At 42.3% G+C, this 60,948-nt stretch overlaps 4 protein-coding genes across 4 annotated transcripts; all 4 read left to right on the top strand.

Annotated features, from left to right (window-relative positions):
* The first annotated feature begins 295 nt into the window (after positions 1 to 295).
* pi4k2b (phosphatidylinositol 4-kinase type 2 beta) lies at positions 296 to 11,415 on the top strand. The gene is made up of 11 exons (XM_070919033.1): positions 296 to 644; positions 5,176 to 5,327; positions 6,002 to 6,082; positions 6,231 to 6,350; positions 6,604 to 6,735; positions 7,436 to 7,589; positions 7,937 to 8,007; positions 8,384 to 8,486; positions 9,104 to 9,237; positions 9,386 to 9,445; positions 10,079 to 11,415. Exons 1-11 carry the CDS (start codon positions 296 to 298, stop codon positions 10,250 to 10,252), a joined length of 1,530 nt encoding a protein of 509 aa, XP_070775134.1. The 3' UTR covers positions 10,253 to 11,415.
* Positions 11,416 to 13,276: 1,861 nt separating this feature from the next.
* On the top strand, positions 13,277 to 18,345 carry htra3a (HtrA serine peptidase 3a). The gene is made up of 10 exons (XM_070916537.1): positions 13,277 to 13,700; positions 14,561 to 14,666; positions 14,999 to 15,224; positions 15,675 to 15,869; positions 16,022 to 16,054; positions 17,056 to 17,170; positions 17,308 to 17,358; positions 17,473 to 17,530; positions 17,758 to 17,853; positions 18,177 to 18,345. The coding sequence occupies exons 1-10, from the start codon at positions 13,277 to 13,279 to the stop codon at positions 18,343 to 18,345; spliced, it is 1,473 nt and encodes a 490-aa protein (XP_070772638.1).
* A 12,679-nt stretch (positions 18,346 to 31,024) lies between these two features.
* Positions 31,025 to 32,724, top strand: gpr78a (G protein-coupled receptor 78a). The gene is made up of 3 exons (XM_070924528.1): positions 31,025 to 31,698; positions 31,874 to 31,987; positions 32,484 to 32,724. The coding sequence occupies exons 1-3, from the start codon at positions 31,025 to 31,027 to the stop codon at positions 32,722 to 32,724; spliced, it is 1,029 nt and encodes a 342-aa protein (XP_070780629.1).
* A 1,051-nt stretch (positions 32,725 to 33,775) lies between these two features.
* cpz (carboxypeptidase Z) lies at positions 33,776 to 42,062 on the top strand. The gene is given in 16 exon segments (XM_070917649.1): positions 33,776 to 33,799; positions 33,802 to 33,906; positions 33,908 to 33,994; positions 33,997 to 34,168; positions 34,745 to 34,777; positions 35,324 to 35,375; positions 35,557 to 35,879; positions 35,990 to 36,205; positions 37,462 to 37,697; positions 39,155 to 39,316; positions 39,424 to 39,582; positions 39,721 to 39,856; positions 39,962 to 40,101; positions 40,397 to 40,496; positions 41,299 to 41,444; positions 41,859 to 42,062. Coding segments are annotated over 16 exon segments (2,295 nt in total).
* The last annotated feature ends 18,886 nt before the right edge of the window (positions 42,063 to 60,948 follow it).

Below are 60,948 nucleotides of genomic sequence, written 5' to 3'. Positions count from 1 at the left end.
CTTCAATCGTCAGGAGTACGGACTTCACAAGGAGCACTTGAAGGCAACTTGGGCCAACGGTGTTCTTTTGTGGTGCGCATGCGTATTGAGCTAAGTAGGAAGTAGAGCAGCAGACGAGTTTGACGGATTATGTGGACATATCGGTGAGCGAAAGCAGCTGTTTCGAGTAATGTATTTGGGTTTTGTGTACTCGTGGAAAGAAGGGTTTCTCTTTAAAATGGAAGACTGACAGCTTAAAGGGCATTCAATGTAATTCAGTGTACATTTAATTGTGTGTATTAAAAACTGAGCGACAATGATGTCAGAATGCGACCCGACAGAGACTAGCGAGCCCGTGCTGGACACCGGAGCAACAGCGGTGCCTGCTTCGGAGTGTAACTTTCACTCCTCAGACCCTCCAAAGGTATTATTTGACAGGAACAAGCTCGGCTTGGGGCTTGCGGTGAACCCTGGAGTCGCCGTTCGTATTTCGGACTCTTGTGAAAGCGTTTTGACAGAGCTGGAGACGGACGGCTCCGGCGAAGAGGCGCTGTTGTTACCGTGCTTAACAGGAAGCTCGTCGTCGCCGAGGGGTGTACGAGAGAAGCGGAGCAGGCGAAACGGACACAGCTCGTCGTCGGATAAAGACACATTGGCCTCCCCAGGTAATTGTTTTGGATCAATGCCTTCGAGATCTGATTAACGGAAATACCGGCGGATGAATAGGCAGTTAGGTCAGGGAACCCATGCTCAATGACTATATGTCCTGAGGAACATAGAGTTTGTTCGTCCCATATGGTTCAAGTACACAGACGGATTACTGTTAGGTGTTTTAAATAACAGTGAGCTCAACGCTGTCAAAACGATGTTATGTTTTTCAAGCTCTCTGAGGAGTGTTAACCATTTCACTGTGGCTCCCCACTAGCAGCCCCCCCCCCAATGGGCCCTGGAGGGTCTTGGAGGGCCTCATTTGGGGAATCAAAACGTTGTTTATTGATGGATTGATGAAGCAACAAACTGTTGTCTCAGCACAGTAGAAAAGTAACAGACATACATTTGTGTTATATTGAAGGCATTTGGCTTATGTTTGCATGGAGACTGAGTTTGCACCCTGTCTGTGTACCCTGTGTGTGTGTTTCCAGCCAGCTGATGTAATAGCTGCATGTTATCATCCATGGGGATGATATGAGCTGGCACTTTCACCTGGTGACCTGAACACTACGTTGAAGTCCAGCCACGAGTACAGTCACTAGTACTCAATTATAAAATGCCCTGACTGTAAACACCGTTAAATCACACTCTCATAATTGTATTTTTTGATGTTCCTCTGTTACGTGTCTATGCAGATATCTTCCTCAGTATAGGTATAGACTCAAAAAGGAGGCTAACTGAATTGCCTGTCTATTGTTTTGTTTTTTATCTGTAGTTAGTTCTACATATTAGCAGCACTTGACTTGTTTTGGACTACAGAAAGAAAAAGATGATGTAGGGGGAAACAAAGGAAAGGTGATCTTGTCACCATGGAAGCAGCTCATATTCTGACTTAACTGCTAATTGGATTTAACACCTCTCCCCCTCATACCGCCTACCTTTTATTTTCCTTGTAACATCATTTTTTTCCCTTCTATATTCACCTCTATTGGTCCGTCTCTCTCTCTGTCTCTCTGCTGAGATCTATTGTTTGACCATGTTCTATCAGGGCCAGAAATCTAGGCCACAGGTAGTCACGCTGAGTCTGAAATCGCAGGTGTTAGTGTCCCATTTCCTGTGTCCTTTTTAGAACGACAGTGTTAAGGTCTAGAATAACAACACAGTAATTTATGCAGTTTTTATGCAGTGCGTTAGGAGTCACACGTAGTCCTGGGAGGTGTTGTACGATATCACGTCATGCCAATCTCTATTGGGAAAACCTGTTCCTGTGTTTTTTGTTCACTGTCCGTTGCCCATGAGTACTGTTACCAATGTGCAGCAAGCAATGTGAAATTATCTCATTTTAAGTTACACAAAATAGATTTAATCTTGATTGAAACATTTGCATACATTGAAATATTTTATCATGTAACTATCTAAGCATAGGACAAAGATTTTTAATGTATATTCAGTAAAGCACTAACGAGTCAAGAATATTAGCTTGCAATGCCTTAAATATGCAGTTGTGTATAAAGTTCATCTTAGCGGCATCCCTTTTTGGAGTGCAGTGTTGCGACATCTCACACACTGTGCACTGCCGGTCAGCAGGTCTCTGGAGCTCTGAGTGAGCTGCTCTCCTGCTGTGAAAGAGCTCTGTCGGACCCATTAACTGACCTTGGCTTCGAGAGACAGACATTAAATATGCATAAGGCCTTTGTCCAAGTAAACACACGGACAGACATGCAAACACTCTGTAGTCCAGTGCAGCGCATGATGACGATGAACAGGTGATTTAGGAAAGAGGAAGTATGCATGTGTATTTACATACCACTCTGGCTTCCTGCAAGGTGGGAATAATGGAAAGAGAGGGAGAAGTAGAGAGAGACATTCCCACCTCCTGCAGTCACACTACACAGTGACATTGTCATACACTTTCATCAGCAGTACAATCCAGTGCAAGCTACATCCATCATCAAGCAAGACAGCTGAATAAACACACTGAATCTATTGTTGGAAATTAAATGGTGAAGATGAAATATTGTGTCAACTGTGTCTTACTCACAGATAAATTGTCTTGTAAATCAGAGGCATCCAGCAGTACTTTATCACAATCCATCTTAAGGTCTCTGTTGACACCATATTATTTCCATATTAAAGTCAAGATGGAGCTGTTGTTTAAATAACAATCAGCTTCCCTGCAGACCACCAAAAAGATACCTTCGTGGCCACACTCCTTCAGGCAGGGTGGCATGTTAGCTATTATAACTTGCTAAGTGTACATCGACCAGAAGGCCCTCCGGCTTCAGCAGGGGGGTTGCTGTGGACTGCATAGTGGCCTAACTCGGGGAAGTGATCCATCTCATAGTAGGTAATCAGGCAAAGATGGTGTAGTAGCACACACACACACACACACACAGACCCAGGGGAGCACATGTTATATGTCTTTGTAATATCAAGTATTTTCCAATAGGAGCCATACAATGCACAACATTGTGTGAATTATTCCAGGTATGTTGCCATGTAATACTTTCTCACTACATATATCCCTCCAAATCAAGATGAAGTAGTTTGGAATCTCTACTCGTGTAAACTGTGTGTGTGTCAGTTAATGGTAGTCAGGTGTTGAGGCAGTTTGCTGTAGGATGAGCCAACCTATTGGTGAAGTTTGCCCAAGTTACAGATTTGTAGTATAAGGCATAGCAAGTGCTAAATGGAGCACAAAACACAAGCACAGCCTGCATAGGGCATACCTTAACACATTATTTTGGTAGCCTCCAGCACTACTTCGAGGTGCACGTCATGCACAGACCTTGAAAACATAAAAAATGCAGTAGTGTGTGGCTTTTAGAGAGAGATGTCAGTTATTGAGGCTGGTGGTTTTTCAGGTGGATGGAAATGAACTATGCATGAGAGCACAAATCACCCAACATGGGAACATGTGCATGGAAGTCCAAGAGGCCCGCTGTTAATTAGAAGACTCTACGCAGACTGTGATAGGACATTTTGTTGTATTTGGTCAGGTCTAGGTGGCTGACGTGTGTCTACCTTTTGAATAATCCAGGTCCCTGGTGTAATTTGTGCATATCTCCATTCTTCTAGTCTCTCCTTCCTTCTTTTTAATTAGCTTCTCTCTCTGCCCCCCTTTCAAGTGAATTAGCTTCAAAGCTATCTTTGTTTCTCGTTATCTCTCTGTGACAAATGGCACGTTAACTGTCCTCCCATCCCTTTGTCCATTCTTGCCCCCCCCCCCCCGTGTCTGTCCCTTCATCCCTTCTTGCGTCCCACTGTGACTTCAGTGTGACTGATACCGAGCATATGGAGCCTTTCTGTCAGCTGACTGTTCTGCCCCATGTGAGGAGGAGAAGGTGGAATGTGTCATGTCATATGATTGGGCCTTCATCAAAGGAATAATTGGCACCCCATATCCATCAGAGAGCAGTCACACCCAGAGAATTATATTGGATCTACAAGGCAATAGAACATTTTCTGACAAGTGGCAGAGTCATTTAGCTCTACTGCTTCACAACAAGAAGACATTTTCACATGTTCTCTGTGTCCCTGTGTGGGTTTCATCCCACAGTCTAAAGACTGCAGGTTTGATGAAGTAGTGATTCTAAATTGCCTATAGGTGTGCGTGTGTGATAGACTAGCCAGCTGTCCAGGTTGTACCCCACCCTTTCACCCAGTGTGTGCTGGGAACAGTTCCAGCCTCCAATGACCCTGAACAGGATAAGCGGTTTAGTTGCCTCTCACATACAAACTGTGTGATGTGCATGATCTGATGCAGTAGACTGGGTAATTAGAGGAGACAGACCTGTAGATAGACTTACAAACAAAGGAATATGCATTATTTAGATAATTATTATCATTTTCAGTTCATTTTTGATCTTATTACAAATTTGTTTTGGGGCTTTTTAAAAATCTGTATTCACTTTTAAAAACATTTAAAAGAGCAATATCATATAAAATAGGTTTAGCAAAGATGACTTAGAGAATTTGATTCATTATTCATACAAAGATATTTTATGTCTTTAGTGGCAATTTGCTACTTTGGACTGTTGCCATGTGGTCAGTAGTGAACCATGATGAGATGGTTGGTGACGGGACAAGCCACAATCATCTTTGATTGGTGCTTCAAACTTTCAAATTATTCTTCCTTTATTTTACCCTCCACTTTTTAGGACTTAGCCCAGATTAAAATATGCTTTCTACTCTTTCTACCATTCATAATCCTTTCACTGTTTACCATTTATGTGTCAGCATGCAATATGTAGATAAGGTACCAGGAATATTACCAATATTAGTTCCCATAACAGTTTGGCAGTGATGCTGATGATCTAGGAATATGAAGGGTCTTTCCTGATGATGCTTTGAGGTTCACTAAACTGTATTACCAGCGTATTTTAACTGCATGGCATTTAATTTAATGCCATATTTTGATAGGGACATGATGACGCTGTATCATTGTTCCATTCTTTCAGAAAAGTCATTGCTATTTTACTGTAGCACAGTCTGATTGTCCACAATGTAAATATGAATATTAATCTGAACTGTTTCCCGTTCTAGGTACCAACAGTGGGGACTTCAACCATTTCCCCGACGATCCCGAGTTTGCAGATATCATCCAAAGGGCGGAACAAACTATCGAGAATGGCGTCTTTCCAGAGAGGATTTCCCAGGGTTCCAGTGGGAGCTACTTTGTCAAAGACTCGAAAGGGGTGAGGAGGGGGTGACACTGATAAATGTGGAGAGGATGAGAGGAAGGACTAAAAAGAGCTTTAAAACATTTTAAAAGCTTTTTTCATTTACTGCCTTGTACACTAGTTTTTTAATATTAGTTATGAGATTTAAGAAAGCATTATATTTTGACTTTCCCCATTCAGATGTATCCAGCTCGTTTAAAAATGCTAGCTGGTGATTACATTTGCTAGCTTTTTGACATTTGGCTCAATGTAAGCTCCCTATGAGGTGGTTTGCTGCTGTTGAGCGGAGTCACGCGGCTGAAAGGAGTGAACAGGAGGTGAGGAGTTGGAAAGTTCACAGGAGGAGGAATCTACAGTGGAGACTCGCTGAATAATGCAGCCAGTGATGCTCACATCGATAACAGATAGCCAGCATGCATGATTAGCATCACATTAGCAAGTTTAATGTACGCTACAGGGAAAGCATATTGATCTCTAACTTGTTAGCAGCATCACTGTCACTTTACATTTGTTGCTTATAACTTAAGTGTCTTGCCTGTGGATCTTTAATCTTGAGACCTTGTTTTAAAGGTCCCATGAAATGTTCTGTCTTAGTTACGTCCCCGTGCTTTTCCCATTGTCTGCCAGGTGCCGAATGTATGTCAAAATTTTTCATATAGCACTCGTATCATTCTCTTTTCCTTCTTCAGAAAATCATTGGTGTTTTCAAACCAAAGTCAGAGGAACCTTATGGTCACCTGAACCCCAAATGGACCAAATATTTTCACAAGGTACACTGCGTCACATGTTTTATCTGTGTTGTAAACAATCTGAAGGAGTATGAGCAGACATGTCACAAAACACTCTAAACCAGGTTTTTAAAGAGCAGCTTTCTCAAGGTTTCATGGTTCTCCTCTCTCTCTCTCTCGCTCTCATTAGCTGTGCTGTCCGTGTTGTTTTGGCCGAGGCTGCTTGCTGCCTAACCAGGGTTACCTCTCCGAGGCTGCCGCCTCGCTGGTTGACACCAAACTCGGCCTGGGAGTGGTGCCGAAAACGAAGGTGGGGGCTCTGAGTCCATGCATGTTATTGCATTTTACAGTTTTAGAATTTGCAACATGCCATCACAACTGAAACTGAACAACTGAACTGAAATCAGACTAATTTCTGAACTCCTGTAAATGTGTTGAGTTAACCTGGATGTAGATATGATTATGGTTTTTTAAAATTTTTCTAGCGGTAAGAGCAACTATCCAGCGGTGGTCACCAGGTACAACTAAACCTGTGTTAACTGAGCGTCTTCCTTTTTTATCAGGTGGTGTATCTGGCTAGTGAGACGTTCCACTACAGCGCCATCGACAGAGCCAAATCCAGGGGGAAGAAGTACGCCTTAGAGAAAGTCCCCAAGGTGGGACGACGCTTCCACAGAGTGGGCCTGCCACCCAAGGTAACAGAGTTTTAACCATTCAAGGTGTAATGTCACCAACCTTTACTAATGGTGTAATTAGAGCAAATACTCATTTATACCAATAGTAATTATTATAATCAACATCTTTTTGTTTTCAACATATTTACGCCATTTTTTAAAATTGTACATATACATGGTCTGCTGTGTCATCATTATGTAATGAAAGAGTTGTTGTCCCAGTGAGCGGAGGGCTCAGAATAGCTGCTGATGCAGTCCTGGCAGAAGACCGTAAAAGGAATCGAACCACACTGTCTGTCTTTGTGTTCCCTGAAAAGACAGGTTTATTCAAATAAATAGGTCAGAGGAAGCATAAATGTCACCTCTGCTGGGATTGGGTTCTTTTTTTTCAAACAGGGATTGGGCATTCTTATCTCTTTCACAGTGCACTGTACTCACATCCAGCGCCAATTTTAGCATTTAATCAAAAACATGTGTAACTGTATTGTGCAGCTCACTGTCTCTCACCTGAGGCAGCCTATTTGATGATCTATAGCTTTATAGATGTTGGATGTTGTGAAAAGGTGGCTGAAAAAATGTGTTCAGGAAGTAGTATGAGGAAGTCAGGACGTTACATTGCTGCACCACACCACATCATTACCATATAAGCAACCTGCCTGCTATTTTCAGAATATTGAATGCTACAGTGCAATATTTTTTATGTGTGCGTGTTTGTTGCCAGGTGGGCTCCTTTCAGCTGTTTGTGGAGGGTTACCGCGAAGCGGACTACTGGCTGCGGCGCTTTGAGGCAGAACCTCTGCCAGAGAACATCAGGAAGCAGCTGCAGTCGCAGTTTGAGCGGCTGGTGGTTCTGGATTATGTCATCAGAAACACAGGTGTGTCTGCGTTGACATTTTAACGCAGTGTTTACTGAACTTCGAACACAGCATTGCACAACAGTCAGACTTTATTACGTTCTTGTTCCTACAATGCTGGCTATTTTACTTTTGGTGACTGATTTTGGTAATGATAATAATAATTCATCATATTTGAATGAGGTGAGTTTACTTTTGCACACAAGCCATTTACAGTCATTGCCACCAGTGTTCTTTTGTACTTCATAGCTGCTGGTTGACATTCAAGTTTACAAGTGTGTTACATTGAATTTGCACTCTTGCCAATCATTTTGATAGCTGTCTGATTGTGCTCTCTGTCCCCACCCGCATTTCTTTGTGTTGAAAAGATCGAGGGAATGACAACTGGTTGATCAAGTATGAGAAGCCAGGAGAAGGAGCAGAGGGAGAGGGACAAAAGGTGAGGTTAAACCAACGCATATCATAGCACACACACACACAAAAAAAAGCTTAAACAAACACACACACTTGCGTACTTCATGCTCTGCCACTCATTCACACACAGGGGCCCCACGTAGACAATAGCTTGGATATTGCAGGTCTGGAACAAACCAGTGCCCCAGTGACGTTGCTGGTTACACCAACCAGAACATTATCGGACTCCCTGTCATCCATCATTATCTGTCATGTATTGATAAATGAGCAAAGGTTGTCATCTTGCTGTCCAATTAATCAGGCCTTTGGATGGCGATCAATAACTAGTCTGGTCATTGGCCATTCATCATTCAGTCAGTTGATGATGATGACTTCTCTGATCCTCCCTCCCCTCGCTGCAGGATGCAGAGTGGCCAGAGAATAGTTCGGACTCCTGCATCAAGATTGCTGCAATCGACAACGGCCTGGCCTTCCCCTTTAAACACCCGGACGAGTGGAGAGCCTGTATGTTGGTCTCTTTACAATTTAATTATGTGAAACACGAGAAAACAGTTTTAGATTTTATATTCTTTTTGTTTTTTAGATGTTAAAGCTGTTCTCAATCAGGTCTGTTAGGAGTAGTTTGACATTTCGATAAGTACTCTTATCTGCTTTCTTGCTTAGACTTAGACGAGAAGATCGATACTCAAGATCTCATGTCTGTGCTCTAAATATTAAGACAAAGCCGGCAGACAATTAGCTCAGCTTAGCACTAAGCCTGGAAACAGGAGGAAACAGCTAGCCCGCAAAAGAAAGTTTCTAACTCTGTAAACCACAAATGTTGTTTTTTGTACACATTAAACAAACAACATATCATCTCATCTGAACTCTTGACAACAAAACCAATCTGTTTATTACTAAATGGCAAAAATGGAGGGACAGTTTACAATAAAAAAGCAGTACAAAACAGTAAAGACACAGCGTCATATAACTAGGCCGTGTGGACTCACAGCAAATGTAGTAATAGACGATTATGAAAGAGCAAGACTGTGACTGTTGACAGGTAAAGGTTATTTAATGTCACGCAGCGTGCTGTGAGAGTTTATGGCAAAGTGTACTGTTGTGTTGCCTCCTTCCATCAGACCCGTTCCACTGGGCATGGCTCCCCCAGGCCAAGGTGGCCTTTTCCCAGGAGACCAGAGACCTGGTGCTGTCCCGCCTCTCTGACATGAACTTTGTCCAGGACCTCTGTGAGGACCTCTATGAGATGTTCAAGGTACAAGGCACCTCCTAACTTTCCTCTTCTCTCCCCCTTTTTCCTCCATTTACACAGATTAGGATTCTTTAATAGTCGTGTAAACAAACACGTGCACTTTGAGTGTAGTGACACGGGACGCCTGCTGAGTTATTCTTTTTCTCTGCAGACGGATAAAGGCTTTGACAAAACCATGTTTGAGAGACAGATGTCTGTTATGAGGGGACAGGTGAGTTTTCTGTGTTTTGACTCTGGTGTGTCTCTCAGCCTCCTTTGTGCCCTCTTTTGTGTTTTTTCCTTTTATATCCCACCTCACTCTCCTTTCTCCGGTGCCCCACTTTCAGTCACTGTTTGAAAGTGGGGAGTCACCTTGTTTGCTGTGTGACTGCATCACAAACTGAAGTTCTCCCCCTCCGTCCTTGTCTACTGCCCTGCCTCACCTTTCCTGTCCTTCTATTCTGCTCTTCACCTCTCCCCCCGTTGCTCTTTTCCCTCTCTGGATTAATTAGTGTATAGAATAATGATTGTCGTGACAAAAGAAGGCAACTGCATATAACAAGTCTCAGTTTTTGACGTAGTTCTCTTAACTAACGCCTTACTTCCTAACTTGTTTAGGCACCATGATGCTGTCATCACTTCCCATTAGAACTGAAACAATTAATCAGTTTGATAGAAAATTAACTATTTTGATTGATTAATTGCTTTATCCATGTTGCTTCAGATTCGATAGGTGTTTAGTCTCACAGACACTCAGATACAACCAATGCACCAGCACTCAGAATGAAAAGTGAACCACATTTTATCTCACATTTCTTTTGCAATGTCTGGTTTCTGTATTTTGTACAACCCTGTTTGTCACCAGGTGTTGAACCTGACCCAGGCGCTGAAGGACGGGAAGAGTCCCATTCAGCTGGTGCAGATGCCCCGGGTGGTGGTGGAGCGCAGCCGCTCAGGCGGCCAGGGACGCGTGGTCACACTTGGCAACGCCTTCACGCAAACCTTCCACTGCAAGCGGCCCTTTTTCTCCTCATGGTAGTCGGAGATGGGTGAGGACGGGAGCTGAGGAGAGACGTCTGCAACAGCGAGGAAGAAGATGTGAATATGGCGCTTGGCAAGAAAAGAAATGAAGAGGAAGACACGGATGACGGAAAGTAAGATGAGGAATGTTTTGTGAAGAATCTGGGTTTAGGCCCATTCCTCTTTTTGTGAGGAGAGTGCAGAGAAGCATGGGAGCTGGACAGATTGGCATACCAGTGTCTCCCAGAGACCTTGGGGCTGTTTGTGGTTACCATGGTGACTTGATTGGATAATCGACCTTTCCACAGAGGTGCGCTTTGTTTATTGTTAGGAGGCATAAAGGATTTTTTTCAACCCACCCAAAGTACCTACCGAAGTCTCTTGCAAGGTCTCTTAGTGGGGCTTATGGCCAAAGAACAAGCACTTACAAACCACAAACTAACATGTCTGTGGCCCTGTAGTGTTTGGGAATCTAAAGGACTGGTTTCACAGATCTCTCCGGGTTTTTTTTGTTTTGTTTTGTTTTTTTATCCAGGACAATGTTGTTCCTGGTCTGGGATAAATATTTGCTTTGCCTTGTAGGATTACTACGATTAAAATCTAGATGTGCATTGGCACTGCTGGAAGTGTTTGACTAGTGCTTCACAACTGGGTCAAACCGCTCTTTACCCGGTATTAGTTTTCAAAAACACATCTGTTGAACAAACACAAACCCAGTGTCTTCAACTCTCACTACTGCCAAAATCTGTTTGTGGAAGGAATATTTTAAAGCCTCAAGAAAAGAATATTGTTGAAACTTGAATATGAAATTTGGAGGAGGAGGAGGAGGAGGACTAGTAATAAACACATTGCTTGAATGTACTCCGTTTACGATTTCTATACAGATTCTTGCTCCTAAACATTTCAATATGAGTGAATGCTGTCCAAAAAAATAGACTTTTCTGGTAACAATGAATGTATTTGTTGTTTGACATGCAGCTTTCTCTTGAACCTCGTGGCATGGGGGGTGGCACCTCATCCCTCCCCTTTATAATATGTTGTATGAAGAGGAAAGACTAAATGGAGGACCATAGTTCACACTTGCTCGATGCTGTTGTGTTTTCTTATGTATGCATCTTGAAATTTTTATTCCAACTCAATGATTGTATGAGAAAAGTTGTATATTTAACAGATGAAAAATAAAATTTGGAAAATTTGAATCTTTGTTGTATATGTTGCAGTGATCACATAAGGAATGAGATAAAGATGAAATGGTGCCAAACTGCTGAGGGAAATAACATAACTGTGTAAACCTCACTTCAAACATTGTTGACAAAGGTGTGTTCAGCAGAGCTGAGATAACTTGGGTCAGACCGTTTCCATACATCAGTGACAGGGCCATTGTAGACTTAATGACGAGATCAGTAATGCCTCAAGCTTAAAGTGAGCTATTAATAACAGGCTAACCAGCCCGCACCACCAGTATTGTACGGCCTGTGTTTGAAATAAACAAAAAGACAATTTGAATTATTATTTGTATGACATTTGAATATCCATAAGTGATAAAAAAGAAAACACACTTCACATGGGGTGATGAAAACAATGTAAAGGTAAAACAACAGATCAAATAAATCCAGAAACCAGTCTTAACTTGCAGTGGAGAGATCCACGTGCTCCCAGTTCTTCCTGCAGGTTAGACTGATGATGATTGCAATGGAGGCATTGATGAAGATATGCTGTCATGTGGACACAAACACGTGCATAATTTACCTGCCCTCATTAAAACATCTCTGCGTACATGTGCAAATGAAACACGTGCAGCAGCAGACACCCACATACTTCCTCCACAGCATGCTCCTCCCCGGCCATGACACCGGTACGAGTGTGGTGGTTATAAAGTGTCACCACACGCACTCATCCGCTTAGACAGAGGCAGCACCCACACGTAGTGACTGAGGCGCAGCGCACATCTGGAGAGGAAATAGAATATGAAAACGTATGCGTTATGACCATAATAATATGATCTGTGTGTGTGTGTGTGTGTGTCAGCAGTAGGAAGTAGGGGGTCACAGCAAAACACTGCCATCATGTGGAACATTTTCACCCTGTGCTAAACTTAAAGGCACAATTCGTGATCTCTTGAAATTCAAAATGCAGCATTTGAATTTCAGCTATCACTCTCTCATACTGACAGGCCTCCTAAAACAGTGACTAATATTAATATTACAATGACTGACAGAAGTTATCTTCTCTGATGCTGAACACTGCTTCTCTGCGTCAGTAACATTTTGAGTAAAACTGGCCTATATTTGGAATTATGGTCTAGAAACGCACAATATGCGGATTTCTCATCTATCATTCAACCTCTTCAATGATGTATGTGGATATAGCTCAAAAAGATTATGATCACTCACTGACAGATTGCTGGGAGGAGATGGGCAATTTTGATGAGGGAAATGTACATTTTTTAAAAAGTTGTTATATATATATATATATATTATAACGTTCCTGATATTATGTTTTTACATTTTGAGACATGTCTTGTAGAATCTCTTTATCCTTTTGTGTCCATGTTTCAATATGTCATTCAACAATTCAGTGCAGAATGAATGGCCTAATCTGATTTTAAATGACGGTCTCTAAAGGCTCTAAACTCGACTCTACTGGAAGGCTGCTTTTAATCGTGTTGTTGTGTGTGTTTGTGCCCACTAGATGGCGCGCATTGTCCGTTTCAGTACATGATTGGCTCCGGTGCGCCTCAGGCTCTGGGATCACACAGCTGTTGGAAAAGTGATGCACAGTCACAAGGCTGTCAAAATGTGCAGCAACCGGTGACTCGGCAATGTCCGGAGTTAGATATACAGAGAGCTTAGAGCGCGAGCTTCACAGGCCCAATCGATTTTCAAACAGACCTTAGATCTGTGTCAGTAACCAGTGGAGAGTGTGTCGGCCTGTATTTTTATTTAGTTAGGGCCTGGACACAGAGAAACAGCCCGGCTGCTGGATGTTTGGAGGGAAACATCTCATATGACGATAGAAGTCACACATCTATCAGAGCATCACAATGCAGTTACTTTTACTTGCAGCCGCGTTTCTCTTTACGCACGACTTGATCAGAGCTGCGCCCTCTGACAAGTGCGCCTCCCGGTGCGACGTCAGCTTGTGTCCGAGCCCCAGCTGTCCGGGCGGGTACGTCCCGGACAGATGCAACTGCTGCCTGGTGTGTTCGCCGCTCGAGGGAGACCCCTGCGGCCGCAAGATCGACCTGCCCTGCGGGGATGGCTTGGAGTGCAAGCTGCGCGCTGCGGGGAGGCGTCCGGGCTCCAAGGGGGTCTGCCGGTGCAAGCTGGAGCACGCAGTGTGCGGAAGCGACGGGAAAACGTACGGTGATGTCTGTAAGATGCGAGCAGCCAGCCGTAAAGCTCAGCAGAAGGGGAGACCCGCAGTTAGCCAAGCGCACAAAGGACCCTGTTCACCTTCAGGCGCAGGTATGGCTCCAGTCTGGAGGGTGGAAGAAATGTGCCTTTTTGGCTGTGGGTATAACATGTAGTATAAATACATACAATACATACAGACTCACAGAACATCCCATAATGGACAAGCAATGCGTCTTATACTGCTGTTTGATACTTTAATGATTATAGCTGTCTGGACCTAGACTGTAGTTATACTGAGATGTTGCAGATGTTGAGATGTGCAGTATTTTCTTTTCTTATCCACCTGATACAGGAAAAACAACACCTGGAATAGAGCTGCAACGATTAGTCAATTACTCGATTATTCGATCATGGTTTTAGTCGTTTTTCAAGCAAAAAAGAAAAAAGCCAATTCATACTTCTTCATGCCTTCATGCCATTTCAATACTTCTTCAATATCAGGATTTGCTTTTGGGGTTTGAACTATTGGGTCATTTGAAAACGTCACTTTGATTTTTATGGTATTTTATAATTGATTAGTAAAAAAAATAATCAACGGATTAATCAGTCATGAAAAGAATCCTTAGTTGCAGCCCTAATCTGGAATTGTTGGTTTTTTTTTAACATACTTTTGGTAGAATCAGCATTGTATTTAGCAGTACTGGAGAATAAACAGCCAACTGTAACAGGCGTGGAGGATCATCCTGAATATGGCTCTTTCTCCTGATATTAACTGTGTAACAGAATTTATGTCTGATTTTTATGATATGATCCTGCTCCTCAGATAGAATTAAAGGAGTAGCGGTGCTGGTCTCAAATTGTGATTTAATCCTACAGTCATGATTGTGAAAGATGTGGTTCGTTTTGTGTGTGTGTGTGTGTGTGTGTGTGTGTGTTTATGTTAATGCAGTGCATTCTTCATGTCAGTATAGGTCGTTCCCTGGTCCGTCCCGGCAGCCCTCGCTACAAGTTCAACTTCATCGCTGACGTGGTGGAGAAAATAGCACCTGCTGTTGTCCACATCGAACTGTTCATAAGGTGTGGGGTGTGTGTGTGTGTGTGTGTGTGTGTGTGTGTGGAGAGAGATGTAAAAGCTCCACTAGGAGGGATTGTGGTGTAAAAGACAAACAAAAACAAACAGTAGGCCTACAACAGAGAAGTCTGTCCCTTCTCCCTTTAAAACGTGAATTCACTGTAGATTTCAATTATTCCTACGTCATTGTTTGGGCACATACATGTGTTGTGAACTTGTGGCGTTCTCTCACAAGACTTGTGGGTATTGAAGTCTTCAAATTCAAACCTCTTGCTGCCAAACTGTTCGAGAGCTGCCTTTAAAAAGAACGATGAAGATGTCCCCTCTCTGTCTCCAGACACCCTCTGTTTGGTCGCCACGTGCCTCTCTCCAGTGGCTCTGGTTTTATTGTGACACACTCGGGTGTGATTGTGACCAACGCTCACGTGGTGACCACCACAGCTGCCACGGCGACAGGGCGGCCCCAGCTGCGCGTGCAGCTCCACGACGGCGGCGCTTACGAGGCCGAGGTCAGAGACGTGGACAGGAAGGCGGACATCGCCACCATCAAGGTCAATCCTCAGGTGAGAGCATCCACACCGCACACAGGTTCATTCACATCCAGGCAAGGGCATGATAACGTTCTTCACCCTGAAAAAGGTGTTATTTTCTAGGCATTGTCTTCCTCCTTGACCCTTATACAAAAAAACATTTCTGCACTATTGCACAGGAACACACATCCCGACACGTTTATGTGCCAAGTTCTGGCAGTTTTCTGCTAGACATTCATACGACTGGCGGGAATACTTTCATAAACACCAGCTCTGTGACTCAGAGACACAGCGCTGATGTGTGTATTCTCACACCCATATCTCAAATACTTGGCCAGTTTTGTAAGCATTCAACTCTCCTTCCTTTCTCTCTCCATCCGTCTCTTTTCCAAAGTTCCTTTACCCATCATCCTTTGTGTTTTCTCCTCTCTGTCCAACTTGCCCAACGTGTCTGTGTCCGACATGTCTATCTGTGTGCAACAGAAGAAGCTTCCTGTGCTGTCTCTGGGTCGTTCCGCTGATCTGAGGCCAGGGGAGTTTGTGGTTGCTATTGGCAGCCCTTTCGCCCTGCAGAACACCGTCACCACCGGCATCGTCAGCACCGCCCAGAGAGACGGCAAGGAGCTGGGCATCAAGGACTCAGACATGGACTACATCCAGACTGACGCTATTATCAATGTGGGCTCACACGCTCACACACACACACACACACACACACACCTGATTATTTATTTAGTTCAGGACAGAGCTTTTGACCTGTTTGTTGTTGTAAATATGTCAGAATCATCGATGTTATTGTCTCTGTCTCATATTTCATCATCTGGGAGAAGTACGGAAATTCTGGAGGACCTCTTGTTAACTTGGTGAGTAGTGTTGTAATGACTTGACTTATGATCAGAGGTCCACACTGTAATGTCTAAAAAATCTTTAGACCTCCGATTTCTCTTGAGCTAGTTAACCAGAAATCTGTCCAGTTGATATGTGACTTTGGAGCATCACATACACTGTATATTTTATTATATATGTTATATTCTATTTGCCAGAGCATGGAGGAAGCTACAGATGTACTATACAGACCCTATGGTGATATAGCATTATGCAGTTACTATATTGTTAATTGATGAGAATAATTTAAATGATTAGAAATATCTGACTCCCCCCATCTGCATATGAAGAAAATCCACATGGGCTTCTGACCACAAGATTATAAAACTCTGCTACCAGATTTATACTAGTGTCAACTGATGCTGAGAGTAAGAACTCCTACTACTACTGCTCATCCTCTCTCCTCTTTCTGTTACTACTAGTAATAATAATAATTAATTTGTGATTTTGGGCTATATAAATACAATTTGCTTGATTTGACTTATTGGTTCTACAAATAAAAATGACGAACTTGTTCAATGAAAAAATTCTGAAATAAAAAATTCATTGCCTCAAACTGGAATGAACCCCCCCCCCCCCCCCCCCCAAAAAAAAAAAAATGAGTAGGGAAAGCTCTGTGTCCTCGCGCCAAGACCTTCGAATATCTGCCCACATCAGCAAGTCGAGCCACTGAAATGAATGAAGTAAAAACAAAATGGCGATTCAGTCTGAATTTCAGGTATTCGCTTAAATGATTTCTAAAATATTTTGCACCAGTGCCTTTATACAATGTGTATGGCATTAGTTAATGTGTTAAACTGTGCACAACTTTCCTTTAAATAATATTTGCAGTAATTAAAATGCTATTTTAGCCTCTAAATATTTAACACATTTTCCTCATGTTCTGCCATATTTTTTGTCCTTATCATTAGGAAGTGCTTACTGTGTGCTGTGTATGTTTGTACCTGTGTGTGTGTGTGTGTGTGTGGATTTCTTGCAGGATGGCGAGGTGATAGGCATCAACACTCTGAAAGTGACAGCAGGGATCTCCTTCGCTATACCCTCAGACAGAATCAGCCGCTTCCTCACAGAGTCGCAGGGCAAACACAGCAAAGGTCAGGGGTCAGAGCTTGAACAACACTCAGGTAGAAATAGAAACAAATAGCAAACAGATACTTCTAGAAATACTTTGTATGAAGTGGTTGTTTCGTAGTAAATCCCACCCCAGTTGTTGTTGTTGTTGTTGTGACAGAAAAGACAAGACTGCAAAGACGACTTACAGAGGAATCACAGTCTGACGCAGGTGAGAGCTGCTGATGTACAAGCGTCTGGTGTAACGGAGTTCCCACGACTGTTTTCATGTTTGAGGTGCTGTGACAGCTTTCTGATTAGGTTCATACCTTTATGTTGTTTGCAGAGGTGTCAGAAGTGAAGAGACGTTTTTTAGGCATCAGGATGCTTACTGTCACCAAAGCGTGAGTCGTAACATCCACACACACATATTAGGCTGTCACTTTTTATCACAAAATTTCATTGAGCATTTAGTTAAATGATGGACGGACTTGTTACCCAATCTCTTCCAGTGAAACTAGTTTTTGCAACATCTGAAAATAAGTAAATGCCATCAGTATTAGTATTGATAGTGGTATTTGTATTATCATTAGCATTAGCATTAGTATTGTTGTGTTTGTGTGCGTCTCAGTCTAGTAGCAGAGTTGAAACGTCAGAATCCAGACTTTCCTGAGGTCAGCAGTGGAGTTTTGGTGCAGCAGGTCATACCTGACACTGCAGCACAAAAGTATGTTCACACACACATGCAGAAACCCAAGCACACACACACACACACACACACAGCACTGAGGAAACCTTGCAAGGAACGAGACCACGATTCATCAAAGTAGCACTCAAACTTTGGTGTCCCTTGCAATGCTTTTGGCTTTTCAAGCGGTTCCATGCTTTATTATTTGTGGACTATTGGGAAGATTTTAAGATTGATTTTTTGGTCAATTATTTCTTGCACATAAATGATGACTTGTTACGTAACCTATGCTCAGCCATGTGTTTGTATCTCAGGCTTCTATAGTGAATCACTGACTCCACTTTCTTTCCTCTGTGTTTTAGTGGAGGGATTAAGCAGGGCGACGTTATAGTCAAACTAAATGGACAACCAGTCCGGACCGCTGACGACATCCGGGAGGTGTTGCGACGTGACCAGCCTCTCCTGCTTGAGATACGCCGCGGCAATGATGACTTACTGTTCAACATCTACCCTCAAGTTGTAGCACACTGAAGAAAAGGACCGTTCATTTGTTTTTAAGTGTGAACAAGCGTTATGCAGGACTCAGTGTAGTGGCATTTAAATTCCATTCTGCCATGGGCAACATGCTGCAAGAGATTAGGAACAAGCTGTACATGGAAATATGAACTGATCTGAAGTGTTTCCAGTTCTGATTTCTGGTGAAATGAAACCAGTCTGATGATGTATATTTTGTTTGATGGATTTTGACTAGCAGAATATGTTTTATCATACAGACTCTGCTTGATAAATACAGTAGTTTATTACAATACTCAAAATACTGCAGAGGGAAACATATTGCACTGTATATTGTACAAAAATGTAAGAATTTCAGAATAAAAGCTTCCAAACAAGGCGCTGTACACTGGTATGTGTTTTTCTGTCCAGTCCGTTCAGCAGCTGTTGTCCATCTGCACAAACGGCAAGTTCAACTCCTTTTGTTTATGTCTTCTCATCCCTCCTCTCTGCCTTGTAAAGAATTTAAACAAACCTAAGCCGACACCTAGACTCACAGAATACACACACACTGAGCAAAGTCCTGTTACTGGAAAAGTCACTTTTATCCTCTCCTGTTTTGGTAATGGAAACCCTCATGCATAGCAATTTCTGAACCTTGAAGTTAAGGACAGAAAATCCTTGTGGGGCTGCTTGTTGGTGTTTCAGATAATCCAGATGCAGCCTGCAACTAATGACTAATGAACTCAGCTTGGCAGCATTTGCTTCCAAATAAAATAAAATGCAATTATGTATAGCTGACCTGAAGTTTTGACTTGTGCAGATGTCTCCTCCCGTGATGACATTACCTAAAAATGACCCCACCTGATGTGAACCGGAGCCAGACAGACAGTCCTTCCCGCTTATTTGAATAAAGACTGTGCAATGTTACTATTGGCTGCAACACTGTGAAAGACAGAGAAATAAGGAAGATGGAACAAAGAGAAGAGAGTGGGATAGAGATCAAGAAAAAGGTGCTGACAGAATAATGAGAGAGGCTGCCACAGTAGACAAATTACTACCATATCATCCAGTAGGGGTTTTCCTTTAACATGTGCTCCCTTTGGGTCTTAGCTCTCTCTCTGTGTGTGTGTGTGTGTGTGTGTGTCTGACCCAGTTGTTTGAGTGTGTGTGTGGTGTTTTCCAGTCTTGCCAAGACATATTGTCATAGCAGAGTGCCAGATTACTTCAGTGGGACAGACAGAGGACGCAGCTGTTTGTCCTTATACAGACAAAACTCCACATTAAAACGGTGTCACTGAGCTCCAATCAAAACACAAAGACTTCCGGTTGAAATTAGAGACATATCTGCATCAAATATATTAATCTGCAATGCAATATATACAGTACATTTCCCATAAGGTCTTCATGTTTACATCGAGGACGAGTTCAGCTCCCGTTCAAGCCATGGACCAATGAATGTATCACCATCTAGAGGCCAAATTAAGTCAAGTCTGTTTTGATTGTGATTCCCTAATGGACCACTAGATGGCGTGTTGGATATAACAATAAGCTCCTGACGTGGCAACTGATGCTCAGATCATAAGACTACTGCATGTGTGAAGTATAGCTACTGAAGCCGTTAGAAACCAGAGCTATATGCAGCTCTGGTTTCTAAGTAGAGGGCACTGCTAAACATCTAAAACCACATGAAGGACCATTATGGATGTTATAATCACAAGCAGTTTGTCTCCAAGCTTTACTGTCTTCCCCTAAACAAAATCTTGTTGTAATGGGTTGCACACAAACCTTTTGTAAACCCTGTCTCTATTATCATAAGCAGACCTAACATTTTATTATCTGTAAGACTTATGTGATCAGCAAACTTGAGTGGAAGGTTTTCTGTAGTGCACAGAACCAAGTGCTGCTTACGGGGTAGATGATCATGAGTATGCTATTAGAAGCTGATGTGCTGAAGTGACCCATATTCACCAAACTGATCATTATGGATTGAAGGTAATTTACAGTAATAACCAGATGTCACTGAAGATTTGCGTATGAGTTTGTAGACTCTTGTGGAGACTTTTGTACCACCCATATATGTTCCGTCTCCTGTCGTTGCTAGTTATACATTAAGGAGGACTCAGCTCATTTTTACACAAAAACGTCAGTTTAGTATTCACGAAGAGCACTACTCAGTCTTTGAAAACAGTTGTATATATGTTGTAAACAGCATGTATATCCTCCTCTGAAGGAGCTTTGTCAGGTCTGAGAAAATAACCCTGATGATGTCATTTCATTTTGGGCACGGCGACTACACATTTATGACAGAAAGCCTGCATTACAAACTGGAGGTTTGGAGTTTGATGGACAAGGGCATTTACCGGTCAGGGAGGGTCTAACAAAAAGCTGGGATCCAGCATTGTTGGAGTTTGACCCGTAGTACACGCTAAAATTCAGGATATCTCGGCCTCTGCTGCTTTAATTCTGAGTACTCAGAGTACTCCTTTAAATTGTAACCATTTATCCACATACTATATTGGCCTTTTAAGGGGCTGCATTTTTCCGTCAACATCTATGCTATGTGCTATATTAGGGATTTAAAGGCCCTTATAATCTATTTTTTTAAACCAACCTCTTGCTATCAGTGATGGAGTCCCACATGACCGCATCATTTTCTGCCAACGTTAGAACAGTTTTGGTGATTTTACATGAGAGATTTCTGTATTTTTATTTTTCTCTGTGCTCCACTCACAGTCTTGAAGTGGGCGGGACTCACTTGGAAAAAGGTGATGTCACACATCCCTTTGTACCGATTTAGTAACATTTGAATTGAACTCTGATGACAGCTGTGGGATTGTTGCTTAGGTTGCCTGCACTGTCATTCAAATCTGATCAAAACACGCCCACACAGTTTCTGATAAAGCAGATTAGCTTAGCTTTATTTGTTTTGGACTGTTGAACTGTTAATAAATACTAAATGAAGCACAGCGTTAGTTCATGCAGAGCACTTCAGTAGCGCTTGTATTGGCTGAATGGCATCAGCTGTTTTCAATATGCTTTTACAATGATTGGCTCAATCACACAGTGTAAAGTGCCAACATTACAACCTGACCCAATCACTGTTTACTCGGCTGATGATGCTCATGCCAGTGCTGTTTGCTGCAGCAGCTTCCTGCCGCACCTCAACCTCCTCCTTATGTGGTATTCCATACTGTTGATTTGACTAAGATTTGATGTTCATGTATGTGTTTATTATGGGATTAGCTTCACCAGCAGATTCCTTGTCACTGCTCTGATTAATTGAGAGCTCCCTCAAACAGCAGAGCCTTTCTTACCAAATCTACTTGTATAACCACTTGCTATAAATGGTCAGCTCCTTGACGCAAGTGTTTCTAACTGATCTACGGATTTATGTTTGGTTTTTTTCAAACTTTGATTTTTTCGCATTTGTCACAAGTCATGAATATTCAATGTTTTAGAAAAATACTTGAAATTTGAATTCAAGTTTTCATGGGCTTTAAGAACACAAATTCAAACTCACTTGTGTTCATCTGGCCTTTATGCATCCTTGTTTCTCATATCCACTTCTCACCTTCTATCTGTTTTATTCTTCTCTGGTTGTCCCTGCACTAGTCTTTCATTCTTATTTTTCATGCCAGTAATACTGAGGGGGCCCACCCAAGCTGTTAGCCCCGCTCTATGACGGGAATAGGCTGGGTAGGGTCCAGGAACCTTGGACCTCCAGGAAGGGCATCCATAGGGAATAATGGACCTTCAGCTCAGTCACGTGTTCTCATTTGTTTATCGTTCAGAGAAAGGGAGAGAGATAAAGAGATAAAGACTGACAGACATTAATATAGTAGGGCACAATCATAATGCCCTATATAATGTCAACCTGTGAGTCATCTGTGACCTCAGAACCTGATGACATTCTGAGTGCCATCAGCGGCGCGTAATGGATGCTAATCAGTGTCATCTCTCGGCTGTTTGCAAACACACACACACACACATGCATTTTATGTGTCACTCAAATTAACCTTAGATGGAAGCTCATCTAAGCTTCCATCTAAGGTTAGTTGATACAAACACTGCGCTGACAATCTCTAATAATAAAGAAAACCCTCCTGGTTTTGCATGTGGTGGAAAGTACATTTACTCAAGTACTTTACTTCAGTACAATTTTGGTGCACTTTACTGGAGTATTTCCATGTTACGCTACTTTATACTTCCACTCTACTACATTTATGTGACAGCTATAGTTACTAGTTACTTTTCAGATTCAGGTTACACAAAGAAATTATGATGTATTATTATAGATTAAGTTACCCAGCAGTATATAATACATTGAAATTAGCTCCACATTTACGAGCAGCATCATTAATCCAACAATACAAATGGACCCTTCTGCGTAATGTGTACTTTGGTACATTAAGTATATTTTGATGTTAATATTTTAGTACTTTAGTACTTGTGTGAGTGTTTCTGCAGTGTGGTATATACTACTAAAAGATCTGAGTACTTCTTCCACCAGTGGATTTTGGAAGTGTGTGTGTGTGTGTGTGTGTGTGTGTGTGTGTGTGGGGGGGGGTTCTCATATGGTCAAGGGAGTGAGTAACGCAAGACTGGGAAATGTTCCAAGAAGAAATTTCAAAACAATAAATTTACAGTATGTGGCTTCAATAGAATCTCTAGCAGTTAAGAGACTACGTTCGCAGTAAAGTTGTGAGTTGCAGGAACTTTGGACGCACAAACTGCAGACTGGGGCATCTGGTGTGGCAGCAGAGCTACAGACAGATTGGAGTCAATTAAAAAAAAACATGTTAAACTGTGGCATTACAGTAGTACAGGCCCTAACTACTTCCATCTATCTGGAATCCAACTCTCACTGTATGACTCACCGCCTTACTGACCAAAACTACTGTGGGCAACTTAGTGTATGAAGAGAGAAGAGAAGAGAAGAGAAGAGAACCTTTGAACAGACTTTTGGAGAGAAAATCTGAAAATCTGAGAAAGTCTTTCAACCCACCACACACACACAGACACCCACGCAAACTTAGCACACAGTACAATACAGCTTAGGGCAACATCTCCCCCACAATGAGGCTCCACAACTGGACAATTAGTCCTGGAGAAAGCTAAGTGGATCCACGTGTGGTAGTGTTGAGAATTCTGCCTGGAATATATAAACTGCGCCTCCACCTCTGCAAATGTGATAGAATAGATCATGATACGTTCAAGTGCAAAGCTGCACATGCAAGGATCGTCTGTGTATCTCCTTGTGATAGCTATGACACAGAATATTTCATGTCCCAAAGTTACCACATTGTTTGTGAAAATTTAATGAGGACTGGAATTCCAGGCATTCCTAGCAAAGTATTTGTTTTTACTGAGTTTTTCTCTGGAAATGATCCGTCTGTTGTTGTTGAACTGAAGTGAGACAGTGGATGACTCCTCTTTTGTTTTGTGCCTCGCTCTTTGTCCTATCAAAAAAGAAAGAAAGGGGTGATAATACAAAAAACGACAATAGAGGGATCTCATTCATACATACCATGCACAGATATTTTTACACTTTTTTCAGCCCCTCTCTCTGTCTGTCTCATCCTTCTTTGTCTACTTGTAGTTTCTTGCTTCCATGCCTGGTCTATTCATTCACACGTCTCATACTGTATTATAAGTAGCTATAATCAATATTTCTATATAAACAATGGATTACATGACATCACTTGTATGTCAAAGGTGTCGCTCACAGTGATGAACGAAGAGAATTATCCACTGATTCTGGAGTTCCCCTCAGCGCCACAGAGCTTCATAGCAACTTTCAGCTCATTGTTTTGGTTTTCTGGCCCACAACTTTATTGTTTTGGTTCACTCTCACGGCTCTCGAAGCAGCGTCAGCGTCATTGCTGTTACCTGCCCAGCACCAAACAGAAGACAGACACAGTTAGCGACTAGCTAACGAGCAGGTGAACACATCTAGCAGCTAAAGAGACAGTTATTTATCTCCGGAGTTGGTGGAGACCAAAACAGGGCTAAAAGGAGAGTGAATATTGGACTTACCCAGCCCCCCCCAACCCCCTTTTTGCTCTCTTCCTCTGAATACAGGAATTACTGGGGGCAAGTTGTGGTTTTACAGAAGGTTCCATACTGTAACTATTGATTTGCGACCAGCGGCCAAGAGCAGTGACTTCCTGGAGTCTTGTAATTAAATCAATGTAATGTAGGCCTGATGTAAAACCACAAATGATCATTTTTACATTTCTGTTTGTGTGCAGATCAACATGTTAAATAGTGAACTTGAGAGGTGTTAGTAGGTCGATTTTTTTAACTTTAACTTTTTAACTGACAGAGAGTCAGGTTTAGTGTGTCTGAGTTAAGTTCAGAGACTTCCACAGTGTGGGGGCTCTGAAAGCCAGATCACCTTTTGTCACAAACCGTGACCTGGGAGTGACCAGCAGGGAAAAATTAGTAGTAGAGAGGGCACATACCAGGTCAATAAATCAGAGATTAATTTAGGAGCTTAAAAGTGAGCAATAACATCTTAAAATCAATTCAAAATCGAACAGGGAGCCAGTGTAGGGAGGCGTGCAGGGGTGATGTGATCGTGGCTGTTTGTCCTGGTAAGCTGGAGATGGTGGAGGGAGCCCTGGCTGGATTTTGTAGATCAGTAATTGATAAAAATGATAATCTTGAGCTGGAAGAAACATGACTGAAAAACATGTTTGACTCGGTCATCAAAGTTAGCCCTAGATTCCTAGCAGCCTGCTTATTATTGTTTGACAGGCCGCCAAGATTATCACAAAAAGAGCTGATGGACTTTGCGGGACCGAACAGACTGACCAGACTTCATCATTAAATTTAAGGACATTCTGGAACATCCAGGATTTAATATCAGGGAGGCAAATTGTGAGATTATCGGCATATATGTATAACTGAGTGTCGTCAGCATAAAAATGGAAAAGCACATCATGATTTTGAATAACCTGGCCATGAGGCAGCATGTATATAGAAAACAGAAGCCATATTTCCCAAAATGTTGAACTATTCCTTTGAGATTAAAGTATTTCTGTCATGCTCTGAGCAAAACTGTTGAGCAAATCTCTTTTAGAACAGAGACAGAAGCCGGCGCTTTGCTGTGGTTTTACACAAATTCCTCAGTACTGGATGGCCTCATACACACCCTGCTGAGGAAATGAGACACACACACACACACACACACTTAAGTGAGCCCAGAAATTCTTTTGTCAGGGCTTCAGTGATAGTTAAATCCTGTGAGCCCTTCCTCTGTCTCTCAACTCCCTCTTTCTGGCAGACTGCTGACTCACTCTCTCTCTCTCTCTCTCTCTCTCTCTGTGTCTCTATGTCTCTCTTTCGTCATAAATCCAGTCTGCAGCCTTTTCCCTCAACTCCTCTTCTTTCTTACTCATGCATTTCTTGGGATTTTGAATAATTCAGCTGCATTTCCACATCTTGTGACCTGTGTGTGTGTGTGTGTCGTAAAGGCAATATTATTGCAAGTGTAAGTGTTGGTTAAGTTCATGGATTGTGTGTGTGGGTGTGTGTCACCAGTCCTAATCTCCCCTCCTGCCTGTGCAGTTTATTTAGTGTTTGAAGAAACAGAGTAATTGCCTTGTACTGTAGCTGTACAGTTAAGTCTCTTAATGAGAATATTGCCTGCTGTGATAGAGGCCCAGTATTATGTGGATAAACTGGGCTCACACATGGAAACCAGCTTTTCACTGTAGCTGGAAAAGTTTCCATTAGTCTTGAATATTTAGATATTTTTTTTGCTTATGTCTTACTTTGTTTACCCCGACAGTCTTTGTTGTCACCACCATCAGAGGTGGTGGGTGGCGTTCAGAGGCAAAATAATGCAGCTTATGTGGAATACAGCGTCCAGCAGTCTCCTTTTCGCATTTTAAAAGCAGAAAAAGAGACGTCTGGGGCGCACATTTTTGAAAATAAACAACATGCCGGCCAAGGGAAGTAGAAACTGTAATCTTGGATAACTGCAAAGTAGAGAACCACATGTTCTTTAATGGCCTGAGCGGCAGCCAAAATCATATCTAAAAACAAGAAGCTCCACACTGCACTGCCAAGTACAAAATGAACCCAAAGGACAGTTAACTAGGAGAACGCGGCCTATGAACAAATACAATACTGTTTTTGACTTATACTAATACATTTCTTTTTCCCAATATAGGATGTAAAGTTGGGCTGTCGATTGGTTGGTTGGTCCATCAAAACTGTTTTCCTATCAGGGGATTTCATGTTAACAGTTTGCAGTTCAATTAAAAATACTTTATTCGTCCCTCAAGGTGCATTTGAGGAAATCGAGTCTTCAAACACAAGTACACAAAGCAATTCATTTACACATAATATAAGAAATGTGACAATGTTAGAAAGAGTTGAAATGCACACGGGTTAATGGCCAATCAGTAACTGTCCAACATCATAATGGCACATTATGTCAAAAAGTGTCAAAGTGCAAGTGCATTTATCAATATATACACAAGGTAAACGGACCATTTCTTGTACTGTGGCTGTTTAATGGCTTCTGGAACTCTTGTTTCATACGCAGGCGACCTGAAATGCATTCCTGATGGCAGCAGCTTAAAGTAGTCAGACATGTGTGGGGGAGTGGATAAGATGCTTTTTTGTGGACTAATTCAATATTAAGATGTGCAAGGGATCTTTGTGTTTTGCCAATATTTTCAGAGCTGAGGCTAACAACACCAGCTAAAAAATACTTCCAATAACAGAGGAATAAAGGAGTTTAGTTTACGTAGGCAGTAGAGGCGCTGCTGAGCCTTTTTCACAGTGACATCTGTATTTTCACTTCATCTCAATCTGTCATCATACTGGGCTGTGGTGGCCAACAGGGTGGGGCCACACCTTGGCCCTGCCATTGCCAAATTGCCTAGAAATTTAGTAAAAATATGATCTCTAGGACGTGACTAGTAATGAAAGCCAAAATTTCGTATCTGGTGATTATCAGAGGAGCTCATCTCCCTCTGAAGCAGCAGCATGAAAAACAAAAACTTTACTGCACAGTACTGGGAAACAACAAAATATCTGATTGCAAAAACACAGTATAAAGTGGTTGAATACCAGTTGTAAACATGAACATACACTGACCCAGCAGATTCATTGTAAAAGCCAGCATACTGCAGGCTTCACTGCTAAATACAAACTACAAATGTTCTACATGTGTATGTGAGGAGATAAAAATAATTATAAGAACATGAGTCACAGCACATAAAATTCACATCAGGGATTGATGTTTATACATTGTTAATATACTCTGCAGAAAAAAAAGTGAAGAAGTAAAATATTAATAGTTATTTTAAATTAAATTCATATTATTGATATGAGGGGCTTTTCATATCGAGGTGTGCATGCTCAAAGTGGAAAATTGGTCACAGATGACCTGATCTATGTGACAACCATGTTTCCTTCTTAACGCTGTTAAAATGCTCACTCAGGTTAGACCGACATTGTTCATGTTATCATGAAATGAGTGAAAAAAGTGCCTCTCACCTACAGCATCACACTCATTCCCCGGTCAGGCTCCCATACAGTTAGCACGTGACTGAGAGTGAGACGAAGTGGTGGAGAGAGGCGGGGAGGGAAAGAGAGAGTGACGGAGAGCGTGGATGAAAGTGAGTGTATGTGTGTGTGTGTCTGGACATGTGAGTGTCTGCGCGAGTTAGCGTTAGTGTGTGGAGCGTTTGCTCTGTAGCTCACAGGGCTAAGACCTATTTATACACCCAAACTCCCACGCTCCAGAAACCCTCACCCATGACATTTGTTTCCATTCTTTCTCTTCCTCACATCATCTTCTCATCTTTTTTCATCACATCTCTTATTCTTCTCTCATCACCATCATCACTGGAACTGGACAGGTACTAACTGCAGAGGGGCATGCTGCCTTCACCTCGGCAAAATGCCTCGCTCTCAGACCTTTCAAGTGTACAATTGAAGTGAATGGGGCAGGCAGATCAGGGTCACAGCTGCCAAAAAGGTGTGATTCTCGCCTCTCAGTCACTGGGAGCCTTTAGTAGCACTAAAGAGCTGCGCCCAGGGGTGAAGACTGTTAAGGATGCATTCAAATGTCAGTTTAAAATAGACACCTTCTTCACAAAACTCACCTGCGGGGAAGCAAGCCTCAGCAGGATGGCCGAGGCTGGCTTGCGGGAGTGAGGGGATGGAGTGAGGGGGAGGGATGGAGTGAGGGCAGATGGATGCATGAACTGGTGGACAGAGAGTGAAATCATTTTCTAGCTCAAAGGGAAAGGAACAGAGGCATAGTTAAGGTGATGAGAGAGCTCCATATTGTGTTGCCGGCCGTGGGAATTGTGGTGTTATGTAATGGCACACACACTCGCAGCACATACACAGAGTCATAGAGCCAGGGGCAGCGGCTTATAGGGGGAAGTCGGACGGACCCCTCGTCTCCTAACGGTACGTCTTAAGTGCTTCTGCCATCAGCGTTCTGCTGCTTGCATAACAGCCTCTCCAGCCCTGGGAACCCAGAGAAAACACGTGACCACTGAGAGGGTTCCTCTCAGCTGAGGGGTGATTTCTCATTCCCTCTCTCCCTCCTTTTCTACCTCTTTTTTCTCTCTCTCTCTCTCTCTCTCTCTCTCTCTCTCTCTTTCTCCTTAGTAACAATGGGGGTTTTCCCTTCATAACAGAATAGCCATTAAGTTCACATGCTCAGGGACGGCATATTAAGCATATTATTGCACATACTGTAAATGTGATCTTCTCAGAACCCGTTAATGAAGATAAATGGAATAATCTGGGGACAGCAGGGATAAACAACATATGGTGAGAGCTGCCGGGAGGAAAAGCAACGCAGCCCACCTTCATGCCCATAGACAAACAAATATAATGTGTACATACTGAGGAAAAAGCTGCCCATGCATTCACACTCATGAGCTCACTCGTGCGCGCAGAGGTGAAAATTAAGGACGATTTAAAATTCCTCAATGAAAACAAATCAAATAAAGTAAAACACAGTACACATTGTTTATATTGTTACATATCCTCTAACCCTAACAAAGCACTTATTTTAACCCAAACCATGATCTTAACCATGGCGTTGTCACATCATGATACAGATTTCTTTTCCAACAGAAAAAGGCACAGACATGAAATGATGCTCTCCTGCCGATCGAGGCGACAGACCAGAAAACGCTTTGTTGTTCAGCGCATGGGCAAACACAGTCTTTTGTCCAATGAATTCAGTTATCAAAGACAACAAGCTTAATAACCGTCCTTTTAACATGTGTTTTTCATTGAATTATGCATGCAGACAAAGGAAAGACATAAAACAATGTGCATTGTATTTCACTTTATTTCTTTTTATGTAGTCATTTTAAATCTTCCATAGAAAACACACATGGATGCACAAACAATCACTTCAAGATAATTTCCAACAGCTTGTTATTGTGATAGATTTTAGGTTTTTGTATTATTATTATTATGAAAACCCATTAGCATTATGGATTAGACATTCTGGGGAGGCAATTGTAGGCATCATCCATGTTTCTCTCATCTATCTGTCCTGCACACGTCCCTCCTCCCCCTTTATCCATTTTTCTCTCCAGCCTCGGGTTCCATCCTTCCTCTCTTCAACCTCTACATTTGTAATGTAGATTATGCCGAAACACAGTGAAACACGGCATCTGATATTTTCAAGAACTGTGTGTGTGTGTGTGTTTAAATGAACGAGCTGTGGCAAATGTGTCTTACAGGCATCTGAGGGGAGATCAACACAAATCAGTGCTGAGGAAGATGAAGTTCAAAGAGTTATAAAGCCACCAGAGATTTGGTGTTGCTATGGAGATGAGGGATTCTAAGAGTGTGTGTCTGTGTGTGAGTGTGTGTGTGAGTGTGTGTGTGTGTGTGTGCTTCACCTGATGTTTTTTCTTTTTTTTGGGGGGGGGGGTGGACTAAATCTGTCACTGTGGTCACAGCTGTAACTGTGGCTATGTGTTCATGTTGATCTATTAAAGGAAATATGCTGTGTGTCAAAGAGAGGACACAAAGAGTAACTCTCCATCACACACACACACACACACACACACACCGCTAATTAATAACATTTCTCGATTTCTATGCAGTGCCACACACAGACACAGTTCCACAGCCGTCACTCAGGGCTTTAATGCAAAAGCACAATGTCTTCTTTTGGGGGAGAAAAGTGACATTTCTGTGCAAACACCGTGACATCCCCGCCTCTGGTTTTAACTCCTGCTCGCATGAACATTGTTCAAGCGTCACATGAGCCAGCTACCGACCGCACGTGCAGGGCGCACGGAATTGCCAGCGAGAGAGGAGGCGCCGGATAGTGCGCATGCTCGAGAGTAAACACACGGAGCACTTGGAAACCTGAAGTCATCATTTCTTTCCACAGCTTTTCACTGGAGGAGGAGGAGGAGGAGGAAGGGGGGGCCACTGGAGAAATGTAAAGAGCACCAACACTAATTGAGTCACTGGGGTATCTTAAGCAACATATAATGGGTTTAAAAAGTGGCTCGTGCCACTGACTGACAGGCTTGTTTTGGGGCATTTCAGCACCGGACAGCTCTCTCCGCGTGTGCGCGGCTCACAAGCGCGCTTCTGGCGTACGCGCCGGGGAAATGACCGTCGGTCCCGGCTGGTGGGGCATGGCGGACTCTCCTCAGCATCGTCCCCGCAGCTGCTGCTGCTGACGCCCAGCCCTCTGGAGATGAGCATACCGGAGTTCCTGCTGGAATTGTCCATTGTGGCGATAGCTGTTGTCTCGCTGCTGACAAACTTGTCAGTGCTGCTATGTTTCACCCAGAGCTCCGACTTAAGATCCCACGTGCCGGGCATCTTCACCCTCAACCTGTCCTTCTCCAACATCCTCCTCACTCTCATCAACATGCCCGCCACGTTTCTCGGAGTGGCCAAAGGCGCAAAGCCCTTCGGGGACTTGTTCTGTCGAGCCGTCAGTTTTGCGGAGACTTTCCTCACCACCAATGCCATGTTGAGCATGGCCGCGCTGAGCATGGACCGGTGGGTCGCGGTGGTCTTCCCCCTGAGTTACTCCAGCAAGATGCGCTACAGGGACGCTTTCCTGATCGTGGCGTACTCCTGGCTGCACTCCCTCACCTTTTCCCTGACCCAGCTGCTGATGGACTGGGGAGGCTACAGCCACACGTACGCCTCGTGCACCGTTCACCTGGACGGGGAGGGGGGGTCGCAGCTGGCCGCCTATGCGACCTTCACTGCGTTGTTCCACTGCAGCAGCTTTGCCCTCTCCCTCCTCGTCCTGTGCTTCGCCTACCTGAAAGTTTTGAGAGTGGCCAGGTCCCACTGCAAGAGGATCGATGTCATCACAGTGCAGACCCTGCTCCTGCTGGTCGATATTCACCCCAGGTAAAGTACACTGGAGACAAAACTTCCGAGGCCATTGGAGATGTTTCTGAGATGTTTCCAGTGCAGGTTGACTTGTTTCAGTGGAGAACATTTTTTGATGCAAATTATTTAGATTGTTAATATATCGGCTGTCATGTGAGACATGCATTAATCTCCCTCTGTGTCTGTCTGTCAGTGTGAAGGAGAGGTGTCTAGCTGAACAGAAGAAGAGGAGGCAGCGTGCCACTAAAAAAATCTGCATCTTCATCGGCTCCTTCATCTTCTGCTTTTCACCCTATGTTATAACAAGGTAACACCCTGCATGTAGTTACTGTCTCTTTTTTTATTACAGGCTTTATGCTAGTTGGTTAACTTGTCTGTCTTTAGATGCCTTTACAATCATGGAAAGTGTAACATTTCCTGTGTGTCTGACGATATGATAATGTGTTTACATGGTGTATTATGTATACTGTATATAATTTAAACGTTTTAGTGAAGTTTCTAACATTCATTTTGTTTCAAACAAAGACATGAGAGGTTGTAATGTTGTAAGGTATTCCTAAGACTTTGTCATCTCACGATATGAAGGAGTGCAACTAACTACAGGCTCAAAACCTAAAGTTCAATCAACACCTCTCCAAAAGTTTAACATAACAACATTTTTTGTAGGGATACTATATATAATCGTGGGAAAATAAGTCATAATTATGAGATACTAAAGTGGTGTTTTCTGCACATGACATAAATGGACTTCCGTATTCAGCACATTAACAGAACTGACTCCTTCTGCTCTAATCCTCCTGCAGGTTGGTGGAGTTGTTGCCCTCTGTGCACATTCCCCGGTACTGGGGCATTGCCGCCAAATGTCTGTCCTACGCCAAGACCTCCAGCGACCCATTTGTCTACTGTCTTCTGCGGCAGCAGTACAGGAAGGTCCTGGTCAGTATCATCGGCCGGGTTCTGAGAAAGGATCGGTACTCGCTGTCTATCCATAGCACAAGCAGCACGCTGGACACAGACGAAAGCTGTGTTGCCAGAATTACCTGAGCTTGATGTGCATTAATATTTAAATGGTTCAGCACCTGCATCCCTTCTGCTGGAAGGTCAGAGGTCAGGGTTTCTGAAGAGCAGCAGCCCTGCAGATGGAAGAGGGTCAGGTCTTGTTCGAGGACATTTTTTAACACAGGACTCTTCAAGCAACCACGTCCTCCACTGGGAGAACTGTGAAGGACATAAAACAGTGTATGCTCAATGAGAGCCTCTGATGTGTGGCAAAGGCCTTCAGACTCTACAGACAGGGCTTGTCAGTTTGCCTGCTGAAGCACTGCCAAGGATACACCACATGAAGCCCACAGCACTATGTTCATTACTATTATCAATGTACATGTTGAAGTAACCTTGAATTTGTCAGGAAGTGGTCTTCATGTTTCAGTTAAAAAACTGGAAAATGTTAATTAAGATGATGGTTTTGAAGCTAATATTAAAGTTTGTGTTACTGCATGCCATATTTAATATGGAGAGTGTAAAAAGAGGTGTGAGGACGTGTGAAGATGTTATATCACAGCAAAAACACAGATTAAAGAATAAACTCCACTGCCACAGACACACTATGAGTCCACCATATGAATATATATGAGTGAAAAATCACGAGACTCTGGTAATATTGTGACGCTGTAGGCAATTTAAAATAACGTCGTGTTGTAGCAGTGGTTCCTAACCTTTTTTTAATTAGGGAGAAGTTGGCTTGTGACCACTAATCACATGAGCTGTGAGCAATTCAGGCAAAGAGTGATTTTTAATGTTCAGATTTGTTTCATTTGAAGGAACCTGAAGAGGTTAAAGCGTCCAGTATTTCACAAGAAAGAAAATACATAAAACATTTTTCTTACTCCTTTAATCCTTTAATAATATGGTGACCCCCCTCATATTCATCTTGGGACCCTATGGAGGGTCCTGACCCCTATGTTGGGAACCACTGCTAAACACACACATTTACATTTATAATCACAGGAATAAAACAGCGAGGACATCCAGGTTGACTGATGGTGCAGAGATCTATTTTCGCATTGAATTGGTGAACTGGCTCAGCAGCCATATTATGTCAAACTAAACAGGCATGAACTTTTCCCTCACTCCCACCCCCACAAGCCACGTTTCTTCCGCGTGTTCCCACACACACACACACACACTCACACACAGCCCCGTGCAGTGAAATATGATCGGCGCTTGCTCTGAACGTGCAGCAGCGAGCCACAGTCGTCGCGCGCCGCACTTGGATGGCCCGCGCAGACAAAGGAAGGAGGTCTCCGTGCTGGGGGGTGGTCATCATCATCCAGCTTCAAACACACACTGCCACATCACACACCGCCCTTGTCCAGCGGCTTACTGCACTCCAACATGCTGTTAGGACTTGTGGTGCTGCTTCTTTCCTTGGCGAGAAGTTGTCGGTGCGCCCCGCGGCAGACTTGCCACCCCGGAGACGAGTTTTTAGGTAAGGTCACTCCAACTTGCGACAAGCGGTTCGTACAGATAGAAATGCGGACTGTGCGAAACCAAAGCTTACACGACACACGATGGCTGACGCGTAGGAAACAGAACTTAAAGGCCCATCTGAATGAGCAATATGGACGATTTAAGACAAAAACAAAACAAAACATGGATACTTCCGACGATCCTAATCAATAAAAAACAGCGGATAGAGCTGAGATGCAAACAGCACCCTCGTTTAAATATCGACATATCTACTTTCAACACAGTACTTGAAAAGAATCACATCTTTTCTTGAAGTCTGTATCCTCCCGTCTCTCGCAGCTTCATTGCTCACAGTCTTTTCTAGTCCTATAAAGTCTCGATATCGTGCACGTTTGACCATGACGTCATGTTGTAGACACATTGTCACCTGCTGTTTTTTGTTTAAATCAGCCTTGTCATCAACAGTAATAAAGCAGAGTCCCTGCTGTGGCTTGCCTCTTGCTTTTGAAGATGTCGCCCCCTAGCGTTTCATTTGTGGCGCACTGTTGTTTTCATGCTTCCTCATGTTTGTTGTTTGGCTTGTCTTCTCTCACAGGAAGATGCAGCAACACCGTGTTGGAAGAGAAACGTAGGTGGCTAATTCATTTCACATTGTGCCAGTTAGGGCCTCACATTAAACCATGTCTGTGGTGGATTTTAAAGATCCGATTTGATAATCCCTGGTACATACAGTGGCCAGAGCTGTGTAAAATGACTCGTTATTTGATAATGCTGTGACCTGACCTTCAGGGCTGGAAAACCAAACTATTTGAAATACCAAGTGCCGCTGCAAGATGCAACAGGCCTCCTCTCCAGATAGCCAGGCTCGCGCTCAATCCGCAAGGGAAGGATTTATGGAGCTTTAAAAATCCCATACTTTCCACTTTGAAACACCAGGTGCTACAACAGCCAGGTCTAGTAGGTTTTTTTAAAGAGATCATAGTGTTTCTTTACTACTCTCTAAGATGTGACAGATACAGATCCTCCAGCACAAGCCCTTTTGCTGTTTTGAGTCCAAAACTTGTTCAAGATCCAGTAGTAAACTTAGAGCCAAACTTTACTAAACTGTAAATTAAGTAAACACACCCCTTTTAAAAAGAAAACTTACCAGCTTTATCTGCCTTCTCTCCTGCAGCTGCCTGTACAGAGCTGAACCTGGGCTACTGTAATGATATGGAATACTCTAGGTGGGTCTCAGAGGTTGGTACTAATGTGGGCGAGGCAATCAGTGCCAGCTAAAAGCTTTAACCATAACTACATCTGAAGCCATTGTTGTTATTCTTTTGATTTCAATTTTCTTCACAAGTTCTTCACAGCTGATTGTGGGCATCATGTCTAACGACGTCTGTTAAAATGCTGCCGCTCCAGGACCATGTTCCCCAACATCCTTGGCCACCGGAGTCGCTTGGAGGCCGAGTCGGGGGCAGAGTACCTCCTCCTGAGCGTCATCCATGGGCTGCTCAACGGGGAGTGCTCCCCTGAGATACGTCTTGTAGGCTGCTCGGTACTCGCCTCCCCCTGCCAGGATGACAAGATGATCAAACCCTGCCGCAGCACATGCGAGGCACTGAGGAAGGACTGCATCCATGCTTTTGAGGCCATCGAAATGGCCTGGCCCTACTTCCTAGATTGCGACCGCTTCTTTGCCAGCGACCAGGAGGGCTGCTTTGACCCGCTGGTAGGGCTGAAAGGTAAAGGTCACACTGTGGAGTTGTACTGTTTGGACCAATGCATACTGCTCTGTGAGAACAAACGCAGCATCCTTCTCTCCGTCCCCCCAATCCTGGTATCCCTCCTCCAGCCAGACAGGAGCAAGAAATGTCCAGCCTCTCTCCTGAAGAACCCAGCACCATCATCCAGTTCACCTACACCTCCAACTCCCAGATGTACAGCTTACTGAAGAGAACAACAGCCAAGTGCTCCCATATCTCTAATGTCTACAGCATCGGGCGCAGCACAGAAGGCAGGGATCTACTGGTTATTGAGTTCAGCAACAACCCAGGACAGCACGAGCTATGTGAGTAAGGAAGAGCAGTGTAAATGAATTGTGTGATATTGTCAGTATTGTGTTAGCCTTGTGATTACATTATTCTTGGCATTACTCTCCATTCAGTTCTCCCTGTTGTGGGACTAATTTCCAGTGTAAAACATTTCCACCCTTTTCTTCCTCATCCCTCTGCTTACCTAGAATTACTAACGCCCATCTTACAACCTGCATTAACTGATGTTTGGACACATGGGGGCAGTGGAAACAAGCTGTAAACACAACATTGACATATTATCACCTGATAATGTCGATATGGTAGCAGTTGCTTATTTACACATCCAGCAGATACAAAGCAACATTAGCATTCATTTGGAGTTGAGCTTAGTCTGACCTGGTGAGTGTAATATTTACTGTCCATTGAGCTCTTTTGTGGTCTCTTCAGTTAATGCTCCATTGTGTCCTTTCATTGCTACCTTTGGTGCTAGGCCGGTGTTGTGCAGCCTACAGTGTGTTTATCTGAAAATAGCTAAGTGGTGGAAACAATGAGAGCGGTGAGAGTGAACCAAAACAATGAGCTGGAAGAGGCTAAACCTCAGTAGAGCTAATGGACAAATGCAGAGTAAAGTGATAATTGCCTGTGGGTTCATCACCTTTTACATTACACATAGTGATTTGAAATATTGATTAGAGCAGCATTAACTTATCTCGTATCTCCGCCGTTCTCTTCTCTTTTTCAACTTATGGAGTTTTTAAAGCTGCACAAATCAATATTTTTTTATATGAACAAAGAATCAAATGTCTTTTGAATGAGTTCCCCTCAGCACTATGGCGTGTTTTAGCGTCGTTCAGCTCTTCGTTTTGGTGTTGCGGCTTACAGCTGTACTGTTTTGGTTCCATCTTACCACTCTCATCAACCTGGTTTTTAGCTAAAAGGCTCTGTATATCACCTGCCCATCACCAAATCGCAGACTGGTGAACATAGTGGAGCATTTAGCTGCTAAAGAGTCAGATCTTTCCCTCAGGAGTTGATGGAGACCAAAACAGAGCTAAAAGGAAAGTGAATATTGGATTTACATTCATCAGGTGGACACAAACCCAACTCCAAATGAATGCTAATGTTGCTACGTGTCTGCTGGATGTGCAAATAAGCATCTGTTTGCAGGCACGTTTGCCACAACAACTTTCTAATGGAATAATATGTCAGTATTTTGTTTACAGCTTGTTCTGCTGCCAAAAAGTCGATTACTGCAGCTTTAACCATGTTTGCTTCTGTCTGTGAACCGTAGTGGAGCCAGAGATCAAGCTGGTAGGCAACATGCATGGCAACGAGGTGCTGGGCCGCCAGCTGCTCATCTACCTGGCCCAGTACCTGTGTTCAGAGTACATTCTGGGGAACCAACGAATTCAGACCATCATCAACACCACCCGCATCCATATTCTGGCCTCCATGAATCCAGATGGCTATGAGCTGGCCGCCTCAGAGGTAGAGGATAGCAATGACCCGGAGCTCAGCAACCAGGAAGTAAATATATTGTTAACAGAAAAACAAAGACAAACCGCCATTATCCGTTCTCACTCCGCTGTCTGTTCTGTCTGTTCAGCTTGAGGCGTGGAGGTGGAGGGATGAGGTACTCTGCTGAAGGAGTTTAAGTTGTTTGTGGATTGTGAAATGGGACACCATGGAGCAACATTATGGCAATGTTGTAGCTGTGCCTTTTGTGAACATAGAGGCAGTTCATTTTAAAATAACTAAAAAAGAAAAAAAAAAACACATTTTGCTTTCCTATGGTATGCTGAAGGATCGAGATTTGCTCTGCTCTATGATTGTACTTAATGTCCTAAGTAACTAATCAAGACTACTTGTGATCGTGGTTTAATCATTGAATCTGTGATTTAATTTTTTGTTTTTCATTAAATTTGTAAGATATTAATCGAAGCGGCTGGTAGATTTAACTACTTTATGTTCAGTTGCTAAATTGGATGCAAGAAATTAGAGTACTCAACCTTCCATCACCCTATTTTCTACTAACCAGAGAATTCAACTCTAATCATCACTTCACTAGTTTGTTTAGCAATTGTAAACAAACAATATTCACATAGCCTTTGGTCAAAATGTTGTGTCTTTATTCACTAATGTCTCAGGCCGTGTCACTGTGCCTCTAACAAGCTCTGCATGCATATATGCTGTCGACTGTGTATCATGTGTATGTTGTGCTGGTCACATTGTGAGGGCCACTATGAAGATCATCATTGTCCATGTGTGTAATGTGCAAAATATAATGTACTCCATAGCCTGATATCTTCATTGTAGGCGTAATACTACACACAGCTATACCCCAAGAGAGACATCTTATATGCACGGCTTTTAGTCTGACAGACTGAACTGTCGGATTGCATCGGTCTGAGCGATTCACAACTCATACACGGGTGAAAAACTGATGAAAGTGTGCACCTCATTCTCCCTTCAGATTTATTATGTAGGCCAAACTGCTTTGAATGTATTCATATTTTGTATATTGCATGTAATATAGTTCAATTATACTTATTGTGCCAAAGAGTAAATTGAAACCTCAAACTGTTTCCATAATTGTATTGTATATGGCAACATATACGTTTATAATATGCAACAGTTTGCACACTCCAAAAATCCCTTTTTGATTGTTTGGATGGATAGATCATAGATGATATGCAGTTTCTGCTCACCTCTAATAATAATAATGAACAATGGTTTCCTCCATTTGCTACTTTTTCTCATGACGGATACATGGTCTTGTCTACATGTTAACAACAGAATGAACAAAGATAGTCTAACAGGTTCCTTCTTTTGACTAATATTCATATAACTTCCGAAATATTTTTTTCACATAATCACTGCTCCTACTAATGTCTACACATCATCATCTTTATCATCAATCTCAATGACGCCACACTTTCTGATGCTTGTTAATACTCCTAGTTGTTTCAACCTAAATGTTTCAGGGTCACTTGTTGAACGGTTGGACCAACGGACGAACCAACGCTCAGAATATTGACCTCAACCGCAATTTTCCGGACCTCACCTCCATTTTCTACCGTAACCGGCGCAGCAGGCACTACCGCATTGACCACATCCCAATCCCTGATGCTTACTGGTTTGGCAAGGTAAGGGGATAGTTTTTATTCATTGGATTTATGGAGAATTATCCTCATTAGATACAGTATTTCAGCCTGGATCCCAAAACAATCCAAGTCCTATCTTTGGGCTGTAGGTGGCACCAGAGACTTACGCAGTGATGAAGTGGATCAGGTCACTGCCCTTCGTTCAGTCGGCCAGCCTCCACGGAGGGGAGCTGGTGGTCTCCTATCCCTTCGACTTCTCTAGACACCCGCAAGAGGAGAGGATGTTCTCACCAACTCCAGATGAACAGGTGGGGAGGAAGGATGGGTGTCTGAATTGTTGGATAGATGTATTAATGGTTGCTGAAAAAGTTTGGATTGTCATCTGGATTGTCATATTCCCTCTCTCGCCACACACTTAGTTTAATAACCCATCCCCCCATGCTCAGGTCCTCAAGCAGCTGGCTCGTACCTACGCAGACGCCCACGAGACCATGTCAAACAATGACACAGAGAGGTGTGGAGCCTCCTTTTACCGGACTAGGGGCATCATCAACGGGGCATTGTGGTACAGTTTTGCCGGTGGTGAGATGCAACATTTTTCAGACCTGGGGGAACCATTTATACATTATTGTTTCTACCCCTCACATTGCCCGTGAGGGACTCATCACGTACATTTCTCCCTTGCAGGTATGTCAGACTTCAACTACTTGCACACTAATTGCCTGGAGATCACTGTGGAGCTCGGCTGTGACAAATTCCCCTCAGAGTCCGAGCTTTACCCAGAATGGAAGAGCAATAAGGAAGCTCTGCTCAGTTTTCTCGAGTCTGTAAGTGTCTGTTGGACAGGCTTCATTCAAAAATGACCTGTTTGTGTTAAGATTTACAGTGCATTATTTATTTCAACAATGACAGTATGAAATGATTTGCTGGTAGAACACTTGTAGCAAGCAAGTTTTAAAGACAAGAAAGGACAGAAGGGAAAAAACAATATTAATAATAAGTAAGTGTCTATAGGCATAGGAACTATACAGACAGGCAACATAAGAACTTGACCCAGAACAAAAGTACTAGAGAGACAAGGAAATAATGTGGTTTTCCATTGTGCTCCCCGTCCCTGAACAGGTCCATCGAGGGATAAAAGGAGTAGTTAAGGATGTCGATGGAAATGGGATAAAAGGCGCAACTATCTCTATCAGGGGGATCAGGAAAGATGTCACCACAGGTAAACACAGTTTTCAGTTGGTATAACTTTTCTGTTGCTGTTTATTGTAGCCTTCAGGAAGTTGATGTTATGGTGTAGCTGTTAACCTTGGATATTAAACATTTTTAGCCATGCTGGCAGGGTGGCTCTTGGGAAGACAAGGTCGGTCGCTCGGTCATCCACCACCACAATGGTCCTGAAATATCTCAACAACCATTGGATAGATTGCCCATAAAACTTTGTGCACATATTTGTAGTCCCCATATGATGAATCCCAATGACTTTGGTGATCCCCTGACTTTTCACCGTGAGTTTGACGTGTGGTTTTGAGCGAAATGTCTTGACCATTGGATGGATTGCCATTAAATTTGGTACAGACATTCATGTCCCCCTCAGAATTAGTAATAATAACTTTGGTGATTCTTTAACTTTTCCTGTAGCACCATCATCAAATCAACATTTTAATATGTCCCATACTTTGCTCAATATATGCAAAACTAATGACATTCCCATCAGCCTTAGCTGGACTTTGTGTTTGTCACTAATTAGCAATTGTTAGCATACTAAGATGCGAAACTAAGATGTTTGTCATTGTGGGTGACATTAGCATTTAGCTCAAAGCACTGCTGTGGCCAGCCTCACAGACATTCTCACATGTCTGTAGACTTAGGTATATTCTCACCTTTTGTTTCTCACACTTGTTCCTTCTACTGTGCCCTGCTTTCACTACCTCTCTTCTTTCATTTGTCGGACACCCTATCTGACATGCTGACTTTATTACCTTGTTCTCTATTCACTCTTCCCTCGCTTCTCCTCCCTGTAGCTCAAGATGGAGACTACTGGCGACTGCTGAACCCTGGAACTCACATCCTGACGGCCACAGCCAAGGGTTACTCCAGGGTCAGTAAGAGGGTTCATCTGCCTCACAACCTGAACAAGGCTGGACGTGTCGACTTTGTCTTGGAGAAGGTTGGATCTTGGTCTTCATTATCCCGTTCAATCAATAATATTCAAATATGCATGGTTTATTTTTAGTTTATTACTTTTATTGATCAGCGACCATGTACAAAAAACATGAATCTCATACACGGAGAAGATTTAGCTACTAACTTATTTCCATTTGCAGTTCCTGGGCAGATAGACACAAACAACTTTATTAATTATTAATTAATTAACAACTAACAATTAATACAAATACAAGTTAAAAATACAATAAGTACGAAAAACTTAATCTACACGTTTTCAACGTATCAGGGAGCTTGTTCCATTCCTTAATGGCCTTAAATGAAAAGGCAGATTGTGCTAAGGCAGAGGTGATTTTAGGGTTTGGTCATCCATTAACTTTGCTCTCCATCTTCCCCCTTTCCCTTGTTCTGCATACAGGTTCCTGTGGAGCCCGATATTGACGACCACCTCTTCCCCACAATAGACACATGGGATCGATTCGACCCCTACAACCAGTTTGAGCGCTATAGTGAGCCAGACGTAGGTGATGGAGGGATAGAGCGGCAGGAGAAACCATGGTGGTGGAACTACTTCTCCCAGTCTGGAATCTCACCTCCAAACTGGCTGCTGAGAAATGTCTAGACGCATTGCAGGACAATAGAGATCCTGGCAAACCACTGGGAGACTGGTGATGGAGGGCCCCACATCCAGTCCCACTGGTGCTCTCAGAGGTGTCTGTGTAGCAGGAGCTGTGACACTGAAATCAGCAGTACCTAAGAAGGTTTCAGTGCTTCCTGGAAGGATGTGAACAGGCTTTTTTTCCCTGCAGGCAAATTTAATTCTGGCCTGTAAGCGGAGTTTTGGCCAATATTGCTTTGCAGCTGCATTTAACTTGTTTTCAGCAAAATTTAACCACTGGGATGTAAATGAGTTATGGATGCCTCAATGGTCCACCTTTTAAAGATGTTCACAGTCAAAAAATATTGGTATGCACTTATTTGAATATTGCAATTACAAATGTGAGGGCAGCTGCATAAAATGTATTTGTGTACATTTCTAAAATTTGAGGTCCATATTTCATTGACTTTTTTTATTATTATTATATTCCACATGTTATTTCACTGTATGTTTTAGCATATTTTATGCATTATACAAGGCATAAGTCAAAATTTGGACCTTTAACAACATCTCATATTGAGCCTCACATTTAAACTTGGATTAGCAGCAATACTGTGCCAATTGTGAACAGTAGAAATTCTCGCTTTGTTTGTTTTTCACGAGCATGAAAAATAAATGTCAAGTATTTGTGGCATGTCTTGTTCCATTTTTCTAATTTGAAAATTAAGAAGTAAAGTGTTTTTAGAGGTTAAAACTGGCCCTACTTCTTTTACACCTTCCAGCCTGTGATCACCAGAGGGCGCCAGAGAACATGTAATGACAGACTGATGAGGTCGTCTTATTAGTAATAGATGGTAAAGATCATTTGTACTCTTCATTCATTCATGAATGAATTCCTTAACAAACAAATTGCTTTTTTTTTTTTTTTTTTTTTTTACGCACGCCCACAGTGAGTTGGTTTAATGTGTTGATTTTACAGCCTCTGCAGAACTTAAATCTCAAGTGAAAGATTCAAAGTATCTCTCAGAAGTCATCAGAAAAGAAGATTATCTGTCAGGGTCAAGATGCTGCTTCTAGCCTCGGTTTTATTCTCACATCTACGGAGTTATCTTGCGGAAGGACACGTTTTTCTTTTTATTACATATAGGGCTACGGCCTAGGCGCGCGCTGTATCCATGCGCCTCCGGGATGTCCCAGGTGCGTTTGCTTTGTTGTGATTGTCACCAGTTCCTTTTTGACCAGTTGTTTTGCCACCAGGCTCTGCAGGCAAAAAGTTGAAATGCAATGAATGTTACTCGCCACTCGGTACATTGCACCCCAGCTTCCTAACGGGAGAAGACGGACTGAGAGTAGGCAAAGTAGCTGAGTTTAGTTTCTGTGTGAGAAAAGCCCAACGTGCCATGCTAGCTTTCTCCTTGACAGGTACAACTGACACATGCCCTCTCTCTCAGCAGTCAACCCTGAGGTAGGCTACTCTCTCACAGAGGTAACGTGCATAAAAGCAACATTAACAGGCCTTGGGTTAATGCATTCACCTGTCACTCACCGTGTAAAACAGCCCCTGAATAATATACCTGGCTAGCATGAACACCGGCACAGAGGGCTTATTCCAAACGTGTGTCTCAGCATTTATGTGTGAATACATTGCAGTTGTATTATATTTCGATACACAGCAGACATGTTGCCTTCTCGTAGCAGTAAAAGGTGTAACTATTAACACTGACGAGGGCTGAGTTTCATTTAGGTGTACCAGTATGTGAGTCTGTTTGCTGAATACCTGGGCTGTGTAACTCGCATAGCTAAATGGAATGCAGCCGTCCTTAGTGTTATTCTGTACACCTGTGTGTGCTGTCTGTTGAGGAAATGTTGATTTCATGGCCGCGATCATTGCACAAGTCAAACCCCTATTTTAATAGAATTACAGTGTTGTCTAATTGTTGTAAAAATGCCACCACGCCTTCTTGTGCTTTAATCTTTTTTTCCGTTTTAAGGTGAATTATTTTGGTTATAGTAAAGGTAAGGTTTTTGGAAAAAATAAGGATAAATCTTACATGGGATCAGGCTAAACAGGCAGCAATGATACACACACACACACACACACACACACAATCAAAACTACACTTTTATGCTCCTCTTCCTCTTTGAGGCAACACATTTTAGCTTTGTGCTGCAATGCTACTCGAATACCTTGACACTTTCCTGTGTATATGCTGTTGATCAAACATGAGGATCTCAACCCCCTTGTTTCTGGCTATCAAATTGGTGATGGTTACTCAAACTAAACAGGTCTCTGACATATACGAAAACATTCTTTTTGTGTTATTCAGTAATAAAGGGTCAACCCACCCAAATTCCAAAAACATATTTTCTGTCTTGACCTGTGAACATTTTTCAATGGAACTATTCTTTTCCAAAGAAGTAGTTCCTATGAAGACAACAGTGTGTTCTGTAGATTATCCAGAATAAAAGGGATACTGTTTCTGGAAAAAGATGTTACTACATTTTTTAAATTATAATTTTTCAATGTTGGGAGCACCACAGATGGAATTCCATTTACTTCCATTGTGTTGAAGTGATGACAAAAAACTCTGGGCAAATAAAACCAAAAGAGGTAAATTAAATTTTAAACATTAAAATGTCTTTTTGTATTTTGGGTGAACTGCCCCTTTCATCCCCTTTACTAGAAAACATTTAAGAGATTAAATGAGCAGCATTTTACCACATTGTTTTTTGTAAATCCTGTCTTGAACCTACCTGGACTAACCAATCAGCACTAACTACCTGAGGCTGAAGGCATTGGGTACACTTTCAGAAAATGTTTTATACAGACCAGATTATGAAGCGTACAAATAAGGGACCATGCATGGTCATGTGCACCATGACTACAAAGAGCGTAATGATAATGACAGGCATAAAATTAATCCATGGTTGCACTATAGTCTGTAGGGTCTATCCAGCATAATCCATTGGTACCACCTGCATCCTACAGCTTACCCAATTGTCACAGCTGGAGCAGAGGATGCACAGCAGTCTATCAATAATATCTGCTGGGTACTGGATCGCGTGCAACCTCTGCTAACCTCGAAGTCCATCTGCTATCTGTATCTAAGCCACACTGACCTGTGCTTGAACTAATGTATGCAAGTGTATTAAGCCAGAGCACGATTCATATCCATAATCTATATCATGATTAGCTGCACTACATGGAAGCCGGCACAGTGGTGTCTATATTATGCAATTCCTGCAGTTAACAAGGAAGCTAAAGTAGTTATTGACCTTGTATATGCTCAGAGCAGGTTTTATGATGATGGTGAGCTTAATGCAAGTCTGCAGTTGGAGGAGAAACACCCTCATTATGAGACCATGTATCAGTAGACTCAATTGAATCCAACACAAATAATGTTGGCCACACCAATAACTGTTGGACATTTCATTAGTGTGTCAAAAGTCTCATGTTTGAGGTGGTAATGTTCCTAATACATCCCACAAAGCTCCCACAGATTGAAAGGTTAACCATTGCATATGAAGTCATGGTAATGTCCCTTTGAAAGTCTACATTAAGTTTGAGTCTTACTCTGTAGCAGTAGCATAGTGCCTCTATGTGTTACCTTGCCTTTTGAGCCTCAAGGCTTTGAGAAACCATGCTGGAAGTCTTTCAGAGAGTTTAGAGTGGCAAAACCTTATCTTCTGATATCTCACTTGATAAACACGTTTTAATCCTTTTGTTACAGTGGAAGTGTCTGGATGCACACATGCAGAACATGCAGTTATGGATATGTGCATCGCTGCCTGTTCACCTTCTGAACTCCAGAACAAGGTATCACATACACACAACACAGTGATTATCAGCACACACATTGTCTATTACTGCATTTCATGGAGAAGTTTTGCTTGTGGTGCCCTCTGTGCAACTTTTGAACTTTTAAATCTGTAGTACACTGGGTGACAATAGTTTAAAGCCCTGAAAACCTGTTGTCTCAATCAGCTTTTTGCTATGAGCTCCTACATGAACATACAACTTTCTGCACACTTGAGAGATTTCTGTGTTTGTGTTTTTGCAAGGTTTGCTGATGCTTCCAGGCCACTGTCAATCAAATCTGATCAAACCACACCCACACAATTATGATGAAGAAGGTGAAACTCCTAAACCCTTCAGTAATAACAACTTAGGGTGTCTTTTTAATCAGAAATAAAATAAAATTAAATAGAGAAAACTTGAAGTCAAGTTCTTTAAAGGCTAGCTGTTAGTAGGTAACTACTCAAATAATGTCCATTCCTGGCACTTCCATCTGCATTCTTACTGTAGCTTGTTATAACAGATCAGCATGCGTTGTTTTGTTTGGTCTCCGTATGTCTTTATGATATTGTTAAAACCAGACAGTAGCAACTTCTAATTGTGTGGGAGCTTCCTCTTGACCCAAGCAGAATCTACAGTATGAATGGGGTCGTTACTCTCTCTAGTGTCTATACACAAGACCGAGATTTCCCACATAAGTACAATTTAACATAATCTTAAAGAATCCTTGACATGTTTTCTCATACAAATTCAGCAACGTCTCCAAGGCACTCTTGCCTCATCAATGAACCCTGTTGCTGATATTATAGTCAGAACAGTTACGATACATTCGTAGGTTCTCTTTTTGAAAAGGCCATTTTTGAATCATGCTATAATTATCTTCTTTCCAAGGCAGTGTGTTCCCAGATGTCTCCTCCTTATGTTCCTGGAGTGAGTTTCCATCTGGCAGACTTCTACTGAGGTCTCTCTCTCTCTCTCTCTCTCTCTCCTCTCTCTCTCTCTCTCTCTCTCTCTCTCTCTCTCTCTCTCTCTCTCTCTCTCTCTCTCTCTCTCTCTCTCTCTCTCTCTCTCTCTCTCTCTCTCTCTCTCTCTCTCTCTCTCTCTCTCTCTCTCTGGCCTCCCCAATGCAGCAAGTAGTCACTTTCAATCTGACTGCATCAGTTTCTCTAACATAACCCGTTTTAACACTCTGCACATATAATGCAAATGCAAAACCACTTTGCTCTGAACTTCCTCCATCTTTCTCTTCCTCTCCCTCCTTTCTCTCTCTGTGTCGGTCTGTCTTTCATTCCTGTAGCTATCTAGCTGCTATGCCCCAGGAGTAGAGGCCTGCTCAATGTGGCAGAGATGATTTGTTTGCTTTGCAATTATTTTCCGTCAGTGGAGACAAATGGATTCATACTGCATAGAAAAACCCACACAGACAGGGCCGGAGCGCTGAATGCAGTGGAACAGACTAATATGTACTGCCCAAAGATAAAGATAGAGATGGGGAACATGGAGCACCGAGGGTAAAGAATAGATAGCTTTATAAAAAGCTCTAAGGACAAAGAGCTTCTCAGGACCATATGGTTGCGCTGCATGTTGAAATCTGTGGTGGTGTGTTAATTGTTGCTTTCAAGAGCAGTGTTTTGAAATGACAGCCTGTATCAATGCACTGGCCCCCACATACCATGGTGTTCATTTGATCTAATTAATCTTTTTGTTACCCGTCCAAAAATGCAATGTTGCTACTGCCCGTCCATAAGTTCTAGGTGAGCATTGGCCTTTGTTTTCCGTATACCTACTTTTCTGCTAACCCTGTGTCCTAAAAATGACATTTATATAGTACTAATATGCAACAGCAAATATGTTTTGAAAGAAATGTAATTTTTGCCTTGATTATGCTTTTTTAATCAACATAATGAGTAAACATTTTTAATGGTGATATGTGTGACCCGTTTACACCCACTGGGTGTTAGTTAGTGGCTAGTTTTACTTTCCTCTCCTCTCCTCTGACATATACAGGATTACTTTTCTGTATATCTGGCATTCTTTCCTCTCCTTCTGTAAAAAATAAAAAAAACAGCTGTCTTATACATGGTGCATTTAGTGGAAACGCTGCAGAGCTGGTTGTGTTTGGATTAAATATACTGTGTTTTGACAATATAACATCATATCCATTAAATTTGGGTTTAATTATTTTGAATCTGGACTGTGGTAAGGCGTTAGGATGTTAGTCGTCCATATTTACTTTTTCAGGCACTTTTGTATTCTTAGGTGACAAATGTAATATATCGAACATTTTCAGTTTTCTTTCAATTTCCTAGTCATAATTAAGACTTGGATGCTGATGTAAACACTCTTTACAAGTCAGAAAGTGGTAATTAGGGTAACTCCGATATGACCTGATTGCAGCATTAGGTGACTTGAAGCACTTGGTTAAGGTTAGGACCACAGTGTGTGGTCTTGAAGAGCAGACATGTTTACTTTTTTGTGGTTATTTGCCCAAAACCCCAATCTTACCCTAACCTTAACCAAAGTATTTTGTTAGCCTAAACCTAAGCACATGTGAGATGCAGAATGCCAGTTCCTGTCTCTGGTGCCCTGTGTTTTGTATGTCCATCCTGACTACCACCTTGTGACTTGAGTTCGTGTACAAGAACACAACACTTGCTGGACTGAAAAAACAAAGAAATGTTGGCAGTAAACATAATGCAAGTATGTGTCATCCAAAATGTATGTGGCGAAACCATTTGGGCTGTAAACAGATATATTCTTTAGGAGAAAGGGCTGGTTCAGCATGTTTTGTCATCTGGCTCATTATGAGAAATGTAGGTAAATGATGAGAATACAACTTGTAATTTCTCAAACATAGTTTGAAATGGGCTGATAGAATATGTTTGTTAGAGGACAGACTGGAGGTGAAGGGTCTCCCCACTTGCCCTCAATGTGTGATGGACACAACTAGGCTGCAGACTTTTTCTGTCTCTGTTGAACTTTCAGACTATCCACAGTAAAAGAGATTAACCTTTTCCTCCCAGCTCGCGTCTCCTCGATTTTTTTTTCTCCTGCCTTCTGTCTTCCTTTCCTCTTTATGACCCTGTCTCCCCTTTTCCAGTGCCTCTGTTGACTATCCCTTGTCCTGTCTCCCCCTCCTCCCCTTGTCTCTCCTTTCCCCTCCCTTTATACGAAGGGCAGGTTCAGGGGTCACCAATTACCCAGAGAGGGCTGAGAAAGTTGTATGGGCTCTGCCCTCGGGGCTGCCATGTTGCATTATCATCAGGGAGACTGCAGGTACGCAGCAGCCACTGGCTGCCGGCACAACAACCACAACCTCAGCCCCAGCACCGGGCCATATAGACTCAGCTAGGCTCAAACCCTCCTCATGCCTGAGCGGCTAGCTGGCTCCGAGTCAGCCCCCCTCTCTTACTGGCCTGCTGGGCAGAACTAATATGTATGTCTAGACTTCCTGGGAACTCCTCTACCTGAGAATACACAGATGCACAGTATGTGTGCTGATTGTTCAGCTATGTTTTTAGTGATCTATACTGTACTGTGGCTTCAATACTTTTTGTCATGCCTTGAAGAAATTTGTATAATTTCAAGTGTATTGAGATATAACGCTTGCAATCTTGACTTTTGTCTACCATTTAGTGCATTCAGAAGACGAGGCCGTTGTTCTGGAAGAAAAAGAGGAACTAGTGTTAAAACCACAATTTGTGGTTTTACGTGGGTATGTGCCAGACTATTTCTTGACCGGAAGCAGCAACCTCTTGAAATCTTGTCTTCACTTCACTGCTCGTGGCCAAAAAACAGTCTGGCACATCGCCCCTTAAAACTACAAATTGTTGATTTTACACATAACATGCTAATTAATGAGCTTCAGAGATGTTGGTGAGCAGATCTTGTTTGTTAGTTTATTTTACCTTTGGGCAGAGCCAGGCTAGCTGTTTCCAGTCATAATGCTAAGCTAACAGTCTGCCAGCTGTAGCTTCATATATAATAGACAGATATGAGTGTGGTATATTTATCTTTTCTTATCACTCTTGGCAAGAAAACACAAAAAGCTTGTTTTAACAGCATTTACTGTATAATATCTGAAAAGCCCAGATAACTTCAGTAAACCTCTAGCCTATGAAACCTTTGCTAACATTTCCAGATATACAGGATTGCAGTTGTACAACTGAATAAATGAAAAAGCAAGCTATTATCTGAGGTTGTCCCAGCACATATTAACATGTAAAGTAGTCCAGGATCATTTCGTAGGTTGTTAAGACGCCCTGCTTCAGCACTGTTCCAGTGTAGTGGCTGTTGAATCAGTCTGTATTGACAATGCTCTCTGTGTTGCACCTTTAAAGAGATGTGATGGATGGTGAAGATGTTCAGTTTAGCTCTTCTTCCTTTCTGCCTCCAGGCTGTCCACATTAAAACCTGCAACAGCCAGGCAGCCTTTTTCACCACTTTGGTTATCCTGCCTGCTTTGGCCACCTGTGTGTTGACTCTGCAGAAAAAAGAAATGATGACTTGATTCAAACATTTCAAAAAGTGAAAACCTGATTCACTTATCCTTTCCAAACCCCATCAGACATGGCTCACAGAGAGGCCCAGCCCAGTGCTGTTTAGGCTGGGGCCAACAGAAGCTGTGCAGCCAGTTGGAGTTGAAACAGCTCCTGAATAGAGAATCCCAGGGTCTGATTCAGTGTGCTCAGCCAAACCCTCGGTAATTGCAAAAACAGCACTTGGTCCACTAATAATGGGTGCGTGTCATCTCCAATCCCCAGTCCGCCTGTCTGTCCATGCCACAGAGGCAGCAATTACAGACTTGGGCCTGCCACTAGACGTGCACACAGTAAGGGCAGAGGAACAGTAGGCTGTGTGTATGTGTGTGTGTGGGGGCGGTAGGTTAAGGGGTGCATGAGTAACTGAATGAGGTGTATGTATGCTTCAGTGTGTGTGTGTGTGTGTGTGAGGACACTGGAAAGGGTAAACTTGCGGCTCAGCTTGATTTAAGAACAAGCTGGGCAGCCACAACAGTACTGTGAACACGAATCACCCCAAAGTTTGAAATAGTTGAGGCCTATAATCTGCCGATGGCAACCCATCTGTTTACAATAAACAGCTCCACAGTAATTACTAGTTAGTTACTACTAGTGATCAGTAAATGGTTAGTTGTCATTCACTAAATGTAAATGATTCGTTGTCATTTGCTAAATCTTTCCAGTTCATTCTCTTGGTTTCTGTATCCTGAGATGACATTAAAACTAAGATAGTAAGACACTATTAATGTATCCATTTTCTCCTTGAAACCTCCTGTTTTCTTAAGAGTTTTTTTTACTGTCTAACTAAGTGTGATAACTAAGACCTTGTGTGAGCAGCACACAGTTGGACATCTCTCTGAGTCACTTCCTTTACTAAACACTCTCATGGCTACCCATCCATGACTCCTACAATGGCCATCACGAGGATTTACTAAAACATCGACTGATCTTTCCTGTTACGCTGCTATTGTTTTATTTGATTTTCTCTGCAGAGGCATGACGAACTGGTGTCATGGCAGACAATAGAACAGAGTCAGGGTCTGACCCCAAAACTAATTTGCCAGCTTAAGCTCTTTTAACAAGTGGCAGTTTCACCAGTACTCAGTTTGTTTACCCCTTGTTCAGCTTTCCTTTATTTGTTGTGATTTTCTTTTTTGTGTGCAAAGAGCTGTAAAGGGGAGGAAGGGGAGACTTAAAAAAACGTTTTTTAGGACTTTTCCTTTGTCTGCTTTCCCTTCTCGTATCCTCACTGGCTTGCTTTTGGTAAGTTTGAGATTAAGTCTTAAACTTTTATTGTTGTTTTTTCAGTCAACTACCATCTAGATGCATGACTGTCACCATGCCAGTGTCGCGTAATCAGTTCTTAAATTAATGACCGTGTTTTCCTTGTAAATAGGAAAACATTTGTCTTTCTCATAAACTTGAATTTCATTGCTCGTGATTAGTTAAAAGTCAGTGTCTGCTTTTGATTTGGTTGGAGTGTTGTTGCCATAGCATTGTACCACAACAACCAGTGTCTGGTTGCTGAAGGGGTCAGAGGTCAGAGCAGAGTCGCCGTAAGCAGCAACAATGCGTGTGAAATTGGACACGGCTATGCACCATTTGTGTGTGATTACGTTGATTTCCTAGGGCAACTTCTGTCGGCACCTTTTTCACAGACAGATAGCACACACAACGTGGGAATCTGCGATAGCAAGAACAGCTGGTGAGCTGGTTTCAGACTCAGTGATTTTAAATACACTCCTGTGTGTCTTTTTTCACTTTTCATATAATATTATATAAGATTAGGCTTGCAGAGATTAGTAGGGCTATAATGGTACACAAAATTCACAATCTGATATTGGTTATGAGGTCACAGTTTGACATGTTGTCTGTACAGTGGGGGAAACAAAATATTAAATGTCTTACTTTGAAAATCTGAACATTAAACAGTGTCTCATGGGCTATTCATTCTGTTAAAGTAAAGGTACTCAAACACCTGGATGTATTTACCAAGTAAAAGAAAGTAAGGACAATATGTCTGCATTGGTTCTGTTTGAATATCTACATAAACAGGATCAAACATACTGAGGCTCAAGCACTCAAGTGAGTCACTCCTATGATGTTGCTCACTGTTCTAATGAGTGCTTGAACACCGTGGGGAGAAGGACTTTACCTCTGTCTGCCGACCACTGATAATAGATGCACTCCGGTGGTACCATCGCAGATGAGTTTGCATGTTTGATGCAGCCATTTCCTGACATAATGTTACCTGATTTGGGTTGAACAACATCAACATACGTAGTCTGTAATGTCACTGTAATCTTCATCCATTGTTGCTATAATTTACTCCTAAACAGAGGATCTAAATGATGCAGGAATGGAGTCCTGTCTTCCTTTTTGCATTTGCCACATCAGTAATGTTAACTGTATGAGCTGGGATAATCTGACAAGGATGGTATAGTGAACAGTCAACAACTGATAGCTTCCAAAGCTTTCTGGGTGGAGCTCTTACATTAGTGGTCCACACAACAAGATGTTAACACAGCCCTAAGTTTTATCTACCTTGTTGGCAAAGAGTATGTGTTTGTGTTTGTCTGCTGTTTGGTGCTGGGCTGGTAGCACATAGTAGGTTTATCAGAGCTTTTTTGCTGAAAACAGCAGCCTGTGGCTTAAGCAGAATCTGCGGGCTGTACAACCAAATCAACTAGCTAAAAGTGGATAAAAAGATTTGTAGAGCTGCAGAGTTGGGCAGTAGTTGTCTTTGGATTCGTCCCTACGAGTGATCCCTTTCACACTGCAAGAAGTCGCCAGTTCCGTTGTTTATATAAAAAATGTTGGTTTGTGGAGCTTTAAACTGCACTAATCCAAGTCATGTATTGAATCCAACATACTGTTCTGAGTGGTAAGGGACAACTACATGTACCATTAAAGCCCTAACAGACAGTGTGGCCTGTAACTGCTTTTAGGATGGTGGGTTAAAGAAACACAGACACACAACACATGAACGCAAATGCACACTGGGATGAATGCAGAAATACACATACAGTACGCACACAATTAGTTTTCCAAATTTGTTCTAGCTGTTTTTCTCGCAGTGAAATGCCCTAAAGCCACGTGGCCACTGAAACAAATATAAAAGCGGAGGATGCAAACTTCTGGAAAGCTGTATTTTTAGTATTAGTCATTATGATTCAGGGGAGAAGTGAGCAAAGTTAATGAAGAGAATGAAAAAGGTGAAAGGACAATGTGATTATTATGTGTTTCATTGCAAACTAAATTGAGATCAAACTTTGGGTGCATTTGGAAAAAGGCATATCGCGGTAAAATGATTCTCAGCTAATGGGATTATTTTGTTTTAGAAGAATCCTTTCAGATGTTTGAAACTTCCTCATGAACGGACAGTCAGAAGACTTACCTAAGGGATTTTTTAGATATGTCTGATTAACTGTCTGACTGATGTTGAATTGAGGTGACAAAGTCAAATGCTGGAGTTGAAATGTCATTCAAAATAAATGCCAGGACTTTGAGTTTGAGTTCAGGAGGCATAATAGAGCATGCAGTGTACATAACTCAGCCATATCTTTTGTATTCGTCCTTACGGAGAGTGCTCTGAAATGGCCTTTTCACCATTCAACTAAAACTGTTTTTATTCTTTTTTTTATCTCTCCCATCTTTTCCTCAACCTCCAATCCTTTTAGTTTTTGTGGAAAGTAGCGAAGTAAAATGCAATTCAATTAGGTGGTTGTTACCCTGAGGCCTCTGATGTTCCTTCTCTTCTTGCTGCATCCCAAGTCCGTCTCTCCCCCTATTCCTTATGCAATGTTGAGAAGTAGACCATGCAATATTGTTATTATTACACATGTCTTCCAAACAGTAGATCCAAATGGGCTCAGTGGTGAAGAAGAAAAAATGGATGAAAAGCACCTGAAACTGAGACCAATGTGCAGTTATGTATGAAAGAACAATTTAAAAACAACTGCTAATTCATCTAACTTGAATACAACCAATGTCAAACCAACTTAACTCATGTGTCTTTGAAATGAGGGAAGAAAGTCACATAAATACTGTCAGGACATGCTGGGTCACACTTATAGAAAGAACTAGGACCAGGAACCAAACCCTGAGACTTCTTGTTTAGAGGTGACGGTGCCACTGAGCCACTGCACCACACAGACGAGATCAGTGATGCCCAATGAGTATGTGCTTCTTAACTGACACTAGTGGCTACTTAGCTTTAGCTTTAACATCATTGACCAGACATTTGTTTATTTGTTATTATTTATTTTTTATTAACATGCTGGATATACAGTATACATGTGCAAGAGACTGCTTCAAGAAAGATTCTTAAATATTACAAAGTCTTAGTTTGGAGAGTAGTTCACTATGGAAGTACATCATGAGGTTTACTTAAGTAGCAGCTAATTTTGTCAATCACAGCCCTTTGCCGCTGTGGATTGGGGCATTAAACCATAAACTAAAACATTGTCAGTTTTTGTTTCAAAAGTTGCAATTGTCTGTTTTGAAAATCTGCAGTGTTGCATTCCATCATTTTGATAAAAGGAGTTCAGGAAGAGGTAACATTTAAACCCCAACTTCACCCGCCCTCACTTCAACCTGTATTATATTGAATGATGTGTAAAATGGTGGAAGACTTTGGCAGGGCCATGATAACTCACTAAACAGACACTAAGATCAGTGGCCTTGTTCTCTTTAAAGCCGAGCTTTGTTGGTCATGTTTCCTGAAGGAGAAACGTGAAAAAAAAAAAAAAAACAGGCGAACACTTTAAAAGTCAGCGAGGAAGAGAGAATGAGGAAAAGCCCTGAGGGCAAATGGTAGAGAACATCCGTCCTGTTAGACGGAGCTACTTTAGCTGTCATGCAAGAATATGTGAATGCACACAGTCAGCATCACTGAACACACACAGAGCCATGGTGATGGTGATGATGATCATCATCATCATCCAGAGCTACTTCTTATGTTTTGACTAGATGATTGAACATTTTGTTCTGTCATCTAGTTGTTCTTATCCAATCAATATGAAACAATCATTAAAACCAAATCAAAAACAGAATAGGTTTAAAACAACAACAACAACAACAACAACAACATGCATTTGTGCTTATATCAAACCATTTTAAACCCATAAAACTGATAAAGTGGTTGGGAACATTCATTTATTTACAGTATTCTGGGTTTTCTGTTTAAATCAGCAGCTTTAAGCCTTTACATTTTCTGCATGAGCTGTTAACCAGCTAAGGGCAACAGTGTATATGTGGATGGATATTTGTCAAGGTACAGGTCAAGTCTTTTTCTCCTAATTTACTTAAACTATGAGGAGAAAAACGACACAAGCCTATGATTCACTCTGATATCACGTGACTGCTGGAAAAGCAACTGACCTCAAAGCCATGCAATCTGCTGTGTAGTTAGAAGTCAACCGGCAAGTCAAACCAAGTGGCGTAAACTCTCCAGAGATATTTGGTTTGTCAGAGCTGATTAGACCCAGGGAGGCGTAAGCAGACACTCTGGGATAACACGTGGTGGCGTTGAGTTGAGCCGTTGGCCTCAGCCTGTTTACTGGCCGATGTGTTAGGACAGGGAGTATGAAGCGGAGAACTCGTACGGATGGAGATGATGATGGTTGATTTCTCTCACACAAGTCTCTCTCTCTCATCGTATTTAATTACACTTCCTATTTGATATCGCAGCCAAATCTTATTATCTGGTAATTGTGTTTGCTTGTGCAGGCATGCATGAATCTCTTTTAAATGTGTGTGTACACAAGAACAATTGTTATAATGGCTGTATGTTAGAGACACATGTTTGCGTCTTGACAAACAGCAAGAGAGAGAGAGAGAGAGAGAGTTTTTCTGTGTCTGTCAATGTGCGTTGCTGAGAAACACTATGGAGCTTTTGGCCACAGCTCATCTCACCTCGAGATCACACAACACGATGTGACAGCAAAGTGCAGCTCAGCAAGTGGCGCTGGGATTTTAATTGATGTTAAAACCACCAAGTACCCTGACCATTTATGGCTACCGCGTATAGAGAGAGAGAGAGTGTGAGAGAAATGGTATCTGCACTACGGGACCATTCTTAAGCAAGGCAAACCAAAACTTTTACATTGACATTTTCAAACATAAAAATACCATGCTGACTTGAGAATATTCAGTGTGCAGTGTGTGTGTTTAATGGGAAAAGGTGATCCTCTTGGGATATCTACGTTTTCGTCAGTTGTGAAGGTTTTAATGCCTGTTCATGACATTTGGACACATTTGTGGTTACACTGCCAGTGACTTATGGTAAACTCAAATCAATGAAGTTGTATGCCAGTTTTAATTGATAGGAAATATGCCAAACAGCTACTGAGGAAGCAACATTTATCATGCCAAGAATGGCAAACATTACTATTAGCTATTTAGAGCTCAAAATGAGCATGATAAATGACCAGGAATAAAAGCAAAGCATGAAAACTGTTGCCAAACTATTCTAATACTATGAAATATTTAAATATGGATCTAGACTTGCACCATATACTGTACATATAGTGATGCACAATCATACGATACATGTGCAGAAATGACCTACCTCACAATGCGTTTGAGATTTGTTTAGCATTATTTCTTAAGCTGCACCTCTAGACTTAATAACACTAACAGTTTTGAGACATCTCGCTAACAAACAAGCAAATGAAAACTTTGGCTGAGGTAATACAGGAAGCATGGTTGATCTGTGGGCTTTAATTTGATTTGGACAGTACTGTAGCAAAAGCAAACAATATTTTTTACTTTTTGACTCAGATTGAAAAGGGTAATGCTGAATTTTTATTGAAGGTGCTGGAACAGTTGCTGTACAGTTCATATAAGTCAGATAAGTAATCCTGAAGGCAAGCAGCAACATTAATCTTGTGTCCCTACAATTCACCCCTCTCTGCCTTGTTCCCTTCAGCCTCCAAACTAGTTAAACCCAAATCCTCTGCATATGACCCTCCTTAATCTTGTATTAGACCAAAGTGATCCTCTGTTAGCTCAGTGCATTGAGCTAATTACACGATGATGAATCTCTCTCACCGAGTTAATAATTTGGATAGGGAATACAGGGGGGAAATTAGCATTGCTTTAGCTTAGCCTACCATAGCTTAGCCTGGCAGGGCTATTGAAAAAGGCAAGTTTTGGCTGACAACAAAGCTAATATTAGCTTAGCATTAGCGTTAGCAAACAGGGGGCTTAATCAGGCTGCAGGGCTGTCAGAACGCATAACCACATGCTTCCAAGGGTCCCTTTGGAGTTATAATCCTGGGTCTCGGCAGGCGATGACCTCATGGGCTGGACTGGTGCCTGTGGGAGGATTGGGGAAACTGTGTGTCTAGCAGGCCACTCACTGAGATCTGTGTGTGTGTGTGTGTGTTCTTTATAGCTGATTGTTTTATTGAGGCATACGACACAGAGAGACTCTACTGACACCGGCGAGTTGAACTTTGCAAGCATGCACACGAATAGAATTCCAGCTGTTTTGTTTGGGCATTTCTGTGCTGTATCTCATGGAGATACAGTGTGTGGAGGCCCCAGGATATGAGAGCAATGATATTTCAATTGTCTCCATGCCACATTGCATTAACAGTGTGCATTGTTTTTCCTCATGGCTACGAGATAATTGAAAAGGTTAACCTGTCAGCTTTATCTTATGTTATTTGTCTTTCCTCAGACTAAAATAGTAGTTAAGGACATCTGTGACTGGCAAGATGGCACGCTCACTCCAGTCTACTATGACCAAAAGGCCATCTTGTACACAGAAATGATGACAGTGCTGCTACAAAGCCAGATAGCATGTTACCGGGAGCAGAGTTACGGCAACCTCCTGCAGCAATAGAGTAAAAAACATTTCTACCAATTAAATTGATTTTTAATTGCACTTGAACTGTCTGCGAACAAAAAAGAATCACTTGGGACTTATGTTGCCTGCCATTGCCCTTGACCCATCATTATGGGTTTCTAGAATGATAATCCAAACAGCCCAGGCAGACCACCCTTTTTAATCGAGCATAGATCCAAGAGAGGGGGGCTTTGGGGTTAAAATAACTCCACATCTTCACACAGAAAGCTTTGGAAACTGAAAGTCAGTTGACTTGAGTTAAATGCACTCACACGTGCACACGCAAATACACACACACACACACACACACACACACACACACACACACACACGCATACGCAAACACACACACACACACACACACACACACACAGGCGGTGAGCCCAGGGACTCTGGAGGCAGATTGCTTTGCTGTCAGTGTCAGGGACTGTCAATAGCTCCAGCCAGCCATGGGCATCATCAGCCGGAGAGACCCAGGACTCACTGGCTCCGCTGAGCTCCACGGCAGAGGCAACCTGTCAGCGTGATGCAGAAGTCCTCAGGGTTCGGGAGTTAAGACTCTTTATGAAACACACTGTACTGAGAGGGCTTTGCTGATGGCCTCTGGACTGGTATGCAGAGAGGGTGAAGCCAGGAGTCATGAAGAAAAGACCTGGGTAGAACAAGAGATAGCCACTACAGTGAACGCTGCAGCTGAGGCATGCCAGTGAGATAGAAGTTTAGAGGGTTGATGGGTTGATAGCATCATGGCCATTTTTAGCTTGATTTCAAAATGACCTGCAGAAATCCATAAAAGTTAAATGTGGTACATTTGCTGATGATTCAACAAATATTTAAACAGCAACTGACATCAGCCAGGATAGAGAGGATCCCACTAGGCAACTTTAAATCTTAATAACCGGTTAGGTTTATTGTTAGAATAAAAAGCATTGCACAAGAATAAACTAGAAAACTTAATAAGCTTGTAAATATATGTAAAATATGTAAAATGTGTAAAATGTAGCTATCCCAAGAGGAATATGTAAAATGCAGCACTTTTGCAATTAAGCACAAATCAGGGCTGGAAAGAAATGTGTAAAAAAAACCATTTTACTATAAATGTGCTGTTTTTAACTTGAGCTGCTACATTTGTAAGTAAAGACAGGGTAGCAGTTTTTTTTCTCAGCAGATGTAGCGACAGTTTCTTCTATTGTCTTTACTCATTTTCTCTCATTTGTAAAGCTAAATGCAAACTTCACACACAAATGAGAATTACTGTTTTTTGGTCATTTGCTGTGAAGGCAGCGTGTGCATTTGAATCCATTAAGGCTGAGTTTTTATCAGATGAAATATACGGACACAAAAAGGAGAAGTGAAATTTGCTATATTTCATTTTCTATCAAGCAATAAGATAGTTTAGAGAATCACTGGCTCATTTGCTCTCTTGTTTGATATCTTTGTGTGTGCCTATGTGTCTGTACGCTCCTGCCCTGTGGATGTGTGTGTCCATCCTCTCTCTATGAGAACCAGCCCTCTGGCCTTCCAGCTGAGTTCACAGATCCAAAGTCGAGTTAATCTGGTTTTACCTTCAGCCCCAAAAACAACACAGGAGTAATCCAGGAACAGCTGTAATCAAGCATGAAACCACTGATGGCTGCATGCTAGCTGGGGTCAGGGAGCACAACAGGAAGAGACCTCGAGAGAACACTGGGACATTGAACTAATAGTCAAAAATGATGTGGATGTGGATATATATGTTCTGCCATGTTGATATGCAATATGGATCACTGGAAAGGTTTTCTGTTCTGAAAGTTTGTGATCTGTCTTTTGCTTGAGTTTTATGATCTCTTCCTCTCTAACATAAACATACATTTGCTAAACTAGTTCAGTGAACACATGATTTGATACGGCTTGTAATGGATATTTTGAACTACAAGTGGCCCTTCTATTCTATTATACTCCCCACGACGTCCTGTGTCATTTTACAAATTACAAGTGCGCTTTCGGCAACAGGTCAGTGAATCTCTCTGGTTGATATTGTCTGTCTGAAGTGAAACGGTTTGGACCACTGTCAGTGAATCTGTCTCATCACACTCAGAACAATTATATAAGGAGGCTCAGGACACTGAGAGACAGAGAGAGAGAGACGAGGGCAGGGGAGAGAGAGAGAGAGGGGAGAGGGTACAAACAGATGAATAAATGAGTTAAGTGGGGAGAAGGGAATTTGTGCTTTCATCGTCCCCCTCTGCCCCCTCATCCCCCTCCCTCCTGTTGGACAGTCGAGTGTATGCTATAAGTGCTCTCCCCCTTCTCCTTTCGCTTCACTGCTTCTACGCTCATCTCCCAATAGAAATTGCTCTGTGGCATTAAATATGTAAAATTAGCATTTTAAGTAGAACACATTTCTGTGTTGCGCCCCGCTCTCCCCACTCTCCCCCTCTGCCTGCCGCCCAGCCCTGAGCGCATAAGCCACACAAACTCATGCATGCATATGATATGCATTTGGTCATCTCCATGGTAACACCGGTGGGGGAGGGGAGGGGCTCAAAGATAGAAGGATGAAAAGGTGTAGTCATTGAAAGTGGATCAGATTGTATTTATTTTTTATTTAGTGAGTTTATTCAGGGAGTAAGTCATACCAACACTCTGTTAATGTGAAGAGCCGAGGACAAGGACACACACACACACTCACACACACTCGTCATAAGAACACACACTTTTCCACTCTCCACAGCCTGCATACAGACATTTACCTGGACG

The sequence above is a fragment of the Enoplosus armatus genome, chromosome 2 (genome assembly GCF_043641665.1).
Source record: "Enoplosus armatus isolate fEnoArm2 chromosome 2, fEnoArm2.hap1, whole genome shotgun sequence".
NCBI classification, from domain to species: domain Eukaryota; kingdom Metazoa; phylum Chordata; class Actinopteri; order Centrarchiformes; family Enoplosidae; genus Enoplosus; species Enoplosus armatus.
This window is presented reverse-complemented; position numbering and strand designations above follow the sequence as displayed.

Excerpts from the sequence above, each read along its gene's own strand:
- pi4k2b (XM_070919033.1), top strand. The coding sequence starts at position 296 with ATGATGTCAGAATGCGACCCGACAGAGACTAGCGAGCCCGTGCTGGAC. Across the intron at positions 8,008-8,383 it reads CAGAGGGAGAGGGACAAAAG|GATGCAGAGTGGCCAGAGAA; the intron begins GTGAGGTTAAAC and ends CCCTCGCTGCAG. Across the intron at positions 9,446-10,078 it reads TGTCTGTTATGAGGGGACAG|GTGTTGAACCTGACCCAGGC; the intron begins GTGAGTTTTCTG and ends GTTTGTCACCAG.
- htra3a (XM_070916537.1), top strand. The coding sequence starts at position 13,277 with ATGCAGTTACTTTTACTTGCAGCCGCGTTTCTCTTTACGCACGACTTG. Across the intron at positions 17,171-17,307 it reads GCAGGGCAAACACAGCAAAG|AAAAGACAAGACTGCAAAGA; the intron begins GTCAGGGGTCAG and ends TTGTTGTGACAG. Across the intron at positions 17,854-18,176 it reads CCTGACACTGCAGCACAAAA|TGGAGGGATTAAGCAGGGCG; the intron begins GTATGTTCACAC and ends TCTGTGTTTTAG.
- gpr78a (XM_070924528.1), top strand. The coding sequence starts at position 31,025 with ATGAGCATACCGGAGTTCCTGCTGGAATTGTCCATTGTGGCGATAGCT. Across the intron at positions 31,699-31,873 it reads CTGGTCGATATTCACCCCAG|TGTGAAGGAGAGGTGTCTAG; the intron begins GTAAAGTACACT and ends TCTGTCTGTCAG. Across the intron at positions 31,988-32,483 it reads TCACCCTATGTTATAACAAG|GTTGGTGGAGTTGTTGCCCT; the intron begins GTAACACCCTGC and ends ATCCTCCTGCAG.